The following is a 71666-nucleotide window of genomic DNA, read 5'->3' as shown; positions in this document are numbered from 1 at the left end:
TAAGACAGCTACGAGGAGCTCTTTTAGGGTATGAAAAAACTATTCCACTCCACTAGACACAATTCAGAAACTGTTCCATCCAACTAGACACAATTTGATTAGCTTAGTTCATAGAGGTATTTATGTCCCAAGACATTGTTGTAAACAACAGAGTGATCCGCTGGCAATTAGTGGAACTTAGCAGATGGCTCTAATCAGCAAGAGAGCAGAAGAGAGCCCCATCTACCACTATCATTCACGGTGACTGCAGGCATACCCAAAGCCATGCATCCTTAAAAAGAAGCATCAGGGGCTGTTACTGGGAACAGACAAGAGTAAATGGTACTAGTAAAAGAGTAAATTGTTTGTTTACAGTCAATCACTAAACAAGCAAATAACAATAACAAACTCCCTGGGGGTGGGGCAGTACCCAGAGGGGCTACACAGTTGTTCAAATATATTATCTAAAATGCCCTGTTTCTAATAAATGATTAGGAGGTGTGAAAGAAATAGGAAAGTATGACCCATACACCAGGGACAAAAACTAAGGGAATTTATGGCTAGCAGATCCACATTACAAGAAATACTAATGTGTGCTGTTTAGCCTGAAAGCAAATTACCCCCAGATGGTAATTTGAATCCACATGAACAAAAGTTGTATACCAGTAAAGGTAATTATTGTAATATACACTATTAATGTATATTTCATTCTCTTACGTAATAAGCAATTATTCAAAATAATATGTAAATACATGTATATAAGCTATTTGAGGGCTTATAACATCTAGAAATATTTGTGTAATATATTTGTCAATGACAGTAGAATGGAGGTGGGAGGGAGCAAAGCTATAATGGGTTAAAGAAATGATGACAGTTAAGTACTAATTATAACAGTGGATTGTTGGGTTTGTAACAATAATAGGTATAACATGCATAACACTAATACCACAAAAAGAAGGAAAAGGGAAGAGAAGTATATAAGAATAATAGTTCTATATATTACTGGAATTAAGCTAATATAAATCTGAAGCTGACTCTGATAAATTAAGATGTATATAGTAAAGCCTAGAGCAACCACTTAAAATGCAAAAATAGTATTTGACAACTAAAAATAGAAGTCAGTTTACTCAGTTTGATAAAGGACATCATGATAAACTTGCAGCTAACATAACTGACATGTAATTTTTATTGCTTTCCACATAAGATGAGGAGATATTAGAAAGTACAATAGGGAAGAAAATAAGAGCAGAAGGGCAGGGGGGGGTTCAAGTTTGGAAAAGAAAAATAAAATCATCCCTATTAGCAAATGGCTAGATGGTCTATGTAGAATATCCTAAGATGTGTATACTTAAAAAGGCAGTTGCAAGAATTAAAAAGGAAATGCATTATAGCCACAGGATATAAGGTCAGTATATACTAGCAACAAAAACTGGAGAATAAGTTTTTATATTTTTTCACTAACAGCTGAGCTAGGTATAATTGGTGTACATTAAACTTCATGTACTTAAATTGTATAGTCTGAGAGATTTGACAAATATATTCACTCATGAGACTATCATCACAAGTAGTGAACATATCCATCACCCCCCAAAGTTTTGATGTCCTTCCCTTCCTTTCTCCCCAGGCTCCCCAATGATCTGCTGTCACTCTAAATTAGTTTGCATTTTCCAGAGTTTTATATAGATGGAATATATCATATGCATCCTAGTTTGTCTTTCATTCAGTATGATTAATTATTTTGAGAATCATCTATGTTGTTGCATGTATCAGTACTTCCTTGCTTTTTTGTTGCTGAATAATATCCATTATAAAGATATGCCATAATTTGTTTACCCATTTGTATGTGCATATTTGGATTGTTTCCAGTTTCTGGATACTACAAATAAAGCTGCTATGAATATTTGTATACATATCTTCTTGAGCATATGCTTACATTTCTCTTGGGTAAATGCCTACTAGCAGAATGGCTGGAACACAGGGTCGATCATAAGGCTAGCAGTTTCTTAACATTTTAAAACACTGCCAAACTCTTTTCCAAAGTGAATATACTACTTTACATTCCCATAAGCAGTGTCTGAAAGTTCCAGTTGCTTCACAATCTAACCAACACTTAGTATGATCAATCCTTATAATTTTAGCCACTCTAACAAGTATAGAGTAGTATCTCATTGTGGTTTTAATTTACATTTCCCAAATTACTCTTTTTGGTTTATCAGGAATAAGACAGCTAAGAGGAGCTCTTTTAGGGTATGAAAACTATTCCATCCATCTTACGCATGGGGGTTACATTCCAAGACCCCTGGTGGATGCCTGAAACTGTGGAGACTACCAGACCCTATATATACTATGTGTTTCCTACACATACATATATAGGATACAGTTTAATTTTAAACTAGGCACAGTAAGAGATTAAAAATAATAACTAATAATAACAGAACAAGTATAATAATATAATGCAAGAAAAGTTATGTGATCTCTCTTTCAAAATATTGTACTGTGCTCATCCTTTTTGTGATGATGTGAGGTAATAAAATGTGTACATGATGAGACTAAGTGAAGTGAATGATGTAGGCAGTGTATGTAGCATTAGGCTACTATTGACTTTCTGAAGATGCAACAAAAGGAGGTTCGTCTGCTTGTGGACCTTGATTGACCATGGATGACTGAAATCATGGGAAGGGAAATCGTGGATAAGTAGGATACTGTTGTATCACATTGTGTAATTTTAAGGTGTACGATTTGGTACATTGATATACTGAAATTACATTAACATTGTAACATAGCTGACACCTCCATCATATCACATAATTATCATTTCTTTTTTGTGGTGGGAACATTTAAAATTTACTCTCTTAGCAACACTGAAATATATAATAATAAATAGTATTATTGATGATAATTATAATACTGTGCAGTAGATCTCTGAGCTTATTCATCTTCTACCTGCAACATATCCCAAACTTCTCTAACACCCAGCCCCTGACAACCATCATTCTATGCTGTTTCTACAGTTTTTAAGATTCCACATATAAATTAGATACAAATACTATTGTAATATTTGTCTTTCTCTGTCTGATACATCTCAGTTGCCCTCAAGGAACATCCATGTCACAAAAGGAAGGATTTGTTTCCTTTTCAGGGCTAAATAATATTCCTATATATACATACACATACATACACATTATATGTACCTACATATTACATCTTCTTTATCTATTCATATGTTGAAGGACATTTAAGTTGTTTCATGCTCAGCTATTGTAAATAATGCTGCAATGACCATGGCAGTGTAGATTGTCTTTTTAGTATCCTGTTTTCATTTCCTTCAAATATACCCAGAAGTGGGTTTGCTGGATTATACGGTAGGTCTATTTTTAATTTTTTAAGGAGCCTCCATACACTTTTCCATAGTGACTATATCAATTTACATTCCCACTAACAATGTACAAGGATTCCCTCTTCTCTACATCTTCACCAACATTTGCTCTCTTTTGTCATCTTGATGATGGTTGTTTTAACACACGTGGAGATACCTCACACTGTGGTTTTGATTTTCATTTCCCACGTGACTAGTGATGTCCAGCACCTTTTCATGTACCTGTTGGCTATTTCTTTCTTATTTGGAAAAGTGTACAGGCTCCTTGCCCACTTTTAAACAAGATTGTTTATTTGTTATTATTGAATTGTATGAGTTCTTTATATATCTTAGAGAGAGGTTTTCAAACTGTTGAACGTGATGTTAGCAGTGGGTTTATCTTAAGTGGCCTTTATTGTACTGAGGTATATTCCTTCTATACACAATTTGTCAAGGATTTCTATCATGAAGGGATGTATTTTGTCAAATGCTTTTATTGTATCTGTTGAGATGATTATATGGATTTTACCTTTCTTTCTGTTAATGTGGTAAATCAATGTATTGATTTTCATATCAATAAATTACATGTGAAATGTATGGATTTGCATCCCAGTGATAAATCCCACTTGATCATAATGTATGGTCCTTTTAATATGTTGCTGATTTCAGTTTGCTAATATTTTCTTGAGGTCTTATCCCTCAGGGATACTGGTCTATAGTTTTCTTATTTTGACCTTCTCTGACTTTGGTGTCAGGGTAATGCTGCCTCATACAGTGAGTTTGGGAGTGTTCTCTCCTGTTCAACATTTTGGAGACTTTGAGAGGATTGGCTTTAGTTCTTCTCGTTCAATAGAATTCACCAGAGGAACCATCTGGCTTTGAACTTATGTTGGGATGTTTCTGATTACTGATTCAATCCCTTTACTCAAGTTGATCCATTCATATTTTCTATTTGTATATGATTCAGTCTTGTTAGGTTGAATATTTCTAGGAATGTATCCATTTCACATAGGTTATCCAATTTGTTGCATTTATGTAATTATATGTAAATATATATAAGTAAAAATATAACTATATCATTTTTGGCAATTATATAATTGGTCATAGTACTCTGTTATGACCTTTGTGTTTCTGTGGTCTCTTATAATGTCCCCTTCTCATTTCTGAAGTTATTTATTTGAGTTTTCTCTCTTTTTTCCTTATTTAATGTAGCTAAAGAATTGTCAGTTTCATCTTTTCAAAAACAACAGCTTTCAGTTTCATTGATTTTTTTTTCTGTTGTTTATCTGGTCTCCATTTCTTTTAATTTCCACTCAGATTTTTATTATTCCCTTCTTCCTGCTAACTTTGGGCTTCATTTGTTCTTCTTTTTCTAGTTCCTTGATGTGTAAAATTAGGTTGTTTATTTGAGATCTTTCTTTTTTCTTATAGCTTGAATTTATCACTATAACCTATCCTCTCAGAACTGCTTTTGAAGCATTCCATAGGTTTTGGTGTGTTGCAGTTTTTATTTATTTATTTACTTATTTATTTATTTTTTTTTAATAGTTTGACTATGCTTTTATTTTTTTTATTTTTTAATTTTTTTAAGATAATTATTTTTTATTGAAGGGTAGTTGACGCACAGTATTACATTACATTAGTTTCAGGTGTACAACACAGTGATAAAACATTTATATACATGACAATTCTAGGTACCAGCTATCACCCTACCAAGCTGTTACAATATCTTGACTATATTCCTTATGCTATACATTACATCCCAGTTACTTATTTATTTCACCATTGGAAGTCTGTACTTTTTTATTTTATTTTATTTTTTTTTTGTGAGGGCATCTCTCATATTTATTGATCAAATGGTTGTTAACGACAATAAAATTCTGTATAGGGGAGTCAATGCTCAATGCACAATCATTAATCCACCCCAAGCCTAATTTTCGTCAGTCTCCAATCTTCAGAGGCATAACAAACAAGTTCTTACATGGAGAACAAATTCTTACATAGTGAATAAGTTACATAGTGAACAGTACAAGGGCAGTCATCACAGAAACTTTTGGGTTTGCTCATGCATTATGAACTATAAACAGTCAGTTCCAATATGAATACTCATTTGGTTTTTATACTTGATTTATATGTGGATACCACATTTCTCTCTTTATTATTATGATTTTTAATAAAATGCTGAAGTGGTAGGTAGATGTAAGATAAAGGTAGAAAACAAAGTTTACTGTTGTAAGAGAGCAAATGTAGAGGATCAGGTGTGTGCCTGTAGACTATGTGTTAATCCAAGCTAGACAAGGGCAATAAAACATCCACGTATGCAGAAGATTTCTCTCAGAACGGGGGGGTGAGGTTCTAAGCCTCACCTCTGTTGATCCCCAATTTCTCACCTGATGACCCCCTGCGACTGTGCCTGTCTTAGGTTGTTCCTCCCTTGAGGAATCTTACCCGTCTCTGGCTAACCAGTCATCTTCCGGGGCCATACAGGGAAATGTAAAGTTGGTAAGTGAGAGAGAAGCCTTATTGTTGGAAATGGTTAGCTTTTTATTTCTTTGCATATTTATGCCCTGTAGCTTCTATGCCCAGCATTTGTCTTGAGGTATCTTTACCACTTGGAAGAATTATGATACTCGGTAAATTTGATATGAGGCATGAATTCTATTTAAGGGTTGTAATTAGGAAGGAAGAAGAAAAGCTATAGAAGTAGCAGGTGGAAGAAAACATGGGAAGATTGATTATTTCTTTGACATATCTTCTTGTAGAGTAACTTCAGCATGTATAGGTTTTAAGCTACTACTTAAATTGCGCACACGCATTAACATAATAGGAGTATAGTTACATAACCAAAGCATATCTGTAATTACCAGCCATCTCCAGTGAAACCAAGAAAACCAGTTAGGCACCTTAGGCATTTGTGAAAACTTATCTATGATATGGTGGATATTGTCCAACTGAACTTGAACAGTCTGAGAGAAATCAGACAAATTAAAACAACCCATTCCTGGGGAATGTTCACATCCCTTATGTTCTTTTAACAGTAAATAGTCTGTAGTTGTAAGATTTTGGAGCGCTACAATTTGCACTTCTCCTAATTCTTGGTTGAGTTCCAACAGTATAGATCCAGTCAAATTTGTTGTTTTACTGTATGCACAGGCCAGCTTAGATATGTCCTTCATTCCCATGGCAAGTCCAGGAGCTGGTGGGATGAGTGCATCTACAGCTGTAGCAGTGCGTGGATCTTTGTTGGGGTTTTTTGATGATCATCTTCTGGCATGAGTCTTCCAGAGAGTGCTGATGTTGGAAGTTCTTTTTCACACCGTATCTTAGTTCTTTTTCGGGGTAGCCCAATCAGGCTTTGATCCTCTGTATAAACACAAACAGACCCTTTGCCTACACTTTTATAGCCCTTTATACCCTTGTGTAGAACTCATTGGAGGTTACCACACAGGAACTGTCCTTTTTTTTTTTTTGTATCACTAATCTACACTTACATGACGAATATTATGTTTACTAGGCTCTCCCCTATACCAGGTCCCCCCTATAAACTCCTTTACAGTCACTGTCCATCAGCATAGCAAAATGTTGTAGAACCACTACTTGCCTTCTCTGTGTTCTACAGCCCTCCCTTTTCTCCTACCCCCCCATGCATGCTAATCTTAATACCCCCCTACTTCTCCCCCCCTTATCCCTCCCTACCCACCCATCCTCCCCAGTCCCTTTCCCTTTGGTACCTCTTAGTCCATTCTTGAGTTCTGTGATTCTGCTGCTGTTTTGTTCCTTCAGTTTTTCCTTTGTTCTTATATTCCACAGATGAGTGAAATCATTTGGTATTTCTCTTTCTCTGCTTGGCTTGTTTCACTGAGCATAATACCCTCCAGCTCCATCCATGTTGCTGCAAATGGTAGGATTTGCCCTTTTCTTATGGCTGAGTAGTATTCCATTGTGTATATGTACCACATCTTCTTTATCCATTCATCTATCAATGGACATTTAGGTTGCTTCCAATTCTTGGCTATTGTAAAAAATAGTGCTGCGATAAACATAGGGGTGCACTGATCTTTCTCATACTTGATTGCTGCATTCTTAGGGTAAATTACTAGGAGTGCAATTCCTGGGTCAAATGGTAGGTCTGTTTTGAGCATTTTGATGTACGTCCATACTGCTTTCCACAATGGTTGAACTAACTTACATTCCCACCAGCAGTGTAGGAGGGTTCCCCTTTCTCCACAGCCTCGCCAACATTTGTTGTTGTTTGTCTTTTGGATGGCAGCCATCCTTACTGCTGTGAGGTGATACCTCATTGTAGTTTTAATTTGCATTTCTCTGATAATTAGCGATGTGGAGCATCTTTTCATGTGTCTGTTGGCCATCTGTATTTCTTTTTTGGAGAACCGTCTGTTCAGTTCCTTTGCCCATTTTTTAATTGGGTTATTTGTTTTTTGTTTGTTGAGGCATGTGAGCTCTTTATATATTCTGGACGTCAAGCCTTTATCGGATGTGTCATTTTCAAATATATTCTCCCATACTGTAGGGTTCCTTTTTGTTCTATTGATGGTGTCTTTTGCTGCACAGAAGCTTTTCAGCTTAATATAGTCCCACTTGTTTATTTTTGCTGTTGTTTTCCTTGCCCGGGGAGATATGTTCAAGAAGAGGTTACTCATGTTTATGTCTAAGAGGTTTGTGCCTATGTTTTCTTCCAAGAGTTTAATGGTTTCATGACTTACATTCAGGTCTTTGATCCATTTTGAGTTTACTTTTGTATATGGGGTTAGACAATGGTCCAGTTTCATTCTCCTACATGTAGCTGTCCAGTTTTGCCAGCACCATCTGTTGAAGAGACTGTCATTTCGCCATTGTATGTCCATGGCTCCTTTATCAAATATTAATTGACCATATATGTCTGGGTTAATGTCTGGATTGTCTAGTCTGTTCCGTTGGTCTGTGGCTCTGTTCTTGTGCCAGTACCAAATTGTCTTGATAACTATGGCTTTATAATAGAGCTTGAAGTTGGGGAGTGAGATCCCCCCTACTTTATTCTTCTTTCTCAGGATTGCTTTGGCTATTCGGGGTCTTTGGTGTTTCCATATGAATTTTTGAATTATTTGTTCCAGTTCATTGAAGAATGTTGCTGGTAGTTTCATAGGGATTGCATCAAATCTGTATATTGCTTTGGGCAGGATGGCCATTTTGACGATATTAATTCTTCCTAGCCATGAGCATGGGATGCGTTTCCATCTGTTAGTGTCCCCTTTAATTTCTTTTAAGAGTGACTTGTAGTTTTCAGAATATAAGTCTTTCACTTCTTTGGTTAGGTTTATTCCTAGGTATTTTATTTTTTTTGATGCAATTGTGAATGGAGTTGTTTTCCTGATTTCTCTTTCTGTTGGTTCATTGTTGGTATATAGGAAAGCCACAGATTTCTGTGTGTTGATTTTGTATCCTGCAACTTTGCTGTATTCCGATATCAGTTCTAGTAGTTCTGGGGTGTAGTCTTTAGGGTTTTTTATGTACAGTATCATGTCATCTGCAAATAGTGACAGTTTGACTTCTTCTTTGCCCATCTGGATTCCTTGTATTTTTTTGTTTTGTCTGATTGCCGTGGCTAGGACCTCCAGTACTATGTTAAATAACAGTGGGGAGAGTGGGCATCCCTGTCTAGTTCCCGATCTCAGCGGAAATGCTTTCAGCTTCTCGCTATTCAATATAATGTTGGCTGTGGGTTTTTCATAGATGGCCTTTATTATGTTGAGGTACTTGCCCTCTATTCCCATTTTGCTGAGAGTTTTTATCATGAATGGATGTTGAACTTTGTCAAATGCTTTTTCAGCATCTATGGAGATGATCATGTGGTTTTTGTCTTTCTTTTTGTTGATGTGGTGGATGATATTGATGGACTTTCGAATGTTGTGCCATCCTTGCATCCCTGGGATGAATCCCACTTGGTCATGGTGTACGATGGTTTTGATGTATTTTTGAATTCGGTTTGCTAAAATTTTGTTGAGTATTTTTGCGTCTATGTTCATCAGGGATATTGGTCTGTAGTTTTCTTTTTTGGTGGTGTCTTTGCCTGGTTTTGGTATTAGGGTGATGTTAGCTTCATAGAATGAGTTTGGGAGTATCCCCTCCTCTTCTATTTCTTGGAAAACTTTAAGGAGAATGGGTATTATGTCTTCCCTGTATGTCTGATAAAATTCCGAGGTAAATCCATCTGGCCCGGGGGTTTTGTTCTTTAGTAGTTTTTTGATTACCGCTTCAATTTCGTTGCTGGTAATTGGTCTGCTTTAGATTTTCTGTTTCTTTTTGGGTCAGTCTTGGAAGGTTGTATTTTTCTAGGAAGTTGTCCATTTCTCCTAGGTTTCCCAGCTTGTTAGCATATAGGTTTTCATAGTAGTCTCTAATAATTCTTTGTATTTCTGTGGGGCCCGTTGTGATTTTTCCTTTCTCATTTCTGATACTGTTGATTTGTGTTGACTCTCTTTTCCTCTTAATAAGTCTGGCTAGAGGCTTATCTATTTTGTTTATTTTCTCGAAGAACCAGCTCTTGGTTTCATTGATTTTTGCTATTGTTTTATTCTTCTCAATTTTATTTATTTCTTCTCTGATCTTTATTATGTCCCTCCTTCTGCTGACCTTAGGCCTCATTTGTTCTTCTTTTTCCAATTTCAATAGTTGTGACATTAGACCGTTCATTTGGGATTGCTCTTCCTTTTTTAAATATGCTTGGATTGCTATATACTTTCCTCTTAAGACTGCTTTTGCTGTGTCCCACAGAAGTTGGGGCTTAGTGTTGTTGTTGTCATTTGTTTCCATATATTGCTGGATCTCCATTTTGATTTGGTCATTGATCCATTGATTATTTAGGAGCGTGTTGTTTAGCCTCCATGTGTTTGTGAGCCTTTTTGCTTTCTTTGAACAGTTTATTTCTAGTTTAATGCCTTTGTGGTCTGAAAAGTTGGTTGGTAGGGTTTCAGTCTTTTGGAATTTACTGAGGCTCTTTTTGTGTCCTAGTATGTGGTCTATTCTGGAGAATGTTCCATGTGCACTTGAGAAGAATGTGTATCCTGTTGCTTTTGGATGTAGAGTTCTGTAGATGTCTATTAGGTCCATCTGTTCTAATGTGTTGTTCAGTGCCTCTGTGTCCTTACTTATTTTCTGTCTGGTGGATCTGTCCTTTGGAGTGAGTGGTGTGTTGAAGTCTCCTAGAATGAATGCATTGCATTCTATTTCCTCCTTTAGTTCTATTAATATTTGTTTCAGGTATGTTGGTGCTCCTGTATTGGGTGCATATATATTTATAATGGTTATATCCTCTTGATGGACTGAGCCCTTTATCATTATGTAATGTCCTTGTCTTTTGTTACTTTCTTTATTTTGAAGTCTGTTTTGTCTGATACCAGAATTGCAACACCTGCTTTCTTCTCACTGTTGTTTGCTTGAAATATCTTTTTCCATCCCTTGACTTTAAGTCTGTGCGCGTCTTTGGGTTTGAGGTGAGTCTCTTGTAAGCAGCATATGGATGGATCTTGCTTTTTTATCCATTCTATTACTCTGTGTCTTTTGATTGGTGCATTCAGTCCATTTACATTTAGGGTGATTATTGAAAGGTATGAATTTATTGCCAGTGCAGGCTTTAAGTTTGTGGTTACCAAAGGTTTAGGGTTAGCTTCTTTACTATCTTACTGTCTAACTTAACTCGCTTGTTGAGCTATTATAAACACAGTCTGATGATTCTTTATTTCTCTCCCTTCTTATTCCTCCTCCTCCCTTCTTCATATGTTGGGTGTTTTGTTGTGTGCTCTTTTTAGGAGTGCTCCCATCTAGAGCAGTCTCTGTAGGATGCCCTGTAGAGGTGGTTTGTGGGAGGCAAATTCCCTCAACTTTTGCTTGTCTGGGAATTGTTTAATCCCTCCTTCATATTTAAATGATATTCGTGCTGGATACAGTAGTCTTGGTTCGAGGCCCTTCTGTTTCATTGCATTAAGTATATCATGCCATTCTCTTCTGGCCTGTAGGGTTTCTGTTGAGAAGTCTGATGATAGCCTGATGGGTTTTCCTTTGTAGGTAACCTTTTTTTTCTCTCTGGCTGCTTGTAATACTTTGTCCTTGTCTTTGATCTTTGCCATTTTAATTATTATGTGTCTTGGTGTTGCCCTCCTTGGATCCCTTGTCATGGGAGTTCTGTGTACCTCTGTGGTCTGAGAGGCCATTTATTCCCCTAGTTTGGGGAAATTTTCAGCAATTATTTCTTCAAAGACATTTTCTATCCCCTTTTCTCTCTCTACTTCTTCTGGAATACCTATGATTCTTATATTGTTCCTTTTCGATTGGTCACTCAGCTCTCTTAAAATTCTTTCATTCCTGGAGATCCTTTTATCTCTCTCTGCATCAGCTTCTCTGCGTTCCTGTTCTCTGTTTTCTAGTCCATTAATGGTCTCTTGCATCTCGTCCATTCTGTTTTGAAGTCCTTCCAGAGCTTGTTTTATTTCTGAATTCTCCTTCCTTAGTTCTTGCATATTTCTCTGCAAGTCCATCAGCATGGTTATGACTTTTGTTTTGAATTCTTTTTCAGGTAGACTGGCTAAATCTATCTCCCCAGATTCCTTCTGAGGGGAAGATGTAGCAGATGCCGAAGCTGTCTGGGTTAGTCTTGTCTGGATCATATTTTTTTGCCTTTTCATGTTGACAGGTGCTATTGACTGTCAGCTGGGAGGGCCAAAATTTTCACTTGCTACTGGCCTTTCTTTACTGGGACAACTGCGACCCCTAGTGGCTTGTGTTGGGTAATTGCGTGTAGAGTGGGTCTTTGTGTCTTGCCTGGCCGGAAGGGAGAAATTTCCCTTTCTGTGGGCGGAATTTGTCTCAGGCTGCTTCTCTGCTTTCGCAGCGCCCGGTGGGGTAATGGATGGGGGGGCTGCTTGACTGTTTGCCTCCGTGAGGGGTCTCGGAGCTGTTGCCCAGGGGGTTAGTGCACCCGGTTTTCCCTGTAATTTCCAGCTGCTGTACTGTGACCTGGGTTGTTTCCGTCAAGCTGTTAAGTCCCTGTCCCTTTAAAACTTTCAAAAAGCCCCCGCTTTTCTTTGTCACAGGGGCATCAGCTTCGGCACCCGCTCAGAGGTCTTACTCCCTGTTCCCCCAGTATCCAGGGCCCCCTGGGCACGTACTGTGTCTGCGCTCTGGCCCGGATGGCTGGGGCTGGGTGTTCGGCAGTCCTGGGCTCCGTCTCCCTCCCGCTCTGCCTATTGTTCTCCCGCCGGGAGCTGGGGGGAGGGGCGCTCGGGTCCCGCCGGGCCGGGGCTTGTATCTTACCCCTTTCACCAGTCGCTGGGTTCTCGCTGGTGTAGCTGCAGTCTGGCCACTGTCCTGCGTCTTCTGGTCTCTCTTTTAGGGCTAGTTGTGTTTGTTGTATTTTCAAAAGTATATATGTTTTTGGGAGGAGATTCCCACTGTCCTACTCACGCCGCCATGTTGGCTCCGCCTCCTGCTATGATTACTTATGGAAACAACTTTATGATGAATTCTCTTCTGAGAAAGTTCACAAGTTCTTCAAATTTATGCGCCTACCAGCAGTTTCACCAACTTCAGAATTTTGCAGTTTTTAAAAATCTTTGACAGTTTTCCTATTGCAAGGAGTATTCCAGTATGGATAGAGATTTATTAAATTCATTTTTCAATATAAATCAATTATTTATATAGTACCTCTCCTTTCACCAACTTATATAATAAATTTTCATCATGTCCTTTCTAATATGTAATCATCCTTCATTCTTGGAATAAGTCTTTATTCATTGTATATTATTCTTCAGCATAGTGTTAAACTTTTTGGCTAGTCTTTATTGTTTTGGTTTATTTTTAATATAAAATATCATTGATTATTTTGCATATGTAGCAAATTGCACAAATCAGAAGTTAATTGGAAAATTTTACAAAATCAACACACCCATTTAAACATCACCCACATCAAGTAATCAAATATTATCAGAAACCCAGGAATCTCTTGAGTCTTATTAGCTATTAATCCAATCTACTCGGATGTCCCACTGTCACCTCAAATCAGTTATAAAACTCCTCATCCATTTGTCCAGAACATTCCTCATCATCTGTCTTCAGGCTTGCCAGTAACTTCTAGTATCTTGAGACAGTCTGTGGTTCTTTTGACCACTAGCTTAAAGCCTAGGATTTTCATAGTCTGAACCTGTTCTCTGGTCTGGCCCGCACGGTACCGACTGCGCTGTTCTCCTCCAAATAATGCATCTGCCCACAGCTAAGACATAGGACCCTTTAATTAGGTTTAACTCCATTGTAGACTCTGAGACCCAGACTGATCTAGTTATGGATTTTGAAAAAGCCCTAGGTACACATTTGCAACAACAAGGATGGAGCTAGAGGGTATTATGCTCAGTGAAATAAGCCAGGTGGAGAAACACAAATATCAAATGATTTCACTCATCTGTGGAGTACACGAACAAAGAAAAAACTGAAGGAGCAAAACAGCAGCAGACTCACAGAACCCAAGAAAGGACTAATAGTTAGCAAAGGGAAAGGGACTGGAGAAGGGGGATGGGTGGGAAGGGAGGGATAAGAGGGGGGGAAAAGGGGGGGCACTATGATGAGCATGTATGAGGTGGGAGGGGACACAGGGAGGGCATGTACAACCCAGAGAAGAGAAGTAGTGATCTTATAGCATCTTACTACACTGATGGACAGTGACTGTGATGGGCTGGGGGTAGGGGGACTTGGTGATGCGGGGAGGCTAGTAAACATAATGTTCCTCATGTAATTGTAGATTGATACAAAAAAAAAAAAAGCCCTAGGTACAGTTTAGAATGTTCCAAACTGGACAGATTTGTAGATTCTCCTGCTCTAGGTATGGATCCTGATTTGATAGCCAAGCTTCTGATTTCCTTTAGGGTCCACCTTTTAGCTAATTTCTTATAAGGCTTCCTTGGGACAGAGTCCATGCTTTGTTGGCGTTACCAGCAGCCCCTCTTCTGTAAGACTGAAGTTCAGTCTTGTGTAACCCAAATGTTTGTTGCTTTAACTTGCAACATGAAATAGGAAGGAAAATGTATTTTTGCTTCAGCTCCTTCCTAAATTATCATTGTCCTTTCCTGTCATTTCCATACTGCCATAGCCACCCACTTCCCTAATGACCTCTGCCCAGAAATTCTAGCAGAGGACCCCTTCCTATTCCACTGGCCTCCCTACCATCTGCACAAGTTGAATCAGCTGAGGCCATCCTTCTACTTCATTGCATAGTTCTTTAATCTCCAGACCATCCATCACATTTGGTGGCACATGGATAAATGTCTTTATGATTAAAGAATGCTTTACTATTCAAAAGGAAATACAGCACAGGTGGTAGATTAAAACTGAAGCGTACGTATGAGTTTCCTCAGAGAGAAAACCAGAAGACCCTACACAAGGGATGACTTTGGGTGAATTCATTGTCACTGTTTAGTATGGCTCCCCTTCCCTCCCATTTATGCTTTATCTTTCCAAGTGTCGATATTTTCTCCCCTTGGAATCTCCACCCACCACTGACATCCCACAGATTGGAGGAGGCCCAGAGCTGATGAGGTCCCCCCTGGGGAATCTCCTTTGCGATATTCTAATCACTGTGAGTTGTTCATTGTACTAACAGGGCCAGGAATGAGCACACACATACTTATGTAGGCACACACCTGCCAAAATCAAATATTAATTATCAAAAACAGTAGAGTTTAAACCAATATGTCATATGCTAAAGGATCTGATTCATATGTGGATTATGAAATCGAGGTGGATTATAGCCTGCATTTTAATGGAATAAAGTGGAAGAAAGAATAAGATAGAAAAATATCACAGTGTTGCTATGATTACATAGGGAGAGAATGGATAAATTTCCCTGCAAATCAAAAGGAAGGCATATCACATTCACATATGAAAAGACTATATTGTAAAGATGATACTTTTATCAAATTTATGTGATTTCAATTAAATTCCAGTAGAGGTATTTCTTGGTGGACTAGACACAATGTCTCTAAAATATGTTTGGAAAAACACATCCTCAAAAATATCCAAGAACATAGTAAAAATAAATGACAAAGGGATTCCTTCCTTTCTTCCTTCCTCTTATACATATTACTGAATACCTATCAAGTGGTTGAAAAAACCTTGCGATAAACTGCTGTTACAAGGTCAAAATTGGGCACAGATAGGGTCTTTTCCTCATAGAGCATATAATCTAATTTCTTAGGAGACAGTATTGAGGAGAGATTAAGAGTACTGGCTTTCAAAAGGGGGAGAAGTGGGGGGAATAAAAAACGCCTCCAAGAAAGACATAGGGTATCTCACAAGACATCTTGGTCTAAAAAGATTGCTGGATATTTCATTCCCCAAGATGAGAGAAAATGTAGAGATAGTAAGTGAACATGGGCTTTGGAGTTAAACTTACCTGTGTTTGAATCCCATCTCTGCCATTAGTATCTTTCTTACTAGCTAGTTAGCTTCAGCAAGTGAATATGCTCCTCTGAGCCTCAGTTTCTTTTTCTCCAACATAAGTTTCAGAGTGGTATGAGCCTCACGGGATTAGGAATAAGTGTGATGAGGAACGTAAACTGCATGGCCAGGTACTGGCTGAAAGAAAAGGATGGAGGAGTGTGTAGATCCCTAGGTAAGTGGATGTGGAGAGAAAGATAAAAAAAACAGAGAGGTAGGTGATCTTCCAGAATTATAAGACAAAGGGAAGAAAGTGGAGCTAGTTCATCCCGAAGCTTCCCTACTCAGTAAAGAAGAGGTGAAGGTTTCCACTCCAAGGAATGTAGAAGAGGTGTGGTCAGATAGTGGAAAATTGGGTTTAAAAAAGGAGATGATATACGGGGATGAGCGGCCAGGGCAGAAACATGACATGAAATGAGAGCCTCTCTCAGGAGTCCAGGGGGCTTGGGTGAGTCATGATGAAGCAGGATTACAGAGTCCACTGTGTGGGATTTGTCCCTTTTTTTGCTCCACAACCAAGGTCTAGAACCGGAAAACAGGAAGTGAGTTTGTCCCAGCTTGAAAGAAAGCGGGAAGAATACAGGTCAGGATGTCAAGAGAGTAGGGTCACGTCAAGGGGCTAAATATAAATGTCTGACTACAGGACCCAGGCTGGGAATGCACGACAAGGCAGCGCAAGTATTAACTACTCCAGGAGGGCTGAACGTCTGTGAGAGAAATTTTCAGATAACAGCACACTTTCAGGGTTGCCTACATTAAGGTGTCCTAGAAGGAAACGAGAGAGACTGGGAGGCTTATGTATGCAGAGACCATTGGCTGCAGTGGTGGAGGCTCCCAGGCTCATGTCAAAGACAGAAGAGGTAAGTCCTCTGAGGAGCTTCAGGCCCAGAGGAGACCTGGAAGATTATCAGCCCTCAATTAAGCAAGCAAGTTCATTAGGTCATCTGGAATATGGTTGGTAATTAATCTGTTTTGCAAATGTTATTAGATATTGAAGATGCCAGTCCTCATTCTCCTGATCTACAATCAGAAACCACAAGTACAGAACCTCCAGGTCTGTCCCTGCCCGCTGGAACATAAAACATCAGAGGGGGTGGTTTGAGAGAGATCAAGCTAGGGAACACACATGGGAGCAAGTTCATGCCAAGCAAGCAGTCACTCAGCCGAGCAAGGAGCCTGCTCCCCTTCTCAAAGTGGCCCTGGCACAGATGTCAGAGAAGAGCAATTTGGCTCAAGGCTTGGTGTGACCTCAGGGTGCAGCCGCCGCACATTTCACAGCGACTTTATCCAGGTGACCTCTCCTCAGCTCTGTCGTTAGCCCAAGCTAGTGAGAGGGTCTCTCTGGCCTTCTCCTCTACCAGCAGGTTTCCCCAGAGGCTCTTTTTCCACCAACAGCTTCATTTCCTCTGCACATGAAAGTAGAGAAAACGTCCCTGCTAATACAGTTCTCCCTTTCTCCGCATGCCCACCAGCTGCGATTTGGAGAAGAAACAGAATATGTAAAGTAAGGTGTGAGAAAGTTGAGGAGATGACTTAGAAAATATCTTCTCTCTGGGTCTAAATATTTCCATCCCTGCTAAAGAGAGTTTGGCTAAAGAAATCAGCAATTTAATATAAATTCTTTACTTATATTAATATCTATTGATCCTTGCAATATCTTATGAAGTTCATGCTTTTTCTGAGGCTTACAATTCTAAGAGATGTTGAACCTAGAATTTGAACTCAGATCTCTCTGACTCATAAAAATTATAAAAATCATAAAAATTAGATCTAAATCTATAACTATTGTAAATTATGAAAATCATAAAAATTAAAACTATGTCTAAATCTAGGTCTAGGTCCTGATTCTTACATCAGGGTGATGCCGGGGTTCTTGTTCACGAAGCCGAAGAATGAGCTTCACAAACACCCAAGGTAGGAGAGGAAAGTACGGGCTTTTATTTAGAAATAAGGTGAGAGACTAGAGCTCCTGGCTCACACCAGGGGGGGACAAGAGAGCCCGTAGTGGTGTGTTGTCTAGGGGTTTTATAGGCAATTGAAGATTTTTCGAGAACATAAAAAAAAAGACTTAGGGGTGTGGACTTGCATCACCTGCCCTGTCCTCCAGGTGGGCTGGGTCATAGTCTGATTGCTGGGGTTAACAGCAGAGTCAAGGGTTATGCTGATACCCTTGCAGAACACTCAAACATTCCAGGCCAAGTTGCCCCCGGTCTTTTGACCTTTAACTGATCTCACTGAAGATGTCTATGTTCTTAGGTATCTTCCCCTAGAGAATTAGTGTGACCTTGACTTTGCATCATGCTTAACAGAGTTTCAATGGGGACTTCTTTGCCCATTGTTACATTGCTCTGACAGTAAATATTCCGCCCTGCTTTTCCCAGAGGCCCTCACCCTACTCTGACTACACCCACCGTCCCTCTCAAGGGGAGGTATACATACTTGTTATGACCCAAAACCAACAGTTCCAATTTCAACCCACTCTTTGTTCTTGAGCACATGTAACTGGGCCTGGAAGAAGAAACTAGTGAGGAAATGAAGGACTTCAGTGTGGGAGAAACTGGTCCATCCCAGGGCATCAGACAACTTGCATTATAGGGTTGTTTACATGACATATCCTGATTGTGCAGGACAGTCCTGAGTTCATACCTATTTTCTCAGAATTCTTACAAATTCTTAGTGTCCATATTCACTAATATGAATATCCCAGTTTAGATGATACATTGAAGGGAGGAGCGATCTGTGGGTAGAATGCCTGGGGTCAGCCCTGGGGAAAGACCTGATCCTAACTCCCCCTCTGAGGCAGCACTGGGGCTGTGGAATGGTTGCTGCCAGGGAAGAAAGGCTCCTGTCCCTGGTTTACTCTCCCTCTTCAGAGCAGAAGGGCCACTCAGGTCTGAATCCGTGGAGACCAGGCCAAGTTTATGGGAATGGCACCACGTCACCGCGGTGGGCTTGCTCCTATTTGGAAAGCCAGCTGTGAAATATTTTAGGAATAAACTCTCTAGAGCGTTTCCACAGGCCTCACCAAAGCAGGACGTCAGATGAGATCAAATGGCTTCCGTCCTGGGGTGGGGGCGTGGGGTGGGAGGGGGTGACCCTCCTTTTCCCGCTATCCTCCACTTTGCCACATACTGTTTTGTCAGGTAAGCAAACTTACACATCTTGGGAGAGAAGCATCTGGTTTTCTTTTACTTGTAGGAAAAAAGAGAGTCTGGGTGTGTGACTGGGTGGGAAATGTTTTGCTGAAACATAGGCCTTTGGGCTCAATATGCTAACTGGGTATCAATTGGGTATCACTCTTGGAAAAAGGAGTTACTCTGGAAAACCCTCCAACATTTGAAACTAAATGCCATGCTTTACGTATGCATTGTCAAGAAAAAGCAAAAGGGCCATTCAAAATTATTTTGAGCATAAAGAAAATCAAACAAAATGAGCAAAAGTTTATGTTTAAAGAAGTATTGTTACCCCTTTGCCTTTCCTTCAGATCCCACATCATCTTGCATGTGACCAGTCTCACTGGTTTCTACCCTTCGGTGTTTCTTTTTGCCAAATACATGCACATTTTGTTAGTCCTCCTATTTTCTAGCATCAAAGATAGAATGCTATAGGTACCTGGTTGCATTTTGCTTTTCCCAGTTTATAAATATCCTGAAAATCAGCACATATCAGTTCACAGAGACCTTCCTCTTTCTTTTATACAACTGCATAAACTTCATTGGGTGGTGTTCATTCAAACAGTCTTCTATGTAGGGGCATTTAGTTTGTTTCCAGTACTTTATGATTACAGTGAGGCAATAAAAAAGTTTAGGCATATGCATTTTTAGATTGTCGGAGGTGTATTTTCAGAAGACATTCCTTGAATTGTGATTCATAAGTCAAATGTAAATGCAAATGTAGTTTTGTTCAGTATTGCCAAATTTCACTCCATGAAGTTTGTTCCGATTTAAGCGTCTCTTTCTTGATAGTGAATCTAATAGGTGGGAAATGGTACTTCAGTATAGTTTTGATTAACATTTTTCTTATAATGAGGTTGAATATCTTTTACAGATTTAAGGGCCATTTCTGTAACTTTGGAGTGTGCGTGAATGTGTGTATATGTGTGTGTGTGTGTGTGTGAATTGTGTATGCATGTATATTGCCCATTCAGCAACTGGGCTTTGTATTTTTCCCTCAGTTTTAAATATTCTTTATGTATTAGGCATATTAGTCCTTTAACTGTGACATGGGCTGCAAATATTTTCTTCTAGTTTATCAGATACCTTTTTAGTGTATGTTTACATTTTGCCATGAAGAAGTTACTTTTATTCTTATGCAATAAAATGTATCAGTCCTTTCTGTAATTGTACTGAAATTAATGAGTCATTGTCAGAAAGTCTTTCTTACATTAAGATTAAAAATGAATTCAGTTGTGTTATATTTTAATCTTTGTATGGTTTTATTTTTTTTATCTTTATTTTTTTGAGAGGGCATCTCTCATATTTATTGATCAGATGGTCGTTAACAACAACAGAATTCTGTAAAGGGGAGTCAATGCTCAATGCACAATCATTAATCCACCCCTAGCCTAATTCTTGTCAGTCTCCAGTCTTCTGAAGCATAATTAACAAGTTCTTACATGGTGAACAAATTCTTACATAGTGAATAAGTTCTTACATGGTGAACAGTACAAGGGCAGTCATGACAGAAACTTTCGGTTTTGATTACACATTATGAACTATAAACAATCAGGTCAAATATGAATATTCGTTTGATTTTTATACTTGATTTATATGTGGATCCCACATTTCTCCCTTTATTATTATTATTTTTAATAAAATGCTGAAGTGGTAGGTAGATGTAAGATAAAGGTAGAAAACTTAGTTTAGTGTTGTAAGAGAGCAAATGTAGATGATCAGGTGTGTGCCTGTAGACTATGTGTTAATCCAAGCTAGACAAGGGCAATAAAACATCCACGTATGCAGAAGATTTCTCTCAGAACAGGGGGGGTGAGGTTCTAAGCCTCACCTCTGTTGATCCCCGATTTCTCACCTGATGGCCTCCCTGCGACTGTGCCTGTCTTAGGTTGTTCCTCCCTTGAGGAATCTTACCCGTCTCTGGCTAACCAGTCATCTTCCGGGGCCATACAGGGAAATGTAAAGTTGGTAAGTGAGAGAGAAGCCATATTGTTTGAAAAGGTTAGCTTTTTACTTCTTTGCAGATTTATGCCCTGTGGCTTCTATGCCCAGCATTTGTCTTGAGATATCTTTACCACTTGGAGGAATTATGATACTCGGTAAATTCAATATGAGGCACGAATTCTATTTAAGGGTTGTAATTAGGAAGGAAGAAGAAAAGCTATAAAGGTAGCAGATGGAAGAAAACATGGGAAGATTGATTATTTCTTTGACATATCTTCTTGTAGAGTAACTTAAGCATGTATAGGTTTTAAACTACTAATTAAATTGCACACACACATTAACATAATAGGAATACAGTTACATATCCAAAGCAGATCTATAATTACCAGCCATCTCCAGTGAAGCCACGAAAACCAGTTAGGCACCCTAGGCATTTGTGAAAATTTGTCTATGAAATGATGGATATTGTCCAACTGTACTTGAAGAGTCTGAGAGAAATCAGACAAATTAAAACAGCCCATTCCTGGGAACTGTTCACATCTCATATGTTCTTTTAACAGTAGATAGTCTGTAGTTGTGAGATTTTGGAGCGCTACAACTTGCACTTCTCCTAGTTCTTGGTTGAGTTCCAACAGTGTAGATCCAGTCAAATTTGTTGTTTTACTGTATGTACAGGCCAGCTTAGATATCTCCTTCCTCATTCCCATGGCAAGTCCAGGAACCAGTGAGATGAATGCAGCTACAACTGCAGCATCGCCTGGATCTTTGTTGAGGTTTTTTGATGATCATCCCCTGGTATGACTCTTCCAGAGAGTGCTGATGTTGGAAGTTCTTCTTCATATCGTATCTTAGTTCATTTTCTGGGTAGCCAAATTAGTCTTTGATCCTCTGTATAAGCACAAACAGACCCTTTGCCCACACTTTGATATGCCCTTTATACCCTTGTGTAGAACTCATTGGAGGTCACCACACAGGAACTGCTTTTTTTTTTTTAAGAGAAAGGAATATTATTAGAAAAGTGTACCTCCATAGCCGATCATCTGACACCCTTTAAGTGATCAAAATTAAGGATAGTTAAAGCATGCATTAATCATTGATTTACAGTTAGTTTTATCCTATTGTGGAGTAACCCCCCTTTTCTTTCTTTCTTTTTTTTTTTTGTTATCTTTAATCTACACTTACATGAAGAATATTATGTTTACTAGGCTCTTCCCTGTACCAGGTCCCCGCTATAAACCCCTTTACAGTCACTGTCCATCAGCATAGCTAAATGTTGTAGAATCACTACTTGTCTTCTCTGTGTTGTACAGCCCTCCACTTTCTCCCACACCCTACTATGCATGCTGATCTTAATAACCCCTTCTTCCTCCTCCTCCCCCCTTATCCCTCCCTTCCCACGCATCTGCCCCAGTCCCTTTCCCTTTGGTAACTGTTAGTCCATTCTTGGGTTCTGTGATTCCGCTGCTGTTTTGTTCCTTCAGTTTTTCCTTTGTTCTTATACTCCACAGATGAGTGAAATCATTTGGTATTTCTCTTTCTCTGCTTGGCTTATTTCACTGAGCATAATACCCTCCAGCTCCATCCATGTTGCTGCAAATGGTAGGATTTGCCCTCTTATGGCTGAGTAGTATTCCATTGTGTATATGTACCACATCTTCTTTATCCATTCATCTACCAATGGACATTTAGGTTGCTTCCAATTCTTGGCTATTGTAAATAGTGCTGTGATAAACATAGGGGTGCATCTGTCTTTCTCAAACTTGATCGCTGCGTTCTTAGGGTAAATTCCTAGGAGTGAGGAGTGCAATTCCTGGGTTAAATGGTAAGTCTGTTTTGAGCATTTTGATGTACCTTCATACTGCTTTCCACAATGGTTGAACTAACTTACATTCCCACCAGCAGTGTAGGAGGGTTCCCCTTTCTCCACAGCCTCGCCAACATTTGTTGTTGTTTGTCTTTTGGATGGCAGCCATCCTTACTGGTGTGAGGTGACACCTCATTGTAGTTTTAATTTGCATTTCTCTGATAATTAGCGATGTGGAGCATCTTTTCATGTGTCTGTTGGCCATCTGTATTTCTGTTTTGGAGAACTGTCTGTTCAGTTCCTCTGCCCATTTTTTAATTGGGTTATTTGTGTTTTGTTTGTTGAGGCATGTGAGCTCTTTATATATTCTGGACGTCAAGCCTTTATTGAATGTGTCATTTTCAAATATATTCTCCCATACTGTAGGGTTCCTTTTTGTTCTATTGATGGTGTCTTTTGCTGTACAGAAGCTTTTCAGCTTAATATAGTCCCACTTATTCATTTTTGCTGTTGTTTTCCTTGCCCGGGGAGATATGTTCAAGAAGAGGTCACTCATGTTTATGTCTAAGAGGTTTTTGCCTATGTTTTCTTCCAAGAGTTTAATGGTTTCATGACTTACATTCAGGTCTTTGATCCATTTTCAGTTTACTTTTGTATATGGGGTTAGACAATGGTCCAGTTTCATTCTCCTACATGTAGTTGTCCAGTTTTGCCAGCACCATCTGTTGAAGAGACTGTCATTTCGCCATTGTATGTCCATGGCTCCTTTATCAAATATTAATTGACCATACATGTCTGGGTTAATGTCTGGATTCTCTAGTCTGTTCCATTGGTCTGTGGCTCTGCTCTTGTGCCAGTAACAAATTGTCTTGATTACTGTGGCTTTATAGTAGAGCTTGAAGTTGGGGAGTGAGATCCCCCCTACTTTATTCTTCTTTCTCAGGATTGCTTTGACTATTCAGGGTCTTTGGTGTTTCCATATGAATTTTTGAATTATTTGTTCCAGTTCATTGAAGAATGTTGCTGGTAGTTTCATAGGGATTGCATCAAATCTGTATATTGCTTTGGGCAGGATGGCCATTTTGACGATATTAATTCTTCCTAGCCACGAGCATGGGATGAGTTTCCATTTGTTAGTGTCCCCTTTAATTTCTCTTAAGAGTGACTTGTAGTTTTCAGAGTATAGGTCATTCACTTCTTTGGTTAGATTTATTCCTAGGTATTTTATTCTTTTTGATGCAATTGTGAATGGAATTGTTTTCCTGATTTCTCTTTCTATTGGTTCATTGTTAGTGTATAGGAAAGCTACAGATTTCTGTGTGTTGATTTTGTATCCTGCAACTTTGCTGTGTTCTGATATCAGTTCTAGTAGTTTTGGAGTGGAGTCTTTAGGGTTTTTTATGTACAATATCATGTCATCTGCAAATAGTGACAGTTTAACTTCTTCTTTACCAATCTGGATTCCTTGTATTTCTTTGTTTTGTCTAATTGCCATGGTAGGACCTCCAGTACTATGTTGAATAACAGTGGGGAGAGTGGGCATCCCTGTCTAGTTCCTGATCTCAGAGGAAAAGCCTTCAGCTTCTCGCTGTTCAGTATAATGTTGGCTGTGGGTTTATGATATATGGCCTTTATGATGTTGAGGTACTTGCCCTCTATTCCCATTTTGCTGAGAGTTTTTATCATGAATGGATGTTGAACTTTGTCAAATGCTTTTTCAGCATCTATGGAGGTGATCATGTGGTTTTTCTCTTTCTTTTTGTTGATGTGGTGGATGATGTTGATGGACTTTCGAATGTTGTACCATCCTTGCATCCCTGGGATGAATCCCACTTGGTCATGGTGTATGATCCTTTTGATGTATTTATGAATTCGGTTTGCTAATATTTTATTAAGTATTTTTGCATCTACATTCATCAGGGATATTGGTCTGTAATTTTCTTTTTTGGCGGGGTCTTTACCTGGTTTTGGTATTAGGGTGATGTTGGCTTCATAGAATGAGTTTGGGAGTATTCCCTCCTCTTCTATTTTTTGGAAAACTTTAAGGAGAATGGGTATTATGTCTTCTCTGTGTGTCTGATAAAATTCCGAGGTAAATCTTTCCGGCCCAGGTGTTTTGTTCTTGGGTAGTTTTTTGATTACCGTTTCAATTTCTTTGCTCGTAATTGGTTTGTTTAACTTTTGTGTTTCTTCCTTGGTCAGTCTTGGGAGGTTGTATTTTTCTAGGACGTTGTCCATTTCTTCTAGGTTTTCCAGCTTCTTAGCATATAGGTTTTCATAGTATTCTCGAATAATTCTTTGTATTTCTGTGGGGTGCATCGTGATTTTTCCTTTCTTATTTCTGATTCTATTGATGTGTGTTGACTCTCCTTTTCTCTTAATAAGTCTGGCTAGAGGCTTATCTATTTTGTTTATTTTCTCAACGAACCAGCTCTTGGTTTCATTGATTTTTTCTATTGTTCTATTCTTCTCAATTTAATTTATTTCTTCTCTGACCTTTATTATGTCCCTTCTTCTGCTGATTTTAGGCCTCATTTGTTCTTCTTTTTCCAATTTTGATAACTGTGCCTTTTGACTATTCATTTGGTATTGTTCCTCCTTCTTTAAATATGCCTGGATTGCTATATACTTTCCTCTAAAGACTGCTTTCACTGCGTCCCACAGAAGGTGGGGCTTTGTATTGTTGTTTTCATTTGTTTCCATATATTGCTTGATCTCTATTTTAATTTGGTCGTTGGTCCATTGATTATTTAGGAGCATGTTGTTAAGCCTCCATGTGTTTGTCAGCCTTTTTGCTTTCTTTGTACAATTTATTTCTAGTTTTATACCTTTGTGGTCTGAAAAGTTGGTTGGTAGAATTCCAATCTTTTTGAATTTACTGAGGCTCTTTTTATGGCCTAGTATTCTGGAGAATGTTCCATGTGCACTGGAGAAGAATGTGTATCCTGTTGCTTTTGGATGTAGAGTTCTATAGATGTCTATTAGGTCCATCTGCTGTAGTGTGTTGTTCAGTGCCTCGGTGTCCTTACTTATTTTCTGTCTGGTGGATATATCCTTTCGAGTGAGTGGTGTGTTGAAGTCTCCAAAAATGAATGCATTGCATTCTATTTCCTCCTTTAATTCTGTTAGTATTTGTTTTACATATGCTGGTGCTCTTGTATTGGGTGCATATATGTTTATAATGGTTATATCCTCTTGTTGGACTGACCCCTTTATCATTATGTAATGTCCTTCTTTATCTCTTGTTACTTTCTTTGTTTTGAAGTCTATTTTGTCTGATACTAGTACTGCAACACCTGCTTTTTTCTCCCTGTTGTTTTCATGAAATATCTTTTTCCATCCCTTGACTTTTAGTCTGTGCATGTCTTTGGGTTTAAGGTGAGTCTCTTGTAAGCAGCATATAGATTGTTCTTGCTTTTTTATCCATTCTATTACTCTGTGTCTGTTCAGTCCATTTACATTTAGGGTATTTATTGAAAGATATGTACTCATTGCCATTGCAGGCTTTAAGTTTGTGGTTACCAAAGGTTCAAGGTTAGCTTCTTTACTACTTTACTGTCTAACTTAACTTGCTTATTGAGCTACTATAAACACTGTCTGATGATTCTTTATTTCTCTCCCTTCTTATTCCTCCTCCTCCATTCTTCATGTGTTCGGTGTTTTGTTCTGTGCCCTTTTTATGAGTGCTCCCATCTAGAGCAGTCCCTCTAAAATACCCTGTAGAGGTGGTTTATGGGGGGCAAATTCCCTCAACTTTTGCTTTTCTGGGAATTGTTTAATCCCTCTATTATATTTAAATGAGAGTTGTGCTGGATACAGTATCCTTGGTTCATGGCCCTTTGGTTTCATTGCATTAAATATATCATGCCATTCTCTTCTGGCCTGTAAGGTTTCTGTTGAGAAGTCTGATGATAGCCTGATGGGTTTTCCTTTGTAGGTGACCTTTTTTCTCTCTCTGGCTGCCTTTAATACTCTGTCCTTGTCCTTGATCTTTGCCATTTAAATTACTATGTGTCTTGGCGTTGTACTCTTTGGGTCCCTTCTGGTGGGAGTTCTGTGTGCTTCCATAGTCTGAGCAACTATTTCCTCCCCCAGTTTGGGGAATTTCTCAGCAATTATTTCTTTAAAGACACTTTCTATCACTTTTCCTCTCTCTTCTTCTTCTGGTAACCTTATAACATGGATATTCTTCCTTTTGGATTGGTCACACAGTTCTCTTAGTATTGTTTCATTTCTAGAGATCCTTTTATCTCTCTCTGCATCAGCTTCTATGCATTCCTGTTCTCTGGTTTCCAGTCCATTAATGGCCTCTTGCATCCCATCAATTCTGCTTTTAAGTCATTCCAGAGATTGTTTTATTTCTGTAATCTTCCTCTGCACTTGCTCCTTTAGCTCTTGCATATTTCTCTGCAGATCCATCAGCATGTTTATGATTTTTATTTTGAATTCTTTTTCAGGGAGGCTGTCAACCTGAGATTTTATCAGAACATCCCCATTTGGGTATGGGGAAAGGACATCTCTTTCTAAGGAGCACTTGTTCTGGGCACACCAGGATTTCCTGTTCCCAGCACACAGAGATTTCAGAGCAGCCTAAAGATGCATCCGCTGCTCAGAGCTCTAATCAGACACTATGATCAACACTCTTTCATTCACAGCCTTCTCAATCCCTTCCTTTATACAGAAAGTGAAATCGGAGTCCGACTGCAGAGTGGGTCCCCGTCTACACGATAAAGTGGTCACTGTCTTGCTGAAAAGAAAGGATCCAGGAATCCATGGCTACTTCTGTGTGTGTGTGTGTGTGTGTGTATATGTGTGCGCGTGCGTGTATGTGTAGTCACCCAGTCATCAAACGTCCCTAAGGGCCTTCTGTGAGAGGAAGCCTGGGCTAGGTGCTGGGGGCAAGGGGCTGAGGAAGTCACGGTCCCTGCTGCTCAGTAGTTCACTACTCTCAGGGGACAGTAAACCAACCGAGCATGACCGTGCAGATGCCGGGGGAGCAGAGGTTGAGAGAGGCCTTCCTGCGTTAGTGTCACCTGAAGGGTGGGTCACTCAGGCTCAGAGGGGGGAGCTGGTGGGAGACACTGGAGGAACATGTGATGAGACAGTGGAGGAATGTTCAGTGTGGCTAAAGGAAAAGGGTCAAGAGGGGACCTGATGGGATAGTTAAGATTAGCGAGGGGCCAGAAGTAGACTGTGAGATTTTGAACTTTATCTCAAATGCCAGAGACTAACCAGTCTCTGTCCATTGACTATATTAGATTCATTTATTTGACAATTTGAAATGAGCCCAACGGTTAGGGCAAGTGCCAGGTACAAAGGGTAGGAGGAGAAAGAGTTGGGCCTGCAGCTCGGAAATCAGACTGGGCTCACCTGAAGAGCTCAGGGCCAGGGACTGCGGGCCTCACTGGAGGCCTGACACCACCTCACCTGAGGCCTTCCAGGTGTAGCAGGCATGAACCCACGGGAGGGAGCTTTCAGGGGCAGGAGGGGCCTGGGCACTCCTCTGGCACGGGTTGTCTGCCAATCTGTTCATGTCCTCCTGTGCACCGCCCTTGCTCCCTGCCTCCCTCCTCTCCTGTTTCCACGTTGGGAGGCACAGGCAGCTTGCTCCACTAGGTCACCTCATTGCAAATAACAGCAGCCAAATGGACTGGAAATTAACTCACAAGAAGTATCACGATGTTCCTTTTGACACTCCAGAGCATAGCACCTGAGGTGGCACATGCAGAGGATGAGACCACAGTTGAACCATTTGTCTTAAGGGGTCTGGTTCTGTATATGTCCCAGGTATAAATGATCCCCTCAGCCCCCCAATCCAGGATGACAAGGTCTTCTAGCCACAAAGAATGATCTCTGTGGTGTCTGATGAGGCATAATTAGAAAATATCTACCAAGGACTCTGACCTCCTTGCAGAGGCACTGTATTTATGAGGCCATTAATATTACAAAGTATCAGGTTGGTAAGTGCTATATAAAAATGCAAAAATTACAAGGCTAACCCAAAATGTCCCAGCGTGTGAAGCAGATGCCATCCTCCCCAGTATTCAGAGTGCTATAAATGTCCCTCCCACTGCAGTTTGATTCAGGGTAGAAACGTCCTAATAGACGATCTGGGGGTTCTTCCACAGGGACAGAATTGGGTGATGTTAAGCGTTTGCTCAAGGGGAGCCGATGAGCAAGTGTGAGCCCCACCCAGAATTGCTCCAACACACTCCCCATCCCCAAGAAAGGCACCGTGGAGACCAAAATGGTGACAGCAAGCTCCCAGTCAGGTAAGCCGCTGGGCCTCAGGGTGCCATGGCGGGAAGGGAAGCCAGTGACAGATTTGCCCAGGAATTCAGCTGCACCCTGGAGGCCTCCAGGCTCTGGCAGCGACTTGGCGCAGGCACTGCGCACTTGCTCTTCATGCGGCGGGAGAATGTGGCCTGGCCCTTCCTCGTTCTCTCTGGCCACCAGTCCCGTGTGCACGCTGTAGTCAGGCTCTGGATCCTAGGGAGTCTTTCCCAGGAGACTGCTGACATCTGTCTTGGCCAGGTTTTTAAATATAAAACCAAAACCTCAAGGTACTTGACGACCTGTTTGGGCTCCCTCTCATACGGTGAATAAGAGAACGGGCTTCAGATCTGAAGAAGCTCCAAAACCCCCTCTTGGGGGCAGAGCATCCCTTGGGTCTGGTTCACACATAGGAATGTTTAAGGAGGGTATCGCCGGAGAAGGCTGTCGCCTGCGCAGTGTGGCCTGGAACCAGGGGCTTCCCTACCTGCTCTGGCAGTAAGCCTGGGATTCCACTGTGAGGGACTCACTACAGGGGCCTCTTTCACGGCTTCCTAGCATCTCTGAAAGTGGAGTCATATCTGAAAGATAAGAGAGTGAGGACACTGGTAGTAACAGCAGACCAGGACATGGACAGGGGGCTTAGAAGGAGGAATGGGTACACCCAGAGCAAAATTTACTACTTTAAATTTTTAAGAGCCAACAAGAGTGTGTGATCTCAGAGATCACGTTTTCCCAGCCCCAAGATTTCAGACAGCAGTGAGATGACCGACTGCTGCGGTTTGCCCTGGACTGGAGGGAGTTTCTCCAAGGCTAAAATCCAAGGAAGTCCCAGCAAACCAGTCCAGCTAGGCTCCCCCAGCACAGAGTGCTGATCTGCCCCTCACTGGGTGTGGGTGCGCATGTCTATTCCCAGTGTCAGGCACCTACGACGCCACCATCCTGGATGCCAACCTTCCCTCCCACGTGTGGTCCTCCACCTTGCCAGCGGGGTCCTCCATGGGTGCCTGTCACAACAACGTGACGACCCAGAGCTCGTCCCTCCTCAACACCAATGCCTATTCTGCAGGATCAGGTATGTGGCTTGGGGCACATCCCCTCACACCCCTGAACCCTCCACACCTTTGCCTGGAGCAGAATGACCCTTCTGGTGTTTCCCATCTCCAAGGCTTCCTAGAGGGACTTTCTGTGTCCGAACATCCCAAGACTTCTCACTGGAACTTCAGTTCAATTCTCTAAGGTGTTTATTTTAGTAGGTCCCCTACAGAAAGGACTATCTAATACAGTGTATCAAAAAACATGTAATGGGAAAGAACACGAAAATGGATGCAAGGAACCTAGTTTGACTCCCTGTGAACAAACTGTGTGACCTTGAGCAAGTCAGTTATCCTCCAGGCTTTAAGTGCCTTCTTTGTTAAATGGTCTCCAGCAGGAGGGTCTTTGGCTAGACCCAGTGTCCACTCCGGGCCTGACCAACCTACGACCTATGTCCTCCCCTTGGTCATGACCCAAGGCACAGCACAGACTAATATTTGTTTCTCTGCCACTAGGCAAGATCCTAAGATTTTCCTAAAAACAGAAATTTAACTAAAAAAAAAAAAAGCCACCTTGGCATTTCTTCTGGGGCTTCTCTGGTGCCCCCTGTTCTGGGCTAGACGGGCGTCCCACAACCCTTCCTTCCCCTCTGCAATCTTTGGGGTTCCAAATGACATGGTGTCCTGCTCCTCTACTCTGCAACCCGGACTCAGCACCAGCTCCTCAGGTCAGTGCTCACCAGCTTGAATGACTTTTCCAGGCGGCTCGCTTACAAATATAGTGATGCTCCCTTCTGGGGAGGAAAACAGAATGGATTCTACAGCAGATGTCGTTTCTGCCCAAGAGCATAAGGGCTTTCCTCCGTGCACATGGTAACACAGAAGCCAAACTGACGTAAGGCACAGGGCCTGCCCTCAATACAGACAGAGCTCAGCCCCGAGGGAAAGGTCTACGGGGGAGGCAGCCAGAGATCTCACTTATGCGTTTATTCTGTTCTGGTCCATTCATTTTCTGTGCGAGGTGGAGAAATGAAAGCAAAGGGCTCAGAACATTTTCAGGTGAAAAGCGTCTTTAAATTAGAAGGATCCTATTTCAGATCTCATTGTAAGCAGTGGCACTCACATAATGCTACTACTTAGCTTCCGATGCAAACGTACGACCATTTTAAAGAAACATTTAGTCACTCAACTTCCACATACATCAAATTAGCCTCTCTGTAAATAAATTACCAGCCCACACCTTCTTTTAAAGAAACATGACTCGTCCCTGATAGTGTGACTAATAAACATAAGGATATGGGCCATCTTCATGTACTTTGCTGGCCTGCAAATGCAAATGAGCACCCTAATTTTTCACACCTGCAGTTGACTACAGTCCCACCAAACCCCGAAGACACTCGGTTTATGCTTCGCTTCTTCTGCCTTTGCTACTTGCTGTTCTCTGCAAATTCCTGAATGAGGAACATGGGCTGATATTGGATCCATGATCTTGAAGGGATGGAATAAGAGGAGCTGGTAACTAGACAAGACTTGACATTGTACAAAACAAACCAATAACCAGCCTTTGAAATAATAATGGTGGTGAGGGGAGTTTTATGTGTTTGAGTCAAAAGAAGGAAGAATTCAAGAGAAAACTAACAATTCTGTGCCTCTCATCCCTGTTGTGTCTGTATCCTATGCCTACAGTTCCCACATTGTGAACCAAGGCACCGCAGGGGGCCTCAGGGAACCCCTGGCATATTTTTCAATTTCAAGGGATACAGAGACATCTGTAATCCACATGTGTAAACTACTGCTATTAAAGTTGTGTAGACCTAATTATACACTCAATAAATGGAACTCTTAGTAACTTTTAGCTTGGGGAGGGTAGGTGGGGTATAAAAAATTACTGGGTCAGGATTAATGAAGACTGGCAAAGTTTGGGAATCTCTGTCATATCCAAAGGCATTTATCATGAAAGTAGCTTTGGTGGCTCCTGGGGGGCTGCCTTAAGCTGAGGGGCCCCCTCTCTGCACCTGTCCTCACCTGTCCTCAATGCCTTTCACAGTGTTTGGCTTGCAGAACAATCTGGCCCCCAGCTCATCTGCTCTGTCCCACGGTACTGCCATCGCCTCCACAGGTCTGTAGCCGAGGTTTAGGGCGTCAGGGCCAGGAAGTAATGCCTCTTTGCAGCTATAACTCACAGTACCCCTTTCCAGCACCTACATTAGAGAGATGAAAATGTCCCTAAAAATTAGTCGACCTTTGCCACCACCGAAGTAGCTCCCCACCCTACAACCTGGAGATGCCAACCTTGATCATTTGCTGGCTCAGACATGAGGGAAACTCACAGGGGAGCCTGTGCTGTGTGTGTGTGTCGGGGTGTGACCTGTGTATCCCATGTCTCATTGCTATCCCTGACAGCCCACTGTCACTGCAAACCAAATCTGGCTGATTTCATGGTGCGCTCCCACTGCAAACCTACCTGGGGGGCCGGTGGGGGAGAGCAGAAGGGGCCGGAGCCTCAGCCTTTGCCCTCACCTTGTGTCGGTGGAGCAGAAAATCTAACACCCATGAAACAAGCAGGGGGCCCTGTAAGACAACATGAATCAAATCTTACAGAGTAGGTGTTAGGGCTGTACGACCTCAGAAGGGAAGGAGATGTGGGAAGGCCTAGGAGGACTTCATGGAGGAGGTGGACTTTAGCAAGAGTTCTAGAATGATGAATATACCAAAGAAATTTCTATCTAAACTCATTGCTGCACACATGACTGGAGTTGATTTCATTATTATGATGATGATTCATTATTATCAATTTCCTCTTGCTGGAGGAGGCTGCCTGTCTACCAGGGCTGGTCAGGCTGCTGCTAAGCTTCTTGGAGCCACCCTCCCATGCTGGCCCTGCTCACTTAGTGGTTCCTTTCTTGCAGCATATGGTGTGAAGAAAGACATGCCCCAGAGCCCTACCGTTGTGAGCACCGGCGTGTCCACCTCTCAGGGTGAGTGCTGTCCCCAGCTGCAGAAGTCAGGGTGGTGCAGAGAGAGAATTGCTCCTGGTGACCCATAGCACGTGGGAGGGGGAGATATAACCTCCTGGTGGTCTTAGGTTGCAAATGCAACTCACCCCAATGACCTCATGGTTGTCTCCATGACTGAGCAGAGAGAGCATGTCCCTGACCTTACTTTGGCCTTCCTGTCCAAGGAAAGCAGGAAGCTCGACCGTGCACACTACATAGGGCCAGGCACATACACCCAGCCCCCACCTTCCTGTGGAAGCCCCTGACCTGCTCCCGTCACGTTACCCATCACAGCAGCCAGGGAGCCCCTCAGAAGCTGCAGCACCTCCCTACGTTCTGTAGGATCTTTATCAACTTGGGCTCGTGGCACACGGAGGGCTTTTTCCTCCTTTGCTCTGATCCTGCTGTGTTTCTTTCCATTTAACAATTCATTCATTCAAAAAGTATTTACTGAGCACCTGCTTTGGATACACACAGTGTTCTAAGTGCCCCAAGTACAGACATGATCAAAGCATGCTAGAGTCCTGTTCTCACCTGGCTGATAATTCCAGTGCAGACAGGTAAACAAGTAGACAAAGTACGAGTGAATAACAGAAAATGACACATATTTGAAGAAAACTAATATGTGAGATAGTAGAGAAGAGAGTGTGGGTATGGTAGATGGGGTGGTAAGGATAAGTACCGCCCAAAGTGGTAATAATTGAGACCTGAGGATAGAAATGAACCCACTAAGTTAATTAAAGAAGGGCCTGCCCAACAAGAGACTTTTGCCCATTTACTAAAGATCCTGTAATGTCCAGGTGTAGAGGCACCTCCATAGGCCACCTGCCCAGCACTTTTACATTGACCCAACCTCCTGATGGGCAGGCCCCGCCAGCAGGGGATGCTGTCTTTGGTCCCCAGTTACCACTGTCACCAAGAGCAGGAGACATGCCACCTCAAATTCCTCCTTTTCTCCCCTTTTTCTTCTTCTTCCCTCTCCCTTTGCCTGGCACCTTTTTCTTCCTTCTCATCCACCTCTCTCATCTCTAGCCTGTACCACAAGCGTCCAGAATGATGACCTCTTGCACAAGGACTGTAAATTCCTGATCCTGGAGAAAGACAGTGCACCTGCCAAGAAGGAGATGGAGCTGCTGATCATGACCAAGTACAGTGGGAAGGTCTTTACTGCCTCCCCCGCCAGCATCACTGCAAGTATGTGGGAGCCCACGTGACTGGGGTTCAGCAGAAAGGCAGACAGTATAAGAGACTGAATGTCCTATCAAGGTGATGTTGAGGTGTTCTAAAAATGAAACCCGAGCCATCCCATTCGAGTGAAAAATGCCTGCCTGAACAGGGTGTCCCAGGGTGTTCCTTGAATGCAGACAAGCCAGGAAAATTCCAGAAAAGAGCTCCCGGAGAGGTCTTTGGACAACAGTAAACCTTCTAACCAAAAGCACAGATGTGGGAGCTTCAGCCCAGGGAAGCTGGGGCCTCTTCCTACCAGGGCGCACCAGCAGGACAGAATATGGGGCAGCTTTGGGGGAGTGAGGAGAGAATATCCTGGGTTATCACGGCTTGGGTGCACAGCTTCTTTTTCAGAGGACGCTCTAAGGAAAGAAAAGCAAGCTGCCTCCGCTGCTGACACCTGCCTAGTAGCAGAAGCTAATGGTAAGAGCAAATCTGTAGCTGTCACCTTGGTTTCAGCCAATCCATGTTTCATTTATTTGTCTTCTGAGACCTCGCTACTCAAAGCATGGTCTCTGGGCCGGCAGCATTGGAAACACCCAGGAATATGTTAGAAATGCAGGCTCCCAGGCCCTAGAGCACACCTGCCGCGTCAGGGGCTGCACTTTAACAAGGTCTGCAGTTGATTCGTGTGTGCACATCAGCGCACAGCTCTTCCCACAGCCATTCTAGTCTACAGTGGTAGTTTTTTTCTCACCTTACACTCCCATAATTTTCAGAGCTATTAGAAAAAAATGCTTTGCAAAGCACTTGCTAGCTTTATTTTTTTTCTCCCCAAATATCTGCATTCTTTCCTGAGTAACTGAATTTCTTCTCCTGCTCTGGGTCCTATAGAATCTCTCCAAATCACTGATTTTAGGGAGATTAGGAAATGAAGAAAAAAATTAAGTCATAGAACATATTTTTTAAGATGCAAATGAAATCGGTTACCATCCTCATCTGCCGCTGAATTTTCTTCATTAGCAGTTCTTTACATTTTAGGGGTGGAAGTGGGGCTGTGGAGCCAAAAAACCCTTTTCAAAATCTGATGGAAGTTGTCAACAGTATCCCCAGAAAATCCCACACTCAGTGATCACAGAGCATCAGGGGCTCCTGAACAGCTGTCCTCCATGCCCGGCCTTGCTGCTCAGTTCCTTCCACCCCACGTTAGGAGCCTGTGTTCAAAGCCCCAGAAGCAAGGAATTATTTCTCATAAGCACATTTATTGTTTGAATGCAAACGTCACCCCTAACACAGAGCTCCAAAAGTACCTTGGACTTCACACGTTTAAACTCACAGGGGGTTAAGACACTGTTTTTTCCCACCATTAATTGCTGGCCAGGCCGTGCCTTCATCAATGCAGTAACTGCAAATACCAGATCAGTGAGGACTTAGTTAACGGGCCTGACCCACCTCCACGCACAGACTGTCTTGTGGGCTCCTCCAGTTTGAAAGCGCAGTTCAAAAAGTGTGTTCTCGGTGTTTGTCTTTCAGGAGACGTGAAGACTGTGCTCAAGGGCAATGCTGCTTCCGCAGTGGGTGAGAGCAATGGTCCCGGGGACAAAGGGCTGCTCCTGCTGAATGGAACACACCTGGCCCGTTCGCCAGGCACTAGTGAACACATGAGCCACCCAACTCTAAACAGTTTCCCCGAAGGCTCCAGGGGAGCCTGGTGGGGGGCAGGCTGGGGGCTGGAGCTCACAGGCCATGCCACTCCTGCTGGACACCCACTGCCCACCCTCAGGTCCACGGTTTCCCAAACATGGCCGGGGCGACACACCCGGGCTGCTGTGGTGTCTAGCAGCAGACTCCGCCGGCCTTCGCTGTAATATATCCCCAGTCCTTTATGCTTTCCCCACTTGCTCCCAGGCTTATGAGAGAAGCGCGTCAAGGGTTATCAGTCTATTTCATACTAATATAGAGCAAATACCCTTTTCACTAAAAAACTTAAAATCTTCTTGGCCACTCCTTCCTTAAGTACTGACTGTAATTCTGGGCACTGCAGGGATTCCAAGGAAGGAGCCATGTGAACACAGACGTGGAGGTGGGAACACTTTAGGTTTGGGTGAATGAAGGGCAGGAGGAGGTGGCACATCAGTGTTCATACTCAAGTTTTTAAACCTCGTGTCATGTGCTATATCCTCTTCTAATTACTTCACATGGTTATCTAGTTTATTCAGTCATCTAAGTTAACCTCTTAACTCCACTTTATACAAAAGGAAACAGTTCATGTGACTTTCTCAGGATCACAGTTCAGGCCCATGATGTGACCTGCTCTTCACCAGCCAGGGCCCTATGTTCCCTGCAGGAGCTAGCTTCATGTTCCACAGAGCTGCCAGCCCCACTCACACTCACTTGGGCTGCTGGGAAGTCACCAAAAGCCAGAGAATTTTGAGGGAAGAGGTCAAGACCCTCCTGCATTCACCTTACCCTTCTCTTGTCTTCCACCGATGTTCATGGCTACGACTGGCTGAGAGGTGAGGTGTAGGGGGGATGTCGGGGCACGTGGGTGGCGGTGCCAGCCTGGTGCCCCTGCGGCTCCTGCTGCAGCTGGTGGAAATGGATGCTAGGCTTGCTGCTCACCTGGCTGCTGCTCTTGGGGCTGCTCTTCGGCCTCATTGCTCTGGGTATGTGGCAATCATGGCAGGGCAGCAGGCCTCACTGCCTGCTCAGAGGGCAGGAACTGGAGAGTGACCCAAGTGTCAGGGGGCATAAGGGGCCCAAGATTACTGCAGACCCATTGTTACTGTAGGTGAGGAAACTGAGGCTCTGAGAGACACCTGGCCACGGGTGCATGTCTGCTTAGTGGCAGAGCTGGGACTCCAGTTAGCGGAAGCTTAGTGGCAGCTCCTGGTTGCTGGCCAAGGCCCTCGGTCCCTGCAGCAGCCAGCTCTCAGCATTTGGCTGCCCTTAAGAATCAGGTCAGGCCTTCTCCTAGCCTTTTTCTTTTCACCTTTTCCATGTACCATATCAATTTCTCTATTGACTCACACCAGCTCCCAGGGAGAGTGAGGCCAGCTCTGCCACCACCTCAGATGAGAAGACTGGCTCCCAGGCCAGGTTTCTGTAGGGCTCAGCTATGATTTCGAGTAGCTAATCCCTGTTGTAGCCTCAACAGATTGCCTCTGCATAAGCATTCAAATGGAGAAGTCCCCACAGACCCCAGGGCCTCTGTTTCAGGCTCCCTTTGTGGACTGAGTATGTGCTGGGGACGCAATGGCCCTGGGCCCACCGGCTGAGCTGCCTTTGTCTGTCTGTCTGTCTGTCTGTCTGTCTCAGCGGAGGAGGTGAGGAAGCTGAAAGCACGTGTGGATGAGCTGGAGAGACTCAGGAGTGGTGCAGGATTCCACAAGGAGGCCATGGAGAGGAGCAGCAAGGACCAGCTGCTGTACATGGACAGATCCGGTCTCGACAGCAGCGGTCAGGAGGCGCTCTGGCTTTTTGTGAGAAACAAGCTGATGACAGAACAAGAAAACGGTGAGCGTGTAGCAGGGCAGAGGCCAGCTGGCTTCCAGTCAGCAGCTCCTTGGCCTCTGTGTACAGGGGCACATTGTTCACGGTAATCTCAAACCCTCCTCATTCCAGGCTCTAGATAGTTCTGGGAGGAAGGGAGGACCATTACTGTGATCCCATTTTTCTACTGAGACAACTGAGACCTGGAGAATTACCCAAAAGCACAGAACTAACACGTTAGAATCTGATTGCTGGTCGTATCCTTGGTTTCCTCCTGCTCTACCATGGTGATGCATCTTTGTGTGTGTGCATGTGTGACACACCCAAGATGTGCAGCTAAGCTAGGGATCACCTTCTCTTGTAGGGAATCTCCGAGGAAGCCCTGGCCCTAAAGGTACTGCGCTGGACTGAGCCCTTTCCCTGCTCCCGTTGCCTGCATTTGGAGCCAGGTTTTATGGGTGGAAATTTTCCAGAGTAAAGGATGAGCAGTGGGAAGATCTTATGGTATCTATTGGAGGGTTGAGAATTGGCTTTACAGTGAAAATATCTTAGAGAGGGAAGGGACCAGAGGCATCGTGTAGGAGCCTGAGAGGAATGCATACCACGCACACATTCCCCTTGTAATGAGGCTTATGTGCTGCCAGCAGGCCTTAAAACACTAGGATGGGATGGCCCTTGGCTCCTCCCCCATCTCACAGTTTTCATCTCTTTCTGATTTTAGGTGACATGGGAAGTCAAGGCCCTAAAAGTAAATAGAATGTGGAAATTTTTACCTTAAATATCAGTGAGGGTTGACCGTGTAAAGCAATCAGTAAGTGTCAGAAACCCACCTCATGCTCCCTGGCCATCTCCCCTCTGACGTAGGACCCATGGACTCTAAAGCAGCCTGCCAGACCCCTTGTGCTTTTGGGGAGCAAGGAGTTTCATAACAGAGCAGGGATTTGGGTTAGCACTGCCCCGGCCCCTCCTCAGGGCTCCAGGGACTCCCAGAACCAGGGCCTGTGTCTCCCCAAGCTCCTAAGGGCAGCGTGAGGGTCTGCTACGACACAACCTCTAGGTTGATTTCCAGGAATACAGATGCCCAGGTCCTGCCAGGAATCAAGACATTCCTGAATCAGACGCTGAGGCTGGGCCCTGGACAAACCAGGTTAATTCTGATGAGTTAGTCAGGAACCACCATTATAAGCAAGCAGCCTGCTCTCAGAGGGCTTGGGTGAGGGAGGCCGGGGTAAAACCCAGCAGTCAGGAATGGAGCTGCTGTGGGGAAATCCAGTAAAAGGCACCACCTGCCATCAAGGGGCAGGTAGTTTAGGAGGCATGACGTATTTACAGGAAACGGTATCCACAGTGTTAGTTGGGGGACAAGCACATGCTAACTTGTGTGGCGCATACTTATGTGCTACAGCATATTGATATATTTCCTTGGTTTGAAAATCAATGGGAGAGGACTGTGGGTGGGAGGAAGGGGTTTCTAATCCCACTGACCACAGCCGTGCTCCTTGATCTAGCTGAATAGGGTTCCCAGACTTCAGTGTAAATAAAAATTGCCAAGAGTCTGAGCCCCGCTCTCAGAGCCTCTGACTCAGCAGGTGTGAGTGGAGCCAGGAGTCTGCATTCTCGGTCACCCCAGGTAGTTCTGAGGCCAGAGTGGCGGGCTGTTTTGAGAATCACTCAGTGTTCAGGATGGTAGGTGGACCCTCCCCCCAGCTCCACCTCCCTGCCAAAGAGATGCCAGTGCAGGAATTGAGGTCCCTCCACTTGGTGGCCCTCCACTTCTCTTCCAGATTCCCTACCCCACATGCACACCCTGAGTCACCACCCAAGCACCCTCTTCCAGCTTTCAGGCCATGTACCCCCTCCTGGCATGTGGGAATGGGGACTGATGGTCCCAGAGCCCCTGAGCCATAAAATACAGGATGCCCAGTTAAATTTGAATTGTAGATAAATGACAAGCAATTTGTCACTATATGTATGTCCTACGTATTGCACAGAACATACCTAGAGTACAAATTTATTCAATGTTTATCTGCAATTCAGACTTAACAGAGCATCTGTATTTTTATTTGCAAAATGTGGCAATCCTACCTGAATTTCACCAATGGCTCCTTTATGTAATTGGCCTGAATCCTCTGGCTGACTTCTCTCTTGTATCTCTTCTTGCAGGAGATCGAGGGTTCCCTGGGACTCCAGGTGTGTGACCGCTGGTGGCATGGCCAGTATTGTGGGCTGCTCAGTTCTGGCTCCTGAGTCCCAGGAGGACAATAGTGCTGAGATATTTTTGTGAATCTGCAGGTATTCCTGGGCCCTTGTGCCACCCAGGTAAGGAAGGACCAAAGGGACAAAAAGGCAGTGTGGGTAAGAACTGCTTTTTCCATTCCTTCATTCATTCATTCAACAAATGCTTGTTAAGTGCCTGCTGTGGTTCTAGGCCCCATTTTAGGTGCTGGGGAGACACTGGTGAACAAACAGAGAAATCCCTGTTTACATTTGGGTGGGGGAGCAGACAGTAGACGTGATAGAAAGCGAAGTACACAGCAGGGTGTTTTGTGCATCAGGAAAGACAAACCTGGCAGGGCACTGGGAGTGCCGAGGGGGTGATTCTAATAGGGACATCGGGGAAGGCCTCACGGAGAAGGCACTGTTTGGGCACAGGCTCGAGGGGGTGAGGGCACAGGCATGTGGAGATCTGGGGGAAATCATTCCAGGCACAGGGAGCAGCCCAGGCTCTGGGCAAGGGTGTGCCTGGCAAAGAGCAGCCAAGAGGAGGAGGTACAGGCACTGACTGTAGCCCACAAGGGAGAGAGAAAGTCCAGAGTGGGGCCTGGTGGCTGAGGCCGACCATGTGGGGCCTTAAAGGCGATCGTAAGGACTTTGGCTTTTACCCCGTGTGAGTTGAGAAGCCATTTGCAGGTTTGGGGCAGAAGTGGGATGTGATCCACCTGCAGTTTGAAAGGGTCACTCTGGCTTCCTGGTTGAATGTGGGCTACAGGGATGAAGGGAGAAGCAGGGAGACCAGATAGGAGGCTTCACACAGGTGTCCCACCAAAAAGATGCTGCCTATAGAGCCCTTAGCTGCAGCCCAGGGTCCTAACTCCGAGGTGGCCATCGATGTCTTTAGGAGAGCCTGGCATGGAGGGACCCATGGGCCAGAGAGGGCGGGAAGGCCCCATGGGACCTCGCGGAGAACCAGGGCCTCCTGGGTTTGGAGAGAAAGGAGACAGAGGTAAGACGCGGTTCCTTCATCAGAAGGTTTAGCCACATCCATGCTTCTGTCTTATATCTTTCGCCCTCCCTCCTTCTTTCACTAACATTTGCTGAGCCAGGCTCTGCACCAGGCCCTGTGGAGACAGTGGTCTAACAAGGGGTTGTGGGCTGGACAGTGGGTTCAAACTGAGGGCTACAAACCCTGCAGCACTCAGCATCCACAGAGAACATGGTCACAGGGAATCTTCCCAAGGGGGTTGGTGGGGAGTCGGGGTTGAAGTGAAGAGCTCAGGGCGGAGCTGGGCATGAGCAGCGTCGGGTGCAGGCCCTCCAACCTCGCATGGCTGGAACTGGGCAGCAAAAGAGACACAAAAAAACCCCAGACCCAGACCCAGCCCTGGAGGAGACTGGGAAGGTTTTTGAAATTAGATCATTAATCATAAGTCTGCTTTTATCCGGGGAAACCAAGCACAGACACCAGAAATCCTCAGTGCCAAAAGCGCATGAGCAAGAAGCTTTACTTTGAGCTTCACTTTGTCTTAAAAATATTGCTCAACCAGGCAACAAATATTTATTGAGTACCTACTAGGTGTCAGACTTCATGGAATGTGGAAGCTCTGGGGTGGAAACTGAAGTGACTCGTGGCCTCACCTGATGGAGCAGAGACCCCCAGCAGGGTGGGAAGTTCCTCCCTTCCCCTGAAATGACCCCGCCTGGCTGGGTGGGCATCCACACAGGGGACTCTCTCAGAGTGCTTATTTCTCCCCAGGGGCTGCTGGTGAACCAGGTACTCGGGGCCCACCTGGAGTCCCAGGTTCTGTGGGTGCCAAAGGTAAGTCAAGCGTCCATGACACCCACGGCCATGTCCAGGACGGATCACAGAGGTCCAGGTGCTGGGATTCCAGACAGCCCTAAGCCACCACAGGGGGAATGGGCCCAGAGCATGTACCCCCTCAAAGGAGTCCCACAGAGGCAGAATTTGGGCTTTTTTTGGCTCCACAATGGATTTTGGGCCACATTTACATCTCTTTCAATGGCCTTATTATTTGGCCCCTAAGTGGGTGGATGGATCAGGAAATCCGAAGTTGGACAACTTGCTCACCTGTCTGGGGCCCAGATGCATGCGTTCAAAGAGCATGTCTTTCCTCAGGGGGATGGGCCCCTCTCAGTTTGATGCCCATCTGGTCACCACCCTCCCTAATTCTGCCCCAGCCCGAATATTTCACTCTGGGAAGGAGGAACGGGTTTCCTGATCCCACCAGCTACAGCTTCCTCCCTAAGGAGGATTTTGTTCCGGCGTCACCCTTGGACCCTGCGACTCTGAGGCCCTGGCAGGAACCTGAGCTGTGTGGGCAGTGCTCACACACGCAGCCCTCACCTGGAAGGGAGCCCCGCCCCCTCCACCTGCCCTTCGTCACGGCCTGTGCTGACCCCTCTGACGATCGTCTTGTCATCCTTCTCAGGTTCCAGCTGCTCTCCTGGCCCACAGGGTCCCCCAGGTCAGTATGCTTCCTCCTATAAGTAGATGTTATATCTGAGGCAGAGAAGGGATGCTAGAAGGAAATACGTTCTTAAAACAAAAGCAATTATAAAGAGAGCCTCCCGGAGACACAGACTCATGTCCGCCTGTGTGTCCCCTGTGGCTGCGGTGGGTGCCCAAAGGTCTTGTGAGATCTGCTCTGACCTGGCTTGGGGTACTCCGCCCTCCAGCAGCTTTGGAAGCAGGCAGTTCCCATCCTGCGTCATCCCTACGGGCCACAGCTCCTCCTGCCATCTCGGGAGTCTCAGCCTATCGCCACCGCTGTCCCACTGTAATGCAGGCCAGTGTCTCTGCCAGGGTCCCATGAGGCGTCCTCAAGCCCAGAGCTTGGTGATCGCAGGGGCAAGGACCCTCGACCAGGATGACGTAGCAGGGATGTGGGGAAGAGTCTGCAGAGAGCAGCCCTTGACTTTTACTCCAGAGTGTGTGTCTGTACACCTGTGTGTCTCTGTGTGCATGTGCCCATGTGCGTATCCATGTCTCCCAAAGCTGGGGACGTTCGTCCGCCTGCATGGTTTTCTCTGCTTGCAGGTGCCATTGGCCTCCAAGGAATCCAAGGGGAAGTAGGACTCCCTGGTGTCAAAGGTAAGCTGGGAGAGGGGCCAGAAGGAAGGGGAATTCAGCTATGGATGCCGCTCACTCAAGAAGGTCTGGGGAGCAGGGATGGTCCACTGGCCATGACCGACAGCCTGTGAGGGTGGCAGGTGCATGAGGAGAAGGGGAGGTCAGGATGGCAGGGGAGCCTGTCTTCAGACACAGACACTGCCCCTTCTCGGTCGTCTCCTCTCAGGCTTCTTACATGAAGTTGACCATTACCTTTTCAGGTGACAAAGGACCTGTGGGGCCACCAGGGCCCAAAGGTATGTTGCTCCTACTCTTACTCAGGTATCACGTAGTCGGCCTGACTCCTGGGGACCCAGATGTGTCCCCTGCGCCAGAGTCTGAGGATACAGATGACTCCAGCTCCTGGACCCTGGGCTAGGAGGGATCTGAGAACTCATTCTAATTCAACTTCTCACATAGGGAAACTGAGCACAAGGAGGTGAAACAAAGCCCCAAACAAAGCTGTGGTTGGATGGTCCTCAGGGTGGTGAGCATGCAGCATTAAGGCCCCCCCACCCCTGCCAAGTCTGGTCCTCCTTGTGCCCACAGCAGGCTCTGGGGTCAGTCTGTGGGCGGGCCCTGACCCTGGGGGAGATCAAACACGCTCCTTGGCTTAATTAACACCCACTTCCCACTGACCTTCTGCTGGCAGTAGCTTACAGGTACAGTGAGAACTGTTCTGCAGCCAGGGGGCCCTCCTGGCGGGTGAGATGGTTCTCCTTACTCCTCACTGATGCTTCCTGCCTCCCCCATCCGCCATGTGTGTTTTAGGTGACCTGGGCGAGAAAGGATCCCGAGACCTCATAGGTCTGTCCTGCCCAGCAATGTACTTCAATCCATTAGGGAGTTTTTGTAAATCCATCGGGCACAGAGGTAGAAAACAATACAGTAGTGTGAGACAGAATCTCTGTCTAAAAACCCTTGGGAATTTATAATCTAGAAAAAGGAAAAGAGGAGATAAAGGAGTGAATGGAGTATAAGCCAGCTTCAAAATGCATAGTCCAGATGGTAAATGTTTGGGACAGAAAAGAGAGTTAATGATTGTGTCTGAATCTTTTGGAGAATCTCATTGGGAAAACTGAGCTCATTCCAAAGTAGCAGAAAGGTTGTACTACTTAAAACTCTCTCAGCTGCTTACTGCCTGCCAACTTGAATCATTAAAAAGGACACTTACAGTACTTTGGTGAGCTCCGTTGCCAGGGAAGTAAGATTCATACACATGCCCCTGCAGACCAGGCTTGGCTCTGTGCCTGCTGCTCAGGGCATCCTGACTGTAGAAGTGAATCAGACACTGTCTCCAGCCTGTGGCTGGCATCCTATGCACCTCTGGTTGAGGAGAGGCAGTGTTGGGGTGGGTAAGGATGGCGGAGCCCTCTGTCGTTGTCAGGCACGTGGAGCCTGAAAGCCTCCTGTCAGCTAACCCATTTCCTTTGCAGGCCAGTCTGGCGCTAGAGGTTTGCCCTGTGCTGTGAGCGAGCCTGGAGCTAAAGGAGCCACGGGTAAGTGTCCCAGAGGGACAGATGCGGCGGGTCTGTGCTTCTAGGTGTTGTCATGGCCTGAGACCCTTCTTTGGAGCTTCCCACCCTGTTCACTAATCCGCCCACGCCCCAGCAGAGGCTCCATTTACAGGCTGTTTCTGGGGATAGGCATCCCTCTGGGGGCCGAGAGAACAGCAGCTGTCGCTGGGTTTCTCGCTGTTCTGGGGCGGGGGGTTGCAAGGGTATGCCAATTCAGCCTGGTTCCTTCCTCTAAGGCCCCTGGGTCCCTGGGGAGGAGTGACAAGCATTGAGGTCCTTCAGAACCCACAGTGTTCCAGGCACAGCATGGATACCCCAGAGCTGGTCTCAAGATTCACCTTTACTGATATGCCTGTCAGCCAGGACACGGGAGTTGGCTAAGGATGTTCAGAGGGCCAGCTGTTTAAGCCCCACCAAGGGGGATGGGGTATATTCACTTTCTCATGCATTCAACAAGCTGTTAGGAACGCCGACTACATGCAGGACACTGTGCTGGGAGAGTAAGATGCTTTACCTCCCCCAAGGGGAGAGAGAGCTTGTCTGAGGTGACGAGTGCCATGAAAGGTACAGAGTGCTGTGAGGACATGGTAGGGAGAGGGATTTCTTCCAGCTGGAAAGATGAAGGAAGCAGTGTTTCAGATGGTCCTAAAGAGCAAGAAAGACTTTAACCACAGCCAGTTTGGAAAATTCCCTGCAGAGGCAACAACATGAGTGAGGAAAGACAAGGAAGCAGGAAAAAGCAAGACATGGTCCTAGAAGGTCACCATTTGGACAGAGGTTCAGATAATGCCTAGAGCAGAGGAGGCAAGAACCTGGAGCACCTTGACCTCAGGACCTTGAGGAATGAGGCAGACATTTAGTGAGCATCTGGTGGGCGCCAAGTCCTTCAGTAGGCACTGAGATGCAGGGGGAGTTGTTGAACAATTCTCTGCAGGAAATTAGACAATTACTGATTTAGAGAAGAGGGCAGGGGGAATGCTGCATCCAAAGACGGGCTGCTTGTGTGGCTGATGCTATGGGAAGTGCTTCATAGGCTCCCCACCAGGGAGTCACTGGCTACAGGGCTGTCGGGCAGTGGAGGCAGGGAGTCCCAGAAGTAGCTCCCAGAGTAACTGATGAACCACGGTTCTGCTTTTTAGGACCCGCGGGTCCCGATGGATGCCAAGGCCCAAGAGGTTGGTCACTGATCTCTTCTCCTCACCCTCACTGCTCCCCCTGCCAATCACTCCCTGACCTGCCCGCAGCACTTAATCCTAGTGCCAGAGAGGCATGTTTCAGGTGGAAACCTGCAAGGCCAGGTCTTGTTCTCCTCCTTACACCTGCTGACCAAGTTAGTCACTGAAACCCTGAGAAACCCTCTGCTTAAGTGTGCTGGCTGGTTCAGCTTTCCTAAAAGGGAACCATTTCCATGTCGGCCATGCTCTCCCCAGGTGAACAAGGTCCTCCAGGAATGCCTGGAACCGGGGGCCTACAAGGACCTTCTGGAGATCCCAGGAAGCTAGGTAACAGGGCAGGAGGAGGGAGCCGATGCCCTACTGCAAATGAGGGCGAGAGAGAGAGAGAGAGAGAGAGAGGGAGAGTGTGTGTGTGTGTGTGTGTGTGTGTGTGTGTGTGTGTGTGTGTGCGTGCGCGCGCGCGCGCACGCTTGTGCTGAGTGCAGTGGCTGTGGGTCCTGACACCTCTGACAGCTTGGAAGAGAGAAATTAATAGTGAATTAATAGTTCTAGAAAGGGGCAAGGAGTCTCTTACAAACTACAGACTCTAACCTCACCTCAGTACCCTGCTCCTCTGTGCCTTTCCCCTCAGACCATCCCTGGACCCTCTCTACTACCCACCAGTCTGAGGAGAGAAGCCTGTGTTAGGTCTCCAGAAAAGGCCTCGGAGGAGCAAGATCCTCAGGGCTGCAGGAGGAAAAAACAGAAACAAGGAGAGCCCTGAGAGTGAGGAGCATTCATCAGCGGGGTGGCCCGTGAACAGCCGGGGCCTCCTGGCTCCTCTGGCCTGTGCACAGACCTGGAGAGCCACGGGAGGGCGCCTGGGGCAGCACTAGGGGTCCGTGGGTGTATGAACTTTCTTGGTACACGGCTCTCAGTGCTAACGGGCCTGTGACCCCAAGCAGGCCAAGCACCGTTGCCTACTGAAGCAATGTGTCAGTAATTGCACTGCAAAGTCCAAAACGCTGAGAAGACCTGGAGTCTAGCTGCCCCAGACATGGGGTTTGTCCTCTTGCAGCCCCCAAACCTTCCTGCTGCTCCTGCAGCTGAGGGTGTGCTTCCTCAACCCTTCCACCTTCCCCTCATGGGTTCTATTTTCCATAGGTCTCACAGGACTCCAAGGCCCACCAGGTGAGTCATCGGGCCACTCCCACCTCCCAGCACCACCCACTGCTCCAGGCCCCTTAGAGCTTCCTCTCCTTTCCTCCTCCCCCTGCAAAAAATAAAGTTCAGGTCCTTTTACTGTGAGTCTTGAGAAGCACCTTAGGAAGGAAAAATAGGCACGGAAGAGTCTAGAAAGCCATTCTGGGAGAAGTGAGGTTAGGTCATGTGCCAACTCTGTCTGCCTAAGCCCTGACCCTCTTTGGTGCAGGAACCCTATGGGAGGCTCTGGGCACAAGAGTTCCATTGGCTCCACAGGGGCCCAGGGGCCCTTGACAGCGAGGGGATTGGGAGCTCACCTTATGCAGAGGGTCCCAGTGTCCCTGGGACAGCTTCAGTGTCAAAGTCTGTCCTCTAGTTGGACCAGTGTGCACCCATTTGGATTTAAGAAATTGTCAGCACACCAAGCCCGAATTTCTAAAAGAAATCAGGGAAAGACATAAAATGAGATCATGTGAAGGTGAGTACACAGGGACACCCTTCCAGGGCTCCCTGGCGATCAGACCAGAGCAAGGTGAGGGTTCCACCAGATGTAGGAAGTCCAGCCCCTACTGCCCTATGCCGCATGAGAGGGAGGGGACAGTGGCTGCCGCAGGGGACTCACAGCCCAGAGTGACTGAGATCCCCCAGAGCTGAACCATTCGCTGTGCCTCCCTCAAGCTCTGCTGTTGCTCCATTTCCCAGAGCAGGAGAGGGGCTCAGAGAAGTGGCTCCCCAAGGGCCCTCTAGGAGAAAGCAGAAGGCAAGGCCAGGTTGGTCTCCAGCTTTGCAATCAGCAACTGTGGCCGTGCTGAGTGACAGAGCGCTAGTTACTCCCAGAGATGAGTGGAATTTCAGGGACTTAATCATCCTCATTTGGTTGTTTTTAATCACATCAGGACTTCCTGGTACTCCTGGACGACCAGGAACTAAAGGTAAGTGATTTTCCAAATTAGATAGTTTTCCTTTTCATGAGCCATTTTTGCAGGAGGGTACGGGTTGGCAGGAGAGAGGGCTCTCTCTGGCCAGAACCTGGACCAACAGTGGCATCTAGTGGCTTCAGCGGAAGGCTTTGGGGCTGAGGGGCCCGGGGTTTGTCCTGATCCTCAAGCCCCACGCTGCCCCCATGTCTTCCGACCCACAGTCCTGAGCCTCACTTTGGTACCTGGACGTCTCCTGGCTGCATGTAGAGGAGGATCCATAAAGATGCTGCCCCCAGAGCCTTTCTGCCCACTGACTCACCTCTAAAATGGCCGTTTGTGCGCTATCTTCCTCTTGAGGCTTGGTCCCCACGTAACGTGACTTCCCTGGGACAGGAAGGTTTGGGGATTCCTGAGGATGTCAGACACACTGCCCTTCTTAAGAGCCCATGACTTTCTGTCCAGGAGGGACCTCAGACCCTCCCTAGACAATGTCACAAGAGGTGGACATTTTATCTTGTACTGGATTGTGTTCCAACAAAACAAACACAAGTGCTTTTCCTCTTGGCTTGGCCCCCAGGGGCTGGCAGGTAGCTAGCAGAGACCATCCCTCTACTTCCCCTAAGGCAGAAATTAACAGGGTCCCTTGGTGTGCAGGGGACGGAATGCCCAGAGGCCCCTGAAGAATACCAAGTGGAAGGCTTTCCATCCTTTACTTCACTTGCTTGGTTCCCCAGAGTCTGTGGATTTCCAATCCCAAAAGATGCTTCAAGACAGCATCACGGGGCCAAAAGTTTGGGAAGAGCCTCCAACATCCCCTTCTTGGAAGTCCTCCACGAATATCTGCGTTTTCCCTCCTCTAAAACACATGGCAGAAAAGAGATCTGTGAGCCTTTGTGTAACTTGGGATTCCAGACTTACCAACCACAGAGCCCCCTCCTACCTCTGCACAGCCCCTACTACTGTCCCAGGGAACTGGTGTCCTGAGGGACACTGTGAACTAGGCTCTACCTCAAAAGCTCACTTTCTGTCCTTTGACCTCTTGGTAATTTTCCCACTAGAAGCTTCTCCCAGTAAGAGCCTGAGATACCTGCGGTGGGAGAGGATAGAGTGTGGGCTGTGGAGGACCTCAGTCAGTCTTATTCCAGCCCCAGGGAAAGGCAGTCTTCAATACCCTTAAGTGAAGCCCCGTTAAGGAGCTTCTTCCAAAAGCTGTTGTGGGCCCAGGAGACTGATGCTCTGGCCTCTGGGACCTCAGGCAGAGAGGTTGGTGCTTAATGCACCCTGCACACTCCCCTTCAGTTCATTAAAAAGCCTTTAGCCTGAGGGTTAGGGTCCCAGGAATGGTCTCCAGTGTAATCAAAAGCCCTGGAAATGACTTATTGAGCTACTAATTGATCCTGGGAAGCACCCCCTTCTTTTTCTCCCCTCCCAGGTGAACCAGGAACTCCAGGCAGCATCGTGACTTCAGGTAGGCAGGCCCGGGAGGGGCCTTCTTGAGTCTTTCTTCTTCACTGGGCATCTGCCCTGGCTCTGCCTCAACGCCCTCCAGCCAGTACCAGTGTGAGGGCCCAGTGCTTTGGCAGCATGCAGCAGTGAGCTCCTCGTGTCAGCAGAGAAGGGGCGGGGGGCAGTTCAGAGGTAATGAGAGCAAGGGGCGCTGGCCCGACCTGGCTCACAGCCTGGCCTGGGTCCCAGCACCTCTGAGGAAAATCGGGGTGAGTTCCCTGTTCCTTTTGTTTTCAGAGGGATCATCAGCTATCACTGCCCCAGGACCCCCAGGACCTCCTGGAGCCATGGGACCCCAAGGCCCCCCAGGTGCCCCAGGTTAGTCTGTTTCTTACTTGGTCTCAAATCTGCAGCACCTTTGTTACATTTGACTAGAGCAGTGTTTGCTCAAATCCTGGAACGCAGGGAGGAACCAGGGAAGTGTCAGGAGCCTTTCCCACAGAGCCTAGCAAGCCTTCATCACACACCAGTGACCATCCCCAGCACCACAGAGCCCCTGCTCATTAGGCCCCCCAAACACTGCAGGCATTGCTCACTAGGCCCCAGCACTGCTGGAGGCTCCAGGAGGTAAACTGTTTGCCCAAGATCATAGGGCTCAGAAGTAACCGAGTCAGGATGTGACCCAGGCCATTCTGCCTCCTGACCCTGTATTTGCCTAGTCAGAGCACTCCGCACTCTGATATACATCAAGGGCAACAAATACGCTGGGAATCTATTTGAAGAAAAAATCCCCAAACAGTGAGATTGATACAAAAATACGAAGACTTAAAGTTGTTACGAGATAATAGTGTAGTTTTTAAAAGCAGGATACTTGATAAAGTGTGCTCTGTGTTTGAACTTACAAAATGCAAAAAAAAAAAAAAAAGAAGAAACACTGGAGGGAAATAAATTGCTTACAAGTCATCACGGGAAGTTGGCGGCATGAGTAGTTCAGTGGAAATCTCCTCCCAAAAACATATATATTTATGAAAATACAATAAATACAACTATTCCTAAAAGAGACACCAGTGGATGCAGTACAACAGCCAGGATACATCTACATCTGCGAGAACTCAACATCAGACGAAGGGGGTAAGATACAAGCCACAGCCAGGCGGGACCCAAATGCTCCCCCACCCCAGAACCCGGCGGGAAGAAAGGAGTTGGAACAGGGAGGGAGTGAAAGCCCAGGACTGCTAAACAACCAGCTCTAGAAATCCACACCCCGAATGCAGACACAAGGTGCACGGGGTGCTGGATATTAGAGAAATGGAAAAGCAAACCTGCAGGCAGGTCCCCACAACCAGCACCCCTGCAACAAAAGAAAAGCGAGTGCTTTTTGCAAGTCTTAAAGAGACAGGGACCCCACAACTGGGCAAAGTCGTCCTGGCACACTTAGCCAACAGCTGGGAATCCTGGGGAACTTTAGGCACCCTAAACCCCTGGGCGGTAGCGCAGCTCTGAAGCCCCTCAGGGCACTAAGCAGCCTGCCAGTTGTTCCCCCTACTGGCGCAGACCCCGACACACTGGCCCAGTAGTGGGAGAGTGGCAGGGTGCGCTGGGGGTGGTGGTGCTGGAGGGGACCGGGAGCAGCCCGTGTGCGCCAGCAGCTCCAGAGGGGATGGGGAGCGACTTGTGTGGCTGCGACTGAACAGCCCGGGAGCAGCCCGCGCGCTCCGGCGGCAGTAGTGCCAGAGGCTCCCAGGACAGTCCCGTGCGGGAGAGGCTGACACGCACCTGCAGCAGTGCCAGAGGAAGGAGCTGTGCCCCCAGCAGCCGACCAGAATCCAAGCCCAATGCACAGCCGCTCAGGCTAGACCCAAAGGCTGCTGCTGGTACATAGCTGCCCAGCAGTGGCACCGCTATGGCGGAGGAGCGCATCCAGCGTGCCTGCCAGTCCCCCGAGGGCTCTGCGCTGCTCTGACAGAGACCCCGCCCACAGCAGCTTAGGGGACTAACCCGGTGGCTGCGCCAGGAGTGCGAGAAACCGACATAGGCAGTGGAGAACGGCAAGGCATCGAGTAAGCAGGAAAGGACTTTCTTCTCCCAGCTGACACACCCGCAACCTGCCTACAGCCACCGCTATCACCATGAAAAGGCAAAAAAATTTAGTCCAGTCCAAAATAGTTCAGACAACACCTGAGAGAGGTTCTGCAGAGACAGGCCTAACCAGTCTTCCTGAAAAAGAATTCAAAATAAAAATCATAAACATGATGACAGAGCTGCAGAGAAATATACAAGAGCTAAGGGATGATGTCCAGAGGGACATTACAGAAATGAAACAATCTCTGGAACGATTTATAAGCAGAGTAGATAAGATGCAAAAGGCAATTGATGGAATAGAAACCAGAGAACAGGAACATATAGAAGGTGACGTAGAGAGAGATAAAAGGATCTCCAGATCCAAAAGGAACAATATCTGCATTATAGAGGTACCAGAAGAAGAACAGAGAAAATGGGATAGAAAGTGTCTTTGAAGAAATAATTGCTGAGAACTTCCCCAAACTGGGGGAGGAAATAGTTGCTCAGACTATGGAAGCACACAGAACTCCCAACAGAAGGAACCCAAGGAGGACAACACCAAGACACATAATAATTAAAATGGCAAAGATCAAGGACAAGGACAGAGTATTAAAGGCAGCCAGAGAGAGAAAAAAGGTCACCTACAAAGGAAACCTATCAGGCTATCATCAGACTTCTCAACAGAAACCTTACAGGCCAGAATAGAATGGCATGACATATTTAATGCAATGAAACAGAAGGGCCTTGAACCAAGGATACTGTATCCCTCACAATTCTCATTTAAATATGAAGGAGGGATTTAACAATTCCCAGACAAGCAAAAGTTGAGGGAATTTGCCTCCCATAAACCACCTCTACAGGGTATTTTAGAGGGACTGCTCTAGATGGGAGCACTCCTAAAAAGAGCACAGAACAAAACACCCAACATATGAAGAATGGAGGAAGAGGATTAAGAAGGGAGAGAAATAAAGAATCATAATACTGTGTTTATAATAGCTCAATAAGCAAGTTAAGTTAGACAGTAAGGTAGTAAAGAAGCTAACCTTGAACCTTTGGTAACCACAAATCTAAAGCCTGCAATGGGAATAAGTACATATCTTTCAATAATCACCCTAAATGTAAATGGACTGAATGCACCAATCAAAAGACACAGAGTAATAGAATGGATAAAAAAGCAAGACCCATCTATATGCTGCTTACAAGAGACTCACCTCAAACCCAAAGACATGCACAGATTAAAAGTCAAGGGATGGAAAAAGATATTTCACGCAAACAGCAGAGAGAAAAAAGCAGGTGTTGCAATACTACTATCAGACAAAACAGACTTCAAAACAAAGAAAGTAACAAGAGATAAAGAAGGACACTATATAATGATAAAGGGGTCAGTCCTACAAGAGCATATAACCATTATAAACATATATGCACCCAATACGGGAGCAACAATATATGTGAAACAAATACTAACAGAATTAAAGGAGGAAATAGAATGCAGTGCGTTCATTTTGGGAGACGGTAACACACCACTCTCTCCAAAGTACAGATCCACCAGACAGAAAATAAGTAAGTACACAGAGGCACTGAACAACACACTAGAACAGATGGACCTAATAGACATCTATAGAACTCTACATCCAAAAGCAACAGGATACACATTCTTCTCCAGTGCACATGGAACATTCTCCAGAATAGACCACATACTAGGCCACAAAAAGAGCCTCAGTAAATTCCAAAAGATTGAAATCCTACCAACCAACTTTTCAGACCACAAAGGTATAAAACTGGGAATAAATTGTACAAAGAAAGCAAAAAGGCTGACAAACACATGGATGCTTAACAACATGCTCCTAAATAATCAGTGGATCAATGACCAAATTAAAATGGAGATCTAGCAATATATGGAAACAAATGACAACAACACAAAGCCCCAACTTCTGTGGGACGCAGCAAAAGCAGTCTTAAGAGGAAAGTATATAGCAATCCAGGCATATTTGAAGATGCAATCCCAAATGAATAGTCTAATGTCACAATTATCAGAATTGGAAAAAGAAGAACAAATGTGGCCTAAGGTCAGCAGACAGATGGACATAATAAAGATCAGAGAAGAAATAAATAAAATTGAGAAGAATAAAACAATAGAAAAAATCAATGAAACCAAGAGCTGGTTCTTGGAGAATATAAACAAAATAGATAAGCCTCTAGCCAGACTTATTAAGAGAAAAAGAGAGTCAACACACATCAACAGAATCAGAAATGAGAAAGAAAAAATCACGACAGACCCCCACACAAATACAAAGAATTATTAGAGACTACTATGAAAACCTATATGCTAACAAGCTGGGAAACCTAGGAGAAATGGACAACTTCCTAGAAAAATACAACCTTCCAAGACTGACCCAGAAAGAAACAGAAAACCTAAACAGACCAACTACCAGCAACAAAATTGTATCAGTAATCAAGAAACTACCCAGGAACAAAACCCCCAGGCCAGATGGATTTAACTCAGAATTTTATCAGACATACAGAGAAGACATAATACCCATTCTCCTTAAAGTGTTCCAAAAAATAGAAGAGGAGGGAATACTCTCAAACTCATTCTATGAAGCCAACATCACCCTAATACCAAAACCAGGCCCAGACCCCACCAAATAAAGAAAACTACAAACCAATATCCCTGATGAATGTAGATGCAAACATACTCAACAAAATATTAGCAAACCGAATTCATAAATACATCAAAAGGATCATACACCATGACCAAGTGGGATTCATCCCAGGGATGCAAGGATGGTACAACATTCAAAAATCCATCAACATCATCCACTACATCAATAAAAAGGACAAAAACCACTTGATCATCTCCATAGATGCTGAAAAAACATTCAACAAAATTCAACATCCATTCATGATAAAAACTCTCAGCAAAATGGGTGTAGAGGGCAAGTACCACAACATAATAAAGGCCATATATGATAAACCCACAGCTAACATCTTACTGAACACCTAGAGGCTGAAAGCTTTTCCTCTGAGATGGGGAACAAGACAGGGATGCCCACTCTCCCCACTGTTATTCAACATTGTTCTGGAGGTCCTAGCCACGGTAATTAGACAAAACAAAGAAAGACAAGGAATCCAGATTGACAAAGAAGAAGTCAAACTGTCTCTATTTGCAGATGACATGATATTGTACATAAAAAATCCTAAAGACTCCACTCCAAAACTACTAGAACTAATATTTTAATTCAGCAAAGTTGCAGGATACAAAATTAACACAGAAATCTGTGGCTTTCCTATACACTAACAATGAACTCATAGAAAGAGAAATCAGGAAAACAGTTCCATTCACAATAGCATCAAAAAGAATAAAATACCTAGGAATAAACCTAACCAAGGACGTGAAAGACCTATACCCTGAAAACTACAAGACACTCATAAAAGAAATTAAAGAGGACACTAACAAATGGAAACTCATCCTATGCTCCTGGCTAGGAAGAATTAATATCGTAGAAATGGCCATCCTGCCCAAAGCAATTACACATTCAATGCATTCCCTATCAAATTAACAACAGCATTCTTCAATGAACTGGGACAAATACTTCAAAAATTCATATGGAAACACCAAAGACCCCGAATAGCCAAAGCAATCCTGAGAAGGAAGAATAATGTGGGGGGATCTTGCTCCCCAACTTTAAGCTCTACTACAAAGCCACAGTAATCAAGATAATTTGGTACTGGCACAAGAACAGAGCCACAGACCAGTGAAACAGAATAGAGACTCCAAACATTAACCCAAACATATATGACCAATTAATATGCAATAAAGGAGCCACGGACATACAATGGGGAAATAACAGTCCTTCAACAGATGGTGCTGGCAAAACTGGACAGCTACAAGTAAGAGAATGAAAGTGGATCACTGTCTAACCCCATACACAAAAGTAAATTCGAAATGGATCAAATACCTGAATGTAAGTCATGAAACCATAAAACTCTTAGAAAAAAAGATAGGCAAAAATCTCATGGACATAAAAATGAGTGACCTTTTCATGAACATATCTACCCAGGCAAAGGAAACAAAAGGAAAAATGAACAAGTGGGACTATATCAAGCTAAAAAGCTTCTGTACAGCAAAGGACACCATCAATAGAACACAAAGGTATCCTACAGTATGGGAGAATATATTCATAAATGACAGATCCGATAAAGGGTTGACATCCAAAATATATAAAGAGCTCACACACCTCAACAAACAAAAATCAAATAATCCAATTAAAAAATGGGCAGAGGAGCTGAATAGACAGTTCTCTAAAGAAGAAATTCAGATGGCCAACAGACACATGAAAAGATGCTCCACTTCGCTTGTCGTCAGAGAAATGCAAATTAAAACCACAACGAGATATCACCTCACACAGTAAGGATCGCCATCATCGAAAAGACAAACAACAAATGTTGGCGAAGTTGTGGAGAAAGGGGAACCCTCCTACACTGCTGGTGGGAATGTAAATTAGTTCAACCATTGTGCAAAGCAGTATGGAGGTTCCTCAAAATACTCAAAATAGAAATACCATTTGACCCAGGAATTCCACTTCTAGGAATTTACCCTAAGAATGCAGCACTCCAGTTTGAAAAAGACAGATGCACCCCTATGCTTATCACCGCACTATTTACAATAGCTAAGATATGGAAGCAACCTAAATGTCCATCAGTAGATGAATGGATAAAGAAGATGTGGTACATATACACGGTGAAATATTAGTCATCCATAAGAAAAAAAACAAATCTTACCATTTGCAACAACATGGATGGAACTAGAGGGTATTATGCTCAGTGAAATAAGCCAGGCAGAGAAAGACAAGTACCAAATGATTTCACTCATATGTGGAGTATAAGAACAAAGGAAAACTGAAGGAACAAACAGCAGCAGAATCACAGAACTGAAGATTGGACTAATAGTTACCAAAGGGAAAGGGACTGGGGAGGATGGGAGGGAAGAGAGGGATAAGGGTGGGGAAAAAGAAAGAGGGCATTACGATTAGCATGTATAGTGCGTGGGGGTAGGGGGAGGGCTGTGCAACACAGAGAAGACAAGTAGTGATTTTACAGCATCTTAGGACACTGATATACTGTGACTGTGAAGGGGTATGTGGGGGGGACTTGGTGAAGGGGGGAGCCTAGTAAACATAATGTTCTTTGTGTAATTGTAGATTAATGATACCAAAATAAAAAAAAAAGAACAGAGGAAAACTGAAGGATCAAAACAGCAGCAGAATCACAGAAACCAAGAATGGACTAACAGTTACCAAAGGGAAAGGGACTGGGGGGGAGGGAGGGATAAGGGTGGGGAAAAAGACAGGGGGCATTACGATTAGCATGTATAGTGTGTGTGGGGGCACGAGGAGGGCTGTGCAACACAGAGAAGAAAAGTAGTGATTTTATAGCATCTTACTACGCTAATGGACAGTGACTGTGAAGGGGTGTGTGTGTGGGACTTCATGAGGAGTGGAGCCTAGTGGACATAGTGTTCTTCATGTAATTGTAGATCAATCATAGCAAAAAAACCACAAAAACAATCCTGAAGTGACACTCCTGTTTTTAGGGGAGGTTGAGAAGCATTAAAATGAAATAAAAACCTTTATATGATTTAAAGAAAATGCTTACAAGTTAAAGAATTATCAGTGATACTTTTTTCTATGTTTCCAAAATGCTTATTATTTTGTTATATTACTTTTTATTTTTTAACTTTTGAACAGTTGTCTACATTATTAAATGTTCACTCCAAAAAGTGTAGTTAGTATCTGTCAACACGGAAATATATTACATTATTGACTATATTGTCTATTCTGCACTTTCTCTGTTGTGATTCATTTATAACTGAGGTTTTTGTCTCTTTATCCCCTTCATCTACTTCACCACCCAACCCAACCCCTCCACTTTCAGTCTCTGGAAAAACCTCACCGACACTTGATAAGCTGAAAATCTGACAAATTCTAAACTTATTTGCCTCTTACAAGTCCAAACTCTACTACCTACCTACCTGTGTTACTTGGAACAAATCACTTTACCTCCTAATCTTCAGAGAGATTTTTAGTCTAAGGTCAGTTTTTTCCCCACTACAGCTTATGGAGCCATACCAGGACCCCCTGGGCAGAAGGGAGAGGTGGGCATCCCAGGACCCAAAGGTGAGTGATAGCACGGAAACAGCCACCAGGACTCTGGGTAACAACCTCGTGCTGAAAACGGCTCTTCTGCAGGTGCTACACGGGGGGGGGGGGGGGGGCGGTGTCTGCACTACCCCTGCACACACTTAACTTAGCACTTCCCCCATCTGTCCTCCTAGGAGACAGGGGCCCTGCTAGACTACCAGGAGGGCCTGAGCCGCCCAGCCCTGGAGGGCACAAGGGAGAAAGAGGAGACAAAGGTAAGCCTTGGCTGCCAGTTTCTGGAGGGCTAGGGGGCCGCTGCGCAATAGATAAGAAACATGAGAGGCACAGGCATAGTACAGCCCCTGTCCCTATTTCACCAATCAGAACAAGCCTAGAGAGCTGACAGCTGTCAATCAAGGAACTGTCTGCCCTGCCAAAACTGCATAAAAGAAGCCTCAGAATGAGCATCCACGCCTGCCTGTCTTATCTTAGGCAGGCTGGCTCTGCTGCTCTGTGCTGAGTGCATTAAAACGGACTCTGCTTTCTTGACTTTGGTCTCTCGTCTCACTTCTCCCTTTGGCTGATTTTGGCTTTAAAGGTTTTTTACCCCAGGCTGGGGACATATTTTCATATTGTACTTACAGTCTGGCATAGTGTAAAACCCAGATGGTTAGAAGGATTTCACCAGGATATTATCATATTGGTCAGCAACATGGGGCTCAAGAAAGCGAACAAGACCCAACATGATGACAGGACCAGAGCCGTTAAAAAGAGTAGTTTAATGAAAATGACTTCAGAGAGGTGGAGCAAGAGCTGGAGGTCAGTGACAAATGCAAGTTCTTTTATATCCAAGGGAGCTCTATTTAGCAGTAGGGAATTCAGACATGGAACAGGAATTCACCATGGAACAGGACACATGGTCCAGATAAAGTGCAGAGGCTGTAGATAGGGTAAGTGGTTACATCTAAGGAAAAGGAAACAGAATAGCAGCCCCAAGTGTGATGGAGAGCTATGGCCTAGAAAGGCGAGGAAGAAAAGAGGCAGAAGGCTATAGCTGAAGGAAACGTAGGTCCTTAAAAAGGTGTGTTATGAAGGGCATTCAATCCTACATCTCCTTGCAATGAATGATACTCAGAGATCAAATGTGGAATCCCCTCATACGTTTGGCTCAGAGAAGGTGAAGATTCAGCTGGAAATCAATCCCAAATTCAATCAATAGACTCTACATAAACTTTGCTCTGTGTTGGTCTAGTCCCAGTACTCCAACATGTTTCCTTATGATATGATTTAATGGAAGATTCAACAGAGTTTAATGAAATGAGCTCTGAGCAAAACGCCTCATATAGTAGGAAGTAAATAAGTATTTTGAAATTAATATATGTTCATAGGAAGAAAAGAATTTAATGCTGCAAAATACCTTAGAACGTAATGATTAATTAATTTCATTCAAATTATTAGCAAGCAATACAATTTCGACTAAACATAGACCTGAGCCTTCAGATACACAGATTCCACTGCAGAGACAGAATTTGTAACTTTTTCTTAAATACTTGAGGATAAAAGATGAAGTTCTATATTTAAACCAGAGGGGTTTTTTTTCATACACACGACCAAAATAGCTATTTCTGTATGTTTTGGACGGAAGGGCCTGCCGTTCGGGGGCGTGGCCACGCAGCCGCCGTCCGTCCGGCGCGGTTCTCGTCCCGGCGACGGCGGCGGCTCCTCCTGGACCCGTGGTGGCGCGGCCGGGGACTCCGAGCCTCAGCAGCGAGGTAAGTGCCGCGGTCTGGGGGCCTTCTCGGGCCTCGGAATGGCCCCTCTGCGTCCCTCCGGCGCGCGCGCGTTCTGCGCGGAGCGAGGGCGGGGAGCGCGGCTGCGGGCGGGTGTCCCTGGGCGCGCAGGGCGGCGGCGGGAACGCTCCCCTCGGTCTGTAGGCGGCCGCAGCGAGGGGCGTCTGTCTGGCCCCGAGGCTCCGTGCGTTTCTGTGTGCGGGGCTTTGGGGAGGTGATTTGGTGTCTCTGTTCGGTGCCCTTGTCTGTACGCGAAGCTCGTGGTGCTTTCCTCCCAAGATCGTGAGAGCTGTGTTGACTGGAGTCCGTGAGGCGCGCGGTGCCAACAGTTAAACTGCCGTTCCGCGTTACCTGCCTTTCCTGGCCGCCGGAAGGGGAGGGCGGGATGGAGACCCGTGGGGAATTCCTGACACACGGCTGCTCTGGCACGAGACCGTACCGTTTTTAACTGTGTGTGTTCGTTGCCGCATGTCTTCTCTCCATTCACACTGAAATTTTAAGAGAAAGCTATTTATGCGTGCTGTATCCAGTTCTCTTTCTCTTTGGTAAATCCAGCCCTAGATCAGGCATTTGCTCTCATCACCTCCACCATAACGTGTCCATATCAGTAGGCTACCCTTTCTGCGCCTGTCGTCTTTCCAGTTTCCGCTTCTCTTCAAGGGAGTCATAAATCATCTGAAGACCTAAAGTAATCTGGGAAAGCAAGGGTCAAATGAGGATCTCACAGCTACAGCAAAGGAAGTTTTTTGTTATCTTTGTTCAGTGGGTATGAAGGTGTCTGCCCGTGAGTAAGTCACTGTTCATACATTATGTAGTTGTGTATGACACACTTTCAGTAGTCAGGCAAGCCACACTCAGATAGGAAAGGGTAAGAAACACCCACCTATGATACAGAATAATGCCCGGAGCAAAATGAGTTGAGTGATATTTGTTCTTGTTTTTTAAGGATCTTACACGGGAACCGCAGTTGGTGATGAGGGAAGGGGAAGAGGGCATTCCAGGCAGAGGGACTGGAATAAGCAGAGAAGAGGTGGCAGTAGGAAGCCTCTTGGGAGGTATAGGGATAGGTAACTCTTCATTGATGGGAACTTGTGGGGTGAAGTAGGAAATAAAACTGAAATATGTTATCGCTTTGCTGCTAGGTTTTAAGTCTAAGTTTCATTTTAAATATATTGAAAAGGGAAACTGAGGGCATTTAGTATATATTCATAAGCATACATTAAGCTTGTGCTAGTTCCAGAAAACATTTGGTGGGCTTTTACCATTAGATTACCTCTGAGGTAGTCTGAGACCTTACCTGGAATGATATCCCTGGGAACTCATGGAAAATACTAGTGAGCTTCCTGTTCAATTCTGAAATTACTCCGAGAGTAGGAGTGATAGTCATTTACCACTCTTCATTTACGGCTCGCTCTTCTTGCACTTAGTTTCCAGGCCCCTTCAGAACAGTTAAAATTTGACCTTCAGGGCATCTTGACTAATTCTCCTCAGTCTGGGCGAGGTGTCTGTTCTGTGTGCAGCCAGAGTGCTCTCTACTTTGGAAACACTTGTACCTGTTTCTCTGTTTTGTGTATATGTCTCTCCCCTACAATGTAGGTGCTCTGTAAATGTTGCTGGAAGTCTGAATGAATTATACACATCCTACACTGAAGTAAATTTCTTATGTTCTAGTATGAAGGTGGGGGGAAAAAGACAGAAAAAGTGGAGAGGAGGGAAGGTGTTGAAATTGAAAATAAATGAAAGAAAAACTACAAAGGAAAAAAATATGGATACATCTACAGAAAACTGAAGAACATGCCAAAGGAAAAAAATAGGACAACCAATTAGAAAAAAGAAATATAGCAAATATGACATAAACATCTAATGTCATTACTGTAAATTGGCTCATGAAATTTAGAGAATGTGTAATAGAAAATTGGCAAAAGAATTAACTTCAAGGGAAAAAAATGTATCTGAAAAAGAGTTCAAATTCACTGTTATCTTTCAGACCTCTGCATCACTGTTTACTCAGCACTCTCATCTTGTCTAGGTTGTATCTCCCACCGACCCCCAGCTATTTTCCTTGACCCTTCCCTACCTCTAATCTGATCTCTCTAGTGCAGCTGGCATGCTGTCTTCAAAACATCAATCTGATCATGTGACCTCCCCATCCCTTTCTTGAAACCTAGGTGGTAGCTCCGTTGGTTTTGGTGGAGAGCAGTCTAAATAAGGGCAGTCTCTCCCCTTGTGTCAGATATACCACATCCTCCTCAGTCTCTGTGCTTCAGCTGCACTGGCCTTCCTCCACTGTCCAGCACAGCACCCTGTAGATCCTTTTGCACATGGTGTTCCTTTTACCCGAAGCTCTTTTTCCTCTCGTTATTACATTTCATACTTCTACTTTACTTTTCACTTTTTCAGGGAAACCTTTCTTGACTTTCATTTACCCTCTTTATAAGCTCTTGTTGCACCATTTATTTAGCACTTCTGGTCATTGTTCTGTGTGTGTGCGTGTGAGAGAGATTTCTTAGGCCCTCCTCCTGTCAGTAAATTTTTGCTTACTGATCATATCCTCAGTGCTTATCTGTTGAATGAAAACTGGAGGCATTATTTTTATGATCCTTAATAGTTCAGTTTTCTTTGTACTGCAAGCTTCCCTAGGAGAGTAGTAGCTCTTGGAATCATTGTTTCCTAAGAACCATGGGCTTTGTTACAGCCTAATTAAAATGCAAGGCAGAGTCAGTGCATCACCAGAGGAGGCCGGCTAGTTGGTTGGCTGGCAGACAGCTGACTGAGGGTCGGTTCACAGCAGAGTTTACCTTTACGTTTGCTCTCAGCTTTGTTTATCGGACACGTTATCAGTGTCACCCCACAAGTATAGGTCATTCTCTCAAAAGCAAGTTCACATTGACCATAGCTTATAGAACTCTACGTGCATGAGAAAGCTAGTTTATTAAGAACTATATGTAATGTAGATAGGAGCGTTCACCTTGTAAAACACATTGTTTTCCTTTCCTTTGACCTACATTAACTGCTTGGCAGGTAGAACCACAGAAAGGGTTTGTTTTAGTTGCATGATTCAGTGTTTAGTTATGACACATCTGTCCCCATTATTGAGTTATTATAGTTCAAATTGGATTTCTTAAGTCTCTGAGCAGGGGATCTCTTCTTGGAATCTCCTTGAGTTGTGTATCTGCCAGCTTTTGCTCTTTGTGGTTCACTTTTTGTGTCATTGTCTACCGAAGAGGTGATGCAGGTTACATCACCAGGCTAACTGAGGGCATCTGCACCGCTGGGTTCTCGGTGAAGCTTCCCTTCCGGCAGCTGTGCTGTGTGCTCCTGTGTGCAAGTCCTCACTCCTCCTCCTACTCTCATAGATTATATTAAATACCTTCTTTTGTTGTTTGGAAGCGCTCAGCTTGGGCTTGTCAGTCTTAATGATGACCTACAAATTTGTCCTTCATTTTCTGTCTTCACATTTTTTCCTGTCGTTTCTCTTTCATTTTATTTCTTCTCTGACAGCACATAGGATTTCCATTATTATGCCACTGTTTTCTCCTGCTCACTTAATTTCTCTTTCCTTCCTCTCCCCCCTATAAAAATCATACTTTGTCACATTTCTAACAGTGATAGTTCTGTGTGCTTTTGGTTGAAGAATAAAAAAAAAGTTTGGTCTTCAAACAGTGCATAGCCTTCTGATGATATTGGGTATTTTAGGCCTGTTTGTTGACTTTTGGGTTATCTGTCAACCAGCTTCATAGTAGGTGCAAATTCATTGTCAACCTTTTAAGTCCTAACTGAAAGGCTATATTGGTAGCTAGCTTGCTCTCAGTGGAACAAAAATGTAAATGCTCGGAAGAAACTAAGTCCTTGAGGTGAGTGGGTGGTAGAAAAATAAAACTAACTCCATTTTTACATAAAGTGAATATACTTACGTTTTTCAATATACTGAGCTTTTCAAATTTTCTTACCGCCTACCCACTGGTACTGTAAAAGTCAGTATACTGAAGGAAAAGCACTAAAGTCAGTATACATACTGGGAAAAAAATGGCTAGGAAAGCATTTTTGGCATCAGCATGAAACTAAGTGCATGAAACATTCCCTTTGCTTTCAAGAAATTCCTGATGCAGTAGTGGCAACCATAGGACTCCTTACATTGGAATTTTAAAGTTGGAGTCTAGTTCTCCCGTGATTGGAATGCAGTGCAGCTGAGGACAACTCTGCGATTTATTGATTTATTAGTTAAGTTTGTTTTACAGTGGTTAGCAAATGCTGTGTAGTTACCTCATGCAACAGCAGGGTATAGCACTTAGAAACATTTGTTAATAAATTTTAATGCATAATTTATCACTTGCTGTATGTAATGTAATTTTCAAAAAAAATGTGTCATAAATCCCTATTATGTTGCTTATAAAATGTAGCAATTCTTTTTTAGTTAAACCTAGTCTAAATGACTTTACATTGATACACGTATTTTATTAATTGAGATACCTACAATAAAATGCACAAATCTTAGTGTACAGCTTGAGGAATTTTGACATGTGTATATATTCATGTCACTGTCAGTGAGATCAAGATATCAGACATTCTAACTAATTTTTTCCCCTTTTGTCTATTTCACCCGTTCCCCTATCTCCTTCCCCGTGGCAACCATCAGTCTCTTCTGTGTGTTTATGGCTCTGTTTCTGTTTTGTTTGTTTGTTCATTTGTTTTATTTTTAGGTTCCACATACAGTATTTGTCTTTGTCTTATTTCACTTAGCTTAATATCCTCTAGGTCCATCTATGTTGCAAATGGTGAGATTTCATTCATTTTTATGACTGAGTAATACTCCATTATGTACATATGTACCTCATATTCCTTATCCATTTGTCTGGTGATGGACACTTACATTGCTTTCATATTTTGGCTATTGTAAATGATACTGCAGTGAAACATAGGTGTGCATGTATCTTTTTGAAATAGTGATTTTGTTTTCTTCAGGTTAAATTCCCAGAAGTGGAATTACTAGATTGTATGGTATTTTTCATTTTCTGAGAAACCTCCATACTGCTTTCCATAGTGGCAGCACTAACTTACGTTCTCATCAACAATTTAGGAGAGTTCCCTTTCTCCACATCCTCTCCAATTCTTGTTATTTCTTGTGTTCTTGATATTAGTAGCCAGTCTGACTGGTGTGAAGTATCTCATTGTGATTTTGACATGCATTTCTTGATGATTAGTGATGTTGAGTATCTTTTCATGTCTGTTGGCCATCTATATGCTTTCTTAGGAAAAATGTCTATTTGGGTACAGTGCACACTTTTTAATTGGATTACTTGTTATTTTCTGGAGTTGAGTTGTACGAGTTTTTAAAATATATTTTGTTTATTAGCCCCATATTGGATATATAATTTGCAGATATATTCTCCCATACAGTAGACTGCCTTTGCATTTTGTTAGTGGTTTCCTTTGCTGTGCATAAGCTTTTTAGTTTGAAGTAGTACCACTTGTTTATTTTTGCTTTTGGTTCCCTTGAATGGGGAGACACGTCCCCCGCAAAATTACTAATTTCAAGAGCTTTCTGCCTATGTTTTCTTCTAGTTCTAATAAAGCTATGTTTTGTAGTTTCAGGTTTTATATTTAGGTGTTTAATCCATTTTGAGTTTATTTTTGGATGTGGTGTAAGACAGTGGTCCGGTTTCATTCTTTTGCATGTAGCTATCCAATTTTCCCAACATTTACTGAAGAGACTCTTTATAATGTGATTTTTTTCTAAATGGATCTAAGTTTGAAACAAATTCTAAAGAGGTTAACATATCTAGTGGGAAAGAAACCTGATTACTTTGCATTCTGTTAGTATATACTCTGCACTTGAAACGGTGAATGAACACGTGAATATAGCAAACTTTCTGGTTGTTGATTTAACAAATATTTATCGAACAATTGCTAGGTCATCCATTGTGTTAGGTGGTAAGATTCAGTGTGGAGTAAAACCAGATTCTTGACCTTCATGGAATTTATAACCTACTGGAAGAAAGACACATTAAACATAATTAGATTAAAAGTAAAATTAAACTAAATTAAACTAAAAGTATCAGTCATGATAAGTTCTATAGCACTCTAAGTGCTCATAAATGAAATGTTTTACCTTCTCCAGGAGGCCAGAAAATATTTCTCTGAGAAATGACAGTTGAGCCAACATCAGAGCGATAAGATGTTTACAAGCTAACTCGGGGAGAAAGAGCGTTCATACTGGAGAATATTGCACGTGTAAAGACTTGGAGGTAGATGTGATCATGGCGAGTATGAAGGAATAAAAAAAGCCCGTGTGACCATCCTAAGAGCAATTGGAAACCACTGGGGAGAGTTAAGTAAAAGTGTGACATCGGATCTGTATGTTAAATAATGTATTATGACTGAATTGTGGGTAAGTAGGAAGGGACAAGTGTGAGTTGGAAATAATTTTCAACAAACTCAAGAGGAAATACCAGGTAGGCAGTTGCAGTTGTGTATTTAGATCTGGACTAAAAGAGAGATCTCAAACAAAGGTAGAAATTTTTGAGTCATCTTTGGTTAGGTGGCAAATTAAAACAATATATATATGTACATCTTTAGGGTTCAAAAGTATATTGTGAAAAGAAGAGTTAGCCTTGAACTCATGACTGATTAGAGGTCTGTGAGCCTTAGAAAACCGAGATAGAGTGTGTAGAGAGGAGGGAGGAAAACCATGGGAGTGATCTGCCCTGGAATCCAAGGACTGAGTGTTTTGAGGAGAAGGAGGCAGTCAGCAGTGTCCAATGCTGCTCAGATGTCAAGTAAATGAAGTCTGAAAAATTCCTGTTGAATTTTGTGATAGCTTTAAGTGGACCATTGGGAAGGGAAACTGGAATTATGTGGAATGCAGGAAATAGTTTGAACTCTTTAACAGCTTAGCTCTGAGGCAGTTGAAGAGAGAGGGTGCTCCCAGTCAACTTTGTAGTGTGGATGTTTTGTTGTATCTTTAGTGAAAATGATCCTGGCATGATTAAAAATCACTGGGCAACATCCATTTAAAGAGATTGATAGTACTAGAGGAAAGGAATAGTCTATAGAAAGGGTTCTAGGAAGGCAGAACAGGATGGGCGCCCAAAACACAATTAGGAGACGAACCTGACATATGTGTAGGGGTATTTCTTATAACTTTATTATTAGAGGATGAGGATGCAAGTAAATTTGTATTTGTGGTAATAAAAAATGATGGTTCCCACAATGAGATATTACCTCACACCAGTAAGGATCGCAATCATCGAAAAGACAAATAACAACAAATGTTGACGATGTTGTGAAGAAAGGGGAACCCGCCTACTCTGCTGGTGGGAATGTAAATTAATTCAACCATTGTGGAAAGCTGTATGGAGGTTCCTCAAAAAGCTGAAAATACACATACCATTGGCCCAGGAATTCCACTTCTAGGAATTTACCCTAAGAATGCAGCAGCCTAGTTTGAAAAAGACAGGTGCACCCCTATGTTTATTGCAGCACTATTTACAATAGCCAAGAAATGGAAGCAACCTAAGTGTCCATCAGTAGATGAATGGATAAAGAAGATGTGGTACATATACACAATGGAATATTATTCAGCCATAAGAAGAAAACAAATCCTACCATTTGCAACAACATGGATGGAGATAGAGGGTATTATGCTCAGTGAAAGAAGCCAGGCAGAGAAAGACAAGTACCAAATGATTTCACTCATATGTGGAATATAAGAACAAAGGAAAAACTGAAGGAACAAAACAGCAGCAGAATCGCAGAACCCAAGAAAGGACTAACAGTTACCAAAGGGAAAGGGACTGGTGAGGATGGGGTGGAAGAGCGGGAGATGGGGGGGAGAAGAAAGGGGACCTTACAGTTAGCATGATTAGCATGTATAATGTGGGCTGTGCAACACAGAGAAGACAAGTAGTGATTTTACAACATCTTACTACGCTGATGGACAGTGACAAATGGGGTATGTGGGGGGGACTTGGTGAAGAGGGGAGTCTAGTAAACATAATGATCTGCATGTAATTGTAGATTAATTATACCAAAAAAAAATGATGGTTCCCATCTGATATTTATTTTCTCCATGAAATTGAAAAACAAGAGGAAGAGGGTCAGATGTTTTAGGAAAGCACTCAAAGGTTTAAAATAGTCATTGTAGAGTGTATTGACCTAGAAAGTACATTAGAGTTGCTAGGAAGTGTAGAGGCCAGTCAAGGTTAGCCCCGGGGGATTTATCAGTAGAATCTCAAGTATTTCCTGCCTACTGGAGTGCTATGAAAAAAGACTCAGAATGTTGCTTTCATCCAGGATTAACTAGAGGAATTTTAAGGTACTGGCAAGTATTGATCATGTACCCAAACTGGATAAAAGGAAAATTAAAAGGCCTAACCATTTGAGAGAAGATGAAAGGGGTCAGTGAACTGGCAGTTTCAGTGAAGTCACAGACCGTTGTGGTGGATGAAGTTGAATAAGCAAGCTGATGGAAGTTCTGATCTTATTGTGAGTATTTGAATTCATGATTTTAGAAATGGAGTAGTTATTAGTGATGACAAGGGCTACAGTGTGACCATGGAATTGTGGGTGGCTGAGATGGAAAATATTTAGGTCATTAGAAAAGAGGAAGTCAAGAAGTGAGGATGTAATATCAGATGGGTTATTCAAGTGGACATCTACCCAGAATGATGGCAAAACTTAGGATGGAGAGAAATTGTAAATTGGTTGCCAGTATGTTCAGTGGATAAGGGATGAATGGTACTAATAGGAGATAAGAGAAGCTGTTAAGCCTAAATCCAAGAGCCTTGAAGAAACAGGATGAGGTTGATAATACTATTTTGGTGAGAAGAATTTGAGGGCTTGTGTGTGCCAGGCTCTCTTGCAAGGCACAGAAAACACTGTGTAAATATTGCAAGGCCCTGTCCTCTGAGAGGAGGTCAGACTATAGAAGAAGGCAGCCATATGTACAGTTAGTGACAGTACAGTGAGATCCTACCTTCAAAGTATGGTGGGAACCTCAAGGAAGAACAGGTTATGTTTAGCTGAAGAAATCATTGAAGGTTTCACAGGAGAGATTATATCTGAACTGAAGTTTATGTAGTTCCTCAAGTGGAGAAGGAGAAGGACATTACAGGAAGAATTATAAGATGTATGGCTCCTAACAATGACAGACGAACATAAACTCAAAATGATAGCATCCCTTCTCGTTGTAAGCACTATTGTAATACGGAGTTCTTTATCATCATAATATCTCCATCTCTTTGGCAGTAGTTCTGTTTTTTTGTTCTGGAGTTCAACATTGTTCTCTAATGGGATGATTGAAAGCATGTATCTGGTGTGTGTATGTCCTTGTGTCTTTGGTGTTTCTTTTAAAGTTATGCTTGAAATACTATATTACCAAAAGTAAATGCGGAGGTGCTCTATAAATAAATACAATACAATTCTTTGACATAATTTGCTATTGTTGTTCCAAACACTTCTTCAGGAAATTAAATGTCTCCCATTATGGGTGAAGTTCTGTTTTAAACCACAAGGACACAAAGATGAACATGATGGTCTCTGACCTCAGGGAAATCATCGTTTATTATGATTCAGGAACAGGTATGGGTGATATCAATATACTAACCACAGGGAATGCTATGACCTTTTTAAAAATCACAACTTATTTCTCTTAAATCCTCAGACATGTTTTTAGAATGTTGATTTATTCCTTGGCTGTTTATGGAAGAGGTTTGATTTCATCAAACTGAATATAGTTAAACAAAAATTTGGTTCTATTGGTAATCTATAATAAGACTCAAAACAAAGTATGTTTCTTCTTGAATTAAGAGCCTTCCTAATTTTTGGCTTTATTCCTCACAGGTTGTGAAGATGAGAAAAGAAGTGAAGAGAATCTGAGTTTTTATCTGAAAAGTTGTCAGGAGTGTGAGCAGACTGGAGTCAAGAAAGTTAGTCTCTTAAACTAATGGTCCTGGGACTAATAAAATGTGAAAAGTTGTTTTTATTCAGTATTTACGGAAGTGAAGGTTGGGACCTTGAGGAATAATTAAATACCGTACTCATGCAGCACTTTGTTTTATATGTGGAAAAGATGTGAGATAAAATGTGCTGTGTCAGCATATCATTATATGGTTTGGACCTTATTTACTTTAAAATATGTAATGAATTCTTCTGATTTTTTCCCAAACTCTCCTTTCCACAGTTTTGGAATAAAAGCCCTTTGGGGTTGTTTATGTGTTTTATATTATTGGAAGTTACTTTAAGATGTTGCTATAGTTTAACAAATGTACTAATGCTTTGGATCCTTTACAAAGATTTTATATCACTTTATTCCGTGAATTGGTGATTAATTTGAAATTCTCAGTGTCTTGTGGAAGTGCTTATGAAAACAATGTGTTCCTAATATTTTTGAAAATGTACTTTGTAATTTTAGTTTCAGTAGTAGTAGAGGAAAAATATGCTATTTATAGTTTTTATGCTTTAAGATGTGATTTATTCCTGATTAATTTCTTGTTCCTTCTTAATAAATATTTCAGAAGATAGCCTTGCTCTCTGGTATAGTCAGATTTTTTACTTAGATATTCCATTAACTCCAGAGAACAAGTTTTCATTTAATAAAATTTAATTCAACCTTTAATTATAGCTTATGAAATTTGTTTTATGTTAAAACCAAGTGTTATCAATCTGTTAATTAAAAAATATTATTTGGCCATCCTATTAAGTAATAGAAGGCAAACTTAATGTTAATAGTCATTAATATAAAGGTGGGACAATGCTTCTTTTTGCCAAAAACTTGAGTTTGTTGATGGAATTGAGTTTGTTGAGGACAGTACAGGATGACAGAGTGTTATTTAGAGATTTATTATGCCTTTTAAAATAAATGAAGAAATTTTTCATTTGATATGATAAGAGAAATGCTTTTCTTGGCTACATATTGTATTATCTGCATGGGCACTGAAGATGCACTGTTAAAAAACCAAAGATGAGCACAATGATTGCTTGAAGAAATCTGTGCCATAAAGGTAAGGACTTATTACATGGTTGTGTGCATATGTGTGTTGGATCCATGTCTCCTGTCAGCCTGCACTTTGTGGGTATGCATGGGGTAGGGGTAAGTGGTGTTATTTACATGAGTATTAGTTGGAGTTGACTAAGACTTACTTATATGGGTCTGTTTGTTGCAGAATGTAGCACATTTAGAAAATTGTAATGTTTAAGCTTGCATTTTTTCATGTTTTTTCTGGAATTTGTTCAAGTGCTAGACTAATTTGAGCCAAACCATGCCAAACTAAACTCATCTATGTTTAATGATGCCTCATGCCTAAGGTTTTTGTTTTTACTGTAATGTTAGCCATAAAGTCTAAGAAGTTCAAGCATTGAATGTTCATGCTGTTTGGTAATGTGGATGGTGATATTGGAGGCTGACATCATGCTTTGCCTATTGCCAACTCAATACATTTTTGTGTGGTGGTGTCAGCATTTTATTCAGCTCTGTAGGAACTTGAAATAAAATTAGTGTTGGATCAAAATGATCCATGTTTTTGTTCCTTTCAGCCAGACTCTTCACTAGCATAATTTTTAGGTCTTCTCACTGCTGTTACTTTGTGGAAACTTTCATTTACCAAGTGACATACTATTAAATGTCTGAGAGACTGTTTTATTGCAGAACTTAAACACAACATTTGATACCAACAATTATCTTAATTGTAGGGTCATTTTGCATGTATATTTGACTATTACGTTTTGGTATTCCAAGTTTTGAGATAGATAAGAAAGCAAGATAATTCTCAAATAATATTTTAATTGAGTTAGATTATCAAACTTCTCACCATGGTTTCCTTTTGAAGAGATGAATAAGTGTTTTATAGGACAAAATTACCACAGTTAATCTGAGTGGAAGGTGTAGGACATGGTTTTTCTTTGGTGTGAGGTATGTTTTTTGTGAGGTATTTTCATTTGTTTTATTTTCACAATACTGCTGAATTCATGGAATTCATTTGATGCATAATTCTCAAAGCTCCAACCCCCTTCTTATCCATTCATTCAGTAACAATACCCTATATTTGACTTCTGATTATCATTTGTGTCAATTTGGGTTACACATTATTTAGGCTTTGTTGTATACTGTCTTTTTCCCTATGAAATTCCGATAGAAATGAAGTCTCCAGAGACCTTTGTTCTGAGGACAACACTGAGACGGGAATCACGATTCATCCTTTTGCCCCTTACACTTTCTCTTAGCCGAGGCCCTCACTAAATTACATTCCTTTACCTAGATTTTTCCATATAATTTCTTCTGGATAGTTTATAATCATACTCCTAAATTATCCAGATGTTTTGAACTACTATACAGTTGCTGATTTTATTTTATCATGGAAGGATGCATTATATATAATAAGGCTGTGTGCAGTGTGTG

At 43.4% G+C, this 71666-nt stretch overlaps 2 protein-coding genes across 2 annotated transcripts; both read left to right on the top strand.

Moving 5' to 3' along the window:
• The first annotated feature begins 28860 nt into the window (after positions 1 to 28860).
• Positions 28861 to 31923, top strand: LOC130684622 (collagen alpha-1(XVII) chain-like). The gene is made up of 2 exons (XM_057506208.1): positions 28861 to 29004; positions 29922 to 31923. Exons 1-2 carry the CDS (start codon positions 28980 to 28982, stop codon positions 30242 to 30244), a joined length of 348 nt encoding a protein of 115 aa, XP_057362191.1. The 5' UTR covers positions 28861 to 28979; the 3' UTR covers positions 30245 to 31923.
• Positions 31924 to 32058: 135 nt separating this feature from the next.
• On the top strand, positions 32059 to 71416 carry LOC118912926 (collagen alpha-1(XVII) chain-like). Its single transcript, XM_057505380.1, has 30 exons — positions 32059 to 32158; positions 32949 to 33017; positions 34068 to 34229; positions 34605 to 34685; positions 35736 to 36066; positions 36527 to 36644; positions 36730 to 36868; positions 37521 to 37718; positions 38059 to 38088; positions 38416 to 38442; positions 39858 to 39884; positions 39987 to 40049; positions 40813 to 40917; positions 41668 to 41730; positions 42362 to 42397; positions 42970 to 43023; positions 43263 to 43298; positions 43813 to 43848; positions 44478 to 44540; positions 45698 to 45733; positions 45989 to 46060; positions 46877 to 46903; positions 47812 to 47847; positions 49268 to 49303; positions 49579 to 49659; positions 57456 to 57518; positions 57677 to 57757; positions 59128 to 59254; positions 66427 to 67068; positions 69113 to 71416. Exons 1-29 carry the CDS (start codon positions 32074 to 32076, stop codon positions 66458 to 66460), a joined length of 2316 nt encoding a protein of 771 aa, XP_057361363.1. The 5' UTR covers positions 32059 to 32073; the 3' UTR covers positions 66461 to 67068; positions 69113 to 71416.
• The last annotated feature ends 250 nt before the right edge of the window (positions 71417 to 71666 follow it).

This window comes from Manis pentadactyla, chromosome 8 (genome assembly GCF_030020395.1).
Source record: "Manis pentadactyla isolate mManPen7 chromosome 8, mManPen7.hap1, whole genome shotgun sequence".
Lineage (NCBI taxonomy): Eukaryota > Metazoa > Chordata > Mammalia > Pholidota > Manidae > Manis > Manis pentadactyla.
This window is presented reverse-complemented; position numbering and strand designations above follow the sequence as displayed.

Excerpts from the sequence above, each read along its gene's own strand:
- LOC130684622 (XM_057506208.1), top strand. The coding sequence starts at position 28,980 with ATGGTGACAGCAAGCTCCCAGTCAG. Across the intron at positions 29,005-29,921 it reads GACAGCAAGCTCCCAGTCAG|TGTCAGGCACCTACGACGCC; the intron begins GTAAGCCGCTGG and ends GTCTATTCCCAG.
- LOC118912926 (XM_057505380.1), top strand. The coding sequence starts at position 32,074 with ATGCCTTTCACAGTGTTTGGCTTGCAGAACAATCTGGCCCCCAGCTCA. Across the intron at positions 36,067-36,526 it reads AGACTCCGCCGGCCTTCGCT|CCAGGGCCCTATGTTCCCTG; the intron begins GTAATATATCCC and ends GCTCTTCACCAG. Across the intron at positions 47,848-49,267 it reads TGGACGACCAGGAACTAAAG|GTGAACCAGGAACTCCAGGC; the intron begins GTAAGTGATTTT and ends CTCCCCTCCCAG.